We start from the raw sequence: 72,089 nt of genomic DNA, 5'->3' as shown, positions 1-72,089 counted from the left end.
ACAAACCCACATTTGCTGGAAGCTTTGCTTAACAGATTGTGCTATAGGGACATTGTGATTTCTTTTCTGAGCAAGACATAGAACTATCCACATCTTTTTGCTGATGTGCTTAAATGTGCTGGTCCAGACTATAGATTAATTGCCCACAGTGTTTCAGTCCAAGACTCAAACAGAATTCTTTCATTTTAATACATTTACAGTTTCAATAGCTGAGTTACATAATAGTAATCAAAACTTGGCATAGACACATTAAGAACAGACTATGCCTTTTTTTCTAGTGAGGTGGCAATTTACAACTAGAGAACAAATGTCTTATTTCCAGGAGATCAATTTGGGGAAACAAACATTAATTTATTGCAAGAATCTTAGTCATAGATGAAGAATCCATTTTCTTGAGCATATAACTTTATATTTAAAAGTATGCTTTGATCCAGCCTTGTTGCATACTAAAGAAGAAAGTTTTCTTAATTAAGAAAGAAGATATAGCTCTTATAAGTAAGTCCATTTTGTACTTTTTTTATTTGTGTCTGTCTCTGTGTGCATGCAAAACAACCTGTTAACAACCCTGCTTATAAACTCTGTCTGATACTAGGGACCCTCTGTGTTATTCTATTCTACATTGCAAATTTTGTTCTCGTTGTGCATGCCTGTGACCTTTTGCCTTCAGTTTCAGCTGAAGTCCTCTGGGAGATGACAGGGAAAAAAAAAAAACCTTTAACTTGGCTAGATATAACAGTGGAGAGTCATTAAGTCTTGGTGACCAGCTATTCAGTTACAGTCCATTTAATCATACAGCAGCAAAATAATTGGCAATGGCTCAAGGCAAACTAATTATTCCAATCTAAAACTCGGCAGGGTAACAAGTAAACTGTGGATGAGGTAGTGATAGATTTTGCACATCTGACAGGCCTGATCTGTGAGGCTCTTGACAAGGAGACTAATGACAACCCAGGAAGTATTCTCTCTTCAGTCATGCCAAAAAATGAAGAAAGACTGAGAGCAGAAAAACATCTGCTGGAAGGAGAGGAAAAGACCACTTTCAGGAGGAAAAAGGGAGACAAAGAAGGGTGGGATCTTTAAAAGGCTCTAATCCAAACCTTAAGGTTGCATGGCCACAGGGGCACAGAGGCAGGCTAATGTGTACAATGTGCCCTTTCTTTTTTTGATGGTATTTTTCTCCCCTCTGAATGTCTTGCATCAGCCAAAAAGTAATTAGGCTTGCTGGCAAACATACATGTCCTGGGAAAATCATGTGGCAAGCTCACAGAGCTCTTGGACTTGCAGCCTGGGGAAGGAATTAGTCAGAGCACTCTGGATGTCAGCACCAGGTCTGGGAGGCTGGTCTGTGAAATCCCAGCCACAAAGGCTGTGGAGTGTCCAAGAGACAGAGCCTGAAGTCACAGCAATGTTCACTCAGCCCATTGAAACTCAAAAGGCAATATTTGGGTGAGTATTTGCAGGTTTGTGACAGCACAGCCTCTCCCTCTTCAGGAGGTAATCACACCACTGCTGTCTGGTGAGGCCCTAAAAGGCTCCAGGACACCTTAGGGGAGTAAACAGGAAGAACATAGTAGTCAGCTGGATATTGTTCTGGTGCAGAGTGGAAATTCAGATGTTCCTCACTAAGACCTCAAAAATCAGATCTGCCAAAATCTTTGAGCAATAGTTTTGAAGACAGAATCTCCTGGAATGGAGGTACAAAAGTGTGCCTCCTTCTTGCTGTGTGGTAGCACAAGAGCAGAGAGGGGTGTACTAAAACAACAGAGCAACAAAGTGGAAATTATTCAAGTGGGAGTTGAGAAGAAGTTATTACATCTTGCTCTGTAAGGCATAACCTGGTGAGTAGCTGCAAATACCAGAAATTACAACAAAATTTTATCATTAAGAAAAAGTGCTTTTCCATTGACCCTTAAACAGAAGTTAAGAGCTAATGTCAGAAGCCAAAGCTCAAGCATTATGAGCAAATAATTCAGAATAAAAAATTCAGGGGTTTGGGGAATAAAACATCTCTCTCTGCAGCTTCTTCTGTGATCTTTAGTGCAGGGGGACAGGACTGTCAGGCAAGAAAAAGAGAGATAAAGTTTAAACTGAAGGAATGAGCTATGTACAAGTGTTTATTAAAGTCACCACTAGAAACGTACAACAGGTTTGTAATCAGACTACTTACTTCTTTCACTCATTGTAATTCTTCTGCAGAAACCAGAGATGACCATAAAAATGACATAAAGGTCCAGATTTGAACAGAACTTCTTCAAACTTCCATGGAAAGCAGTGCCTTAGATTAAGTTCTCCATTCTCTGTCAAACTGTCTCTTGAATACCTTCATCAAGAAAAGTCCACCACTTTCCTGGCTCCCATGGCTAATAACTCTCACGGTGATGTTTTTTCCCCCTGAAACCGGGGAAGCTTTCTATAGATGTCCAATTTGTGGAGATGGTCCTTAAATGAACTCTCTGATACATTTGTTTGCCATTGCTTCTCAGCATAGAGGCCTGGGGGCTGATCTCACCCATGATGACTGATGTGAAGAGGGCACTGAGTACTTCTGTCTTTTCTGTGGGCATTTTTAATTAACCTTCCATCACCATTCAGCAGCACACCTGCAGCTTCATCATACTTCCACTCTGAAACAGAGCAATAACAGCCTTTTATTTGCTGTGTTTCACATCATTTGCCAATTTGAGCTCTGGCTGAATTTTTTCTTGACTAACTACATCACTGCATGCAGGAGCACTATTTCTGTATTTCTTTGTGTTATTCTCACCTTTTCCATCTCTCTCGTATCTCTCTTTTGCATTGGAGCTCTATCAGTAACTTACTGATACTGATATTGTTTACAGGATGTTTTCCTTCCTTTTCCTGATGAAGAGTGTAGGCCAATTTTATGCCTTGAAACTGAAAATATTCCAGTACTCCTGAGCTCCTTTGCCCTCCAAGGGGCACAGAAAGGCCCATGGCTGGTGCAGCACTGTGCTGTTTTCCCAGCAAATACTGAGTTAGCTGGAGGATGGACAGCAGCTTGCATGTGCCATTTGAGAGAGCTGCTGATAACCAGATGAAGCTGCTTTTGACAAAGGGGTAGTTTCCTTGCACAAAGGCATGAGAAGAGAGCCTGTCCTGCCCGTGCAAGATTTGCTGTGAGTCTGCACACGATTTCTCTAATAAGTTGAGACTGAGAAACAAAGAATCAGAGAGGTGCTTCTGAGAGCTGACCATACATAAGACAGGCATATGGCTATTTTATGGCTGTGGGTGAGCACCTGAGGCTTCAAAACATGCAGAAGAAAAAGATCTTTTTCACAGATAATTAGGGAGGAAAAGAACTATTAGAACCTATCAGAATTAACAGAACTTGAGCTACCTGCTGAAGTAGCAGAGAAGGCCTTTTAATTGTCATTTACTGTCTGCAGTGGGCAGAGACAATGACACCTGACTGAAGCTTGCCTCCTAAGCACAGTTACAGTCCTGCTCACTGCCTCCACGACAAAGAAAGAAGCTGAGGACACCAGTACAAATGATCCTCACCTCTGTTTGACCCTCCCTACCGTTCCACTGACTTTGATAACGGCAGAGAAAGAGCCTGCAGACAAAATGTGCTCACAAACCCAGTTTTTTCTCATGCCAGCAGAACTGGCGATCTGGATATTACCAGCCTCAATTTCCTAAAAAATCGAACCTCTGTTCGAGATTCATCTGAGCAGGAATTCTGAACAATAGACAACTCCTTGTTATTTGTACTGCAGCAGCACTGGGGGTTTGGATGGAGCTCTCTGACCATTCTCAGCTGCTGGAACCTGTGTCCTGGAAAAGCAGTGAGTGGCGAGCTGAGGAGCTGCCCAGCCAGAGTCACACAGCACTTGGAGCTCCATGGTCTCACACAGATCACTGCCCACTGGCAGTGAATCCAAGAACTGAGACCTTCCCCACCAGCCTGAATCAAAACCTGGTACAGACAGATTCCTCCCACCTGCCATTCCTTCTTTTTCACAGATGCCTTTTGTTCTGAGAGCAAACTTTGGCTTCTGGTAGCAGAATACAGAATCAGCCACATGACCAATTAACCTGGCAGTCTCAGTACTTATTCAATATTTAACAAGCATCATTTCACATTATGTTTTCTACAGTTCTTACTTTTGTTTACTGCAATGGTGTAGTAGCAATTAAATTATTATGTCTGTTAACTGATTAAATAAATAAAATTAAATATTTTGAAGCATCATTCAAGAATGAGTATTATTTGTCTTCTTGGGAATGTTACGCAAGTGTGCAACCATGCAGATATGCATTAAATTAATCTTATTAACTACCAACATATTATTTATTTACTAAGAATGTGATAAATTCTGTCATATTACATATCTGAAAAAACTATCGTTAACTAGCACAGATCACCTCAGTGAAACAGAATTAAGAATAGAATATTAGCATAGTTTTTAAGAGTAGGGTCAATTATAGTAGAATTAGAATTAATATGAGCTGCAAATTTTTAATCATACGGAAAACAATCACAGAGGAAGACACTTGAATGTCCTGTATAACCTAAAAAATCTACTAAGTAAAACTTCAAAAGATGTTTAACAAATACATTTATGACAGAATCCATGCCACTGAGGGATGTAAAAAGTTGTTGATCCAGATGTTGCTGTTTTCCCAACACCAGTAACTGAATTTACAATGGATAAATTGAGAACAGGCAAAAATTACTCATCCAATGTCTACATACATCTTGAGCAATACATGATTCTGAAAGTCAGGAGAAATCCTACCACCAGAAATGGTTAGCTTCCTATCTTATTTAATGCCAGATGGACTTCACTTTTTAAACTTCTCTTATCTATTTTATTGTTCATATCAGGGAGACATAGAAAGATATTTGAGTACCACAAATTATAAGGGATGAGCTACAACTATTTAATCCATAAATATTTTAATCAGATAAATGGCTCTTTTTTTTTTTTTTTAACCTAAAGGACTGTTTTTTGGATTTCTGAAGAAAAATATTCTACCATACATAAATTCTGTTGAACTAAGAGAATTATTTGGGCTCCCCCCTTCAAATGTTATTTAATATCCCTGTTGTTGACAGTGTCAAAATGGTTTTGTTAAAAAGAAAAACAACAGGGAAAAAAACCCTACTAATTGAATACTTTTTCTTGTTCTGTTTGCACCTGTGGAAAGTGCTTCCCAGGAGAGAAACTGGCACAAAACACTTTCCATGAAGACTAGTGTGTATGGGATTAGACATGGTCAGCTGTCTTTTGCCATCCTGGAAAGGAAACAGCAAATAGGTTATACTTTAATTTTCATAAGAACTGAAGTGATAATTACAAATTTCTTTCTTCTAATAAAGTATAGAAATCAGAGTCAACTTTGCAACTGAATTAATTAGATCTTATATATTTACAATGGGCTTTTTGTATTAGTTTTTTTAAGATGTGAGCAGCAGTTTTGCACTGAGTATTCATAAGTTATTGAATGCTATACATAAACTGTGAAGTCTAACATCAGGAAGCAATACCATTTAGAAATAATATTACTTTAATACATCTGGTTATCATCTGCTCTTTTACCCAAGTCAGCATTAATAATAACCAAACTTTTGAAGAACAGATATTATTTTTTAAAATTAATTTGATAAATCAGACTTAAAATGAGATATAAAATGAATCCTCACTTAAAACCATTATAAGAGAAAATCTTAAATTTCCTCTAAGTACCCTGAATGAGAAAAGTAAGTTAAGCTTCAGGAGAAAGATCACCAGATTTTAAAAATGTGTACATATACTACTATCAAAAGGTTCTTTTAAGTTAACAGCAGGCCAAATGGAAGCCTATTGAAATAATAATGTTTGCACCAAGATGTCGAAGCCAAAAAAGAACCTGGTCAGGGTCTGAGACAGCAGTGACGTTTCTGGAGCTTCGATGCCATCTGCTGTCCGGGTAAAAAGGGTGCAGTGATCCCGACATCCACACAGCACTTTTCCATTCCCACATGGAAAACTGACCACGGGCTGGCCCTGCAACTGCCGATTCCTAAAAAAGTGACAGCAGAATTAGAAAAAAAAAAAAAAAAAACAACCCCAAAAACACCCCCAAAAGCTTCTTGGAACTGGGCAGCTCTCCAGGGAATGAAAAAAAAAAAAAAGGAAGAAAGTAGGATGTAAAACAATAAAGTGACATCTCAATTCCATGCAAAGAGGGAATAACTATTTCAAGAAAGAAGGAAGTGGGCACCAACTTCACAACTTTCAAACAGGTTTCTCCAGTAAGATTCCTTTCAACACAGTAGCCTCTCTGCTTGGGTCCTAAAGTTAGGACAGAAGTCTTATCTTTAAACAAGACTTACACTTCAAAGATGAGAGACATGAGAAGAAGCTACAACAAAATTGCAAGTACAGATGGTCTAAGATTTACATCTTAGTTGTAAATGGCAGGAGACTGACAAATAAAACTCCAGGGATAAAAGATTCCAAAGGACTTTTTCTCATTTGAAGGCTCACAAAAGTGAGATTTCTAGTTTATTTTGTCTATTTACCAGTTTTGTGCTGTGCAAGTTTGGACTGTTATGTGACATTCACAAAGCAGTAAGGTTTCTGTGATACTCCCATTCAGAGAGCAAATGGCAACGACACTTGGCAGAGAAAAATGAGGCAGTGCAGTAAGTGAGCAGTAAGATTTGGGAATCTCCTACCTGAAGCAGCTGTCAGATACTTGAGAAGTGCATGTTGATGCATGAGCTAACTATTTTTCCCAACCCAATACAGTCAATATGTGCATATTGGAAAAAACAGCACTTATCATATTACAATTAAATTTTTACTATAGGCATGAACAACATAATTGTTTTCCTTGGGGCATGCAGACCTGAATCTTCATGCTAAGCCAAATAATCTTCACTGAGTCTTGGCTGTGGAGTTTCCTGCTCTTTTAGAGGGTCCTTTGCCCTTTCTTTCTTTTTTTTTTTTTTTTTTTTTTCTCCAGCAGGATGTTGACAGTGTGTTCTGCAAAGCTGGAAGTCTCTGATGAGATCCCAGAATGGCCTGAACCATGGCTACCAGCTGAAGCAATTGTGCATGGCTGCTGTGCTAAATAGCTGGGGCTAATATCACTTGGGTTTCCATGCACAGGACACGTCCTCTGTCCTGTTCTCAGCAGGTAGAAGAGGTTTAATCCATCCTGAGTGCATTGGGTGGCATTTGTACATGGATAAGCATGTAATTCACATGAGCTGCCTGTCTCTTGTGCTTCAGCTGGAAACATGAAAGCCCCATCCTTTATAAGAAGCAGCACACTGCTGAGGGTTGTGGTTATTTGGGCCTTTTGCCTCTCAATGTGAAGTGCTATTGAACATGTACTGGTATTGCTCCACTGCCAGGTTTTTTCTGTTTTCCCCATTACTTCTTTTCTGCTCCTTTTTAAAGTGTGCACTTCTATGGAAGCAGGGTCCTTTCAGTCTTTCACAGCAACCATGCAACAGCGATGCTCAGGAGAAAGAAAAATGTATAACTCCTGATAACGCTAACTTTAATTTCTCTTCTCAGTGCTAGTTAACTTGACAACATAACCTCTCCACTAGGTCTCACAAAAGCTTGGTTAAAGTCTGCTTGCTTTGCCTACTCTGATGTTTACCCTTCATACCCAACTTGAATGTCTTTATGCTTAGTTTTTTTTTAAGTTCTTACCTCAAGCAAATTATCCCTTTCAGGCCTCTTGCACTTCCAATAATCTTATTTGTATGTGACAATTGTAGCAGAAATGAAGTGCCACTGTAACTACCAACATTTGTAACCTGACATGCAAGTGAACTCTGCATAAATCCTGAAACAGAATTGCTGTTGTTTGGTTCTCTTCTTCATCTCAGAAGACACCATTTAGCCAAGAAAGTATGAAGACAAACCCAGCAATACCGATCAAGTTTGATTTTCCCCTTCACTGAACCTGTTTTCTGACAAACAATTAGTGAATGACTGTTACTTCTCGTTCTCACTGGCAGTAATTTAATTTACTCTTTCATTTTAATTTAAAAAAAAATATTGTGAAGCTAATTTTCAAGTCATTGCACTTTGCAGAGTCTGCCCAATGGGAGAAGATTGAGCCACATACAGCTAAAATCAAAACCATTAGCTGATCATTTATTTTGGGCAGGATTAGCAGGCAGGCCTCTTTACCCCCAGTCAGGCATCCTACCCACCCCTCTGAACCACTTCTTAAATTTGCAGTTGGAAACTGCAGAAAAAGAAAAGAAAAAAATATTTTAGCCAGTTGGGAGTAAAGAGGAAAAAAAAAGCTACTAAATCCTGAGGAAATCAGCCCTCTGTTTTATACATATTTGATTTCACTGGTAACCATGGGAAACTGGAGCCAAACCTGGTACCCTCTTGTGTACTGCAATCCCTCACTACAGTGCAGACAGAGACAGAACAGCTGCAATGGAAAAGGGCATATCAGCGAAAGGTGGCTCAGTTAGCACTAGAAAAAGCTTTACCTGAGAGGTTCAGTAGGGATCTAACCCTAAATAAGAAATGGCCAGGTGGACTTGAGAGACTCTGCAGTGCTGATTAGAACAGCACCCTTGGACATGGTATTTTGCAGGGAACTGGTGTGTGCAGCCTGAGCACATGAGTCCTGTGATAAGCTGGGTGTCAGAAACACACAATACACTAACTGAAGATGAGACACTGCTGTGTGCAATGCAGCCTAAAGCATGATTCTGGGCTTTGGGAGAGAGGGAAGGCCCCTCTGAGCTAAGAGACCACCGCTACCTAGAAGCTGAACATTTTTTCCCCACCAAGGTTGACATGTAGAGGGAACAATCTGTTCATCTGTTTTACATTTCAGCCTTTCACAACTCTGTAACTATTCTGTCTGCCCTAGCTCAATTGTTTGCTGAAACAATTGAGATTTGGCTGGTAAGTAGTGCTCAACTGGAATGCGTACTGCAGCCAACTAAGAATCTGTGCAGATCTCTATTAAAGATAGCACCCAGCACGCTTCTCAGCCACCTAATGAAGCAAAGCAGTGCTTCCCTGTGAGCCTGCTGCCCCATTAGCATTCAAGCACTTGCTGTGGCAGTTGTGTGCAAATGTTTGTGGATTCCTTCCTAAAAAATGACATTGACAACGTAAAAGGGAAGTACAGAACAGGGATATGTGTGTGTGTGTGTGCCTAGGTGTGTGTATCCACTTGAGTCTTAGGAGTGTGTAGGCACAACAGCATTATTCAGCCCAAGTCATCTGAAGCAATTCAAAACATAGTCTTGAGTACCAAGAGCCATCAAAAAATACTGGATATTCTGCTGATGCCCTTTGCACAGACAAAACATTACCCACATAACTCAAGGTCATCTGAGAAATAATTAGCATTACTGGCATGAATGGTGATCAGTGCCATCAAGGTACAGCAGGTTAGGAGCTGACTTCAGAATAGGGAAGAATAGGGAAAGCAGGTGCAGAGACAGTACCTTATTTCAGGAGTAAGATCTTTGAGAAATTCTCTGGGGACTCACTGTGAATTTCCTTTAATGACAGTGTTGCAAAATGTGGAAACACCTTGCAGAAACTTAGGTGTATTAGCTCAAATTTACAGACATTATCTATGTGGAAAAAGATGTGCCTCTGAAAACTGGAAGAAAGTATATAAATGTAAGCAGCATAGACTCCAAATCCTTGTTTGGCAACAATAGTAAGAATTTCTGTGAGATCAGTAGTTGAAAACTGCTGAAAGAGACAGGAAAGTGTGTGTAACTGTGTCCTAAATGTATCAACACGTCACTAAGAAGACAAAGCTGTGAGAAACTCAAGCGGTTCCATAGGGCAGGTGCAAAGCAAGATCCAGAAGCACAAACCACACCAGCGAGATGCTGCATAGGCTCCAGCTCAAGTTCAAGAAAGACTGAATCAACTCAGAAGAACTGCAGAGAATGGCAACTAAAATATTTGTGAGAAAGAAGGCAAAACTACAGAAGTTTGGCATATATAGTCTCACAAAATGCAAGCTGAGAGTAGTACAATTACTGTACATGAATACAAATGAATGCTGAAAACCTGAGTGGTCGTCCTGGCTCAAGACTAAACAGGTTTAAACTGATCACAAACACATTATACAGGAGACATGAAGACATTCAGTTACAGGAGAAGCAGTTTCTGACTCATCATAATTAATTGGGAGAATCATATGGAGTAAAATACCTTGAACAAAACAACAACACAAAACCAACAGCAAAATCCCTGATTTTATTATGTTTTAAGATATTTCTAGGAAACAGGGAGTCATATTTGATATGCTGACCCTGTCTCATATTCCTGCATTCTACATTTGAGATAGAGCACAGTGTGGGGGACAGAACTACAGTGCCTCGGCCATGGTTGAGTTTCTGGTCCCTAGAATTGTTTCTCCTGGAGATATTCATCATCCCTGGCACCTGCAGCAAGGGAAAGACCATTAGGGAGATTCCTAGAGGATGTCAGGGATGACACAGATGTTAGATGTACCAGCTGGGATTATGGTTGTCTGAATGTGCTTCCTTAGAAATAAGGAAGAACTGGTCAAGGCATAACTGTAATGATCCAGACAGGGGATTTCAAGATCCTGGGCCAGGGTGGGGAATAGGAAGGCCAATAGCCCTGAACCTCACTACAGAAATCTGTGACTTACTCAGGGAAGAGGTAGGTGTGAAGCAGCTCTTATGGGAGCCAGGTCTTGTGGGGCTTGAATGGCAAAGGACCTCAAAAGAAGTCCTCGCTGACACTCAAGGATAAAACACAACAGATATTTTAGGAGGCTGGCTAAAAAGAGAATTCATGGCAGAGCAATGCCAAAAAAAGAAAAAAAAAAAAAAAAAAGTACAGTAGGAATTAGGAGAGGTTATGCCAGAGATTATATTATTATTTCTGCTGGGATGTGCAGAGGTGTAATCAGGAAAACCAAAGCTAAGCCAGGGTTCAAGAAATGCTTCTGCTGCTATGTAAGAAGTAAATCAGGTAAATAAATTATGACAAATGGGTCGAGTGGTACATTGACAGCAAATGCAGGCAAAAATGAGGTACTTGGTGCCTTCTTCCTCTCAGTTTCCACTGACACTGCTCACAGGTGTTTTAACCCAAAGGCAGGGATGAAGAGGAATAGAGTACACTCAGCTCAGGGGTCTCCTAGAAAATCTTGTCTTATACAATTCCATTGTCCTGAGTGGGATTTGTCTGAAGGGGGTTGAGTGAGGTGGCTGATGACAGTGTGAGGCCACTCTCTGCCATTCTTGAAAGGTTGTGGAGCCTGAGAGAGGTCCTTGATGATTTATGTGCACCTAGAAGGCACCTAATGATCCTGTGATTCCCACGGCTCCATCAGGTCACTCTGTCTGGGGCAGTGAACTCCAGGCACGTGAGATAAGAAGGTTCATGGGGTAGTACCTCGTGTCTCCCTGGGAGGCTGCAGTGCAAAGTTCCACAGGTTTTTCCCACATCTCAGCACTTCTGGCCAGCCCTCTGGGCTCCCCCAATTCCTCCCACAAGGAGCTTTTCATAGAATCTTGGAAAGGTTTGGGTTGGAAGAGACCCCTAAAATAACCTAATTCCATCCCTCCCCTCCATCCCCAAGAGCAGGGATGCCCTCCACTAGATCAGGTAGCTCTGGGCCCCATATAGCCTGGCCTTGAATGCTTTCATACAGAGCACTCACAGCTTCTCTGGTCAAGTCTGTGTCAGGACCTCACTATCACCTGAACTAAGATTTTCCTCCAAATATCTGCCCTCATTCAGCTTAAAGCTATTCCCCTTTTATCATTACATGCCCTTGTAAAAAAAATCTCTCTTCAGGTCTCTTGTAGCCCCTTTAGGTACTGGAAAGTGCTCTAAGGTTTCCTTTCACTTCTCCAGGCTGAACAACCTCAACTCTCAGCCTGTCTCTCCTTACCACAGGTGCTCCAGCCTTCTGAGCATCTTTGTGGCCTCCTTTGGACCAGCTCTAAGAGGTCCACATCTTTCTTGTGCTGGGAAATCCAAAGCTGGATGCAGCTCTCCAGGCAGAGTCTCAAGAAGGTAGGGTAGAGGGGAATAATCACTTCCTTTGACATGTTGCCTCATTGCTTTTGGTGCAGCCCAGGGGGTAGTTGGCCTTCTGGGCTGCCAGCCCACATCACCAGGTCATGTCCACCTTTATATTCCACCAGAAGAACTCCAAAGTCCTTCTCCACAGGGCTTCTCTAAATGAATTCTTCTCCCAGTCTGTACTCATGTCTGGCATTGCCTCAGGTGGAGCACGTGGCACTTGGACTTGTTGAACCTCACTGGGTTCTTTGGGCCCCATTCTTGAGCTTGTCCAGGTACCCCTGGCTGGCCCCATCCTTCAGGGGTGTCACCAGCACCCTCAGCTTGGTGTCAGCTGCTAGCCTGTTGAGCTGTTCTCCCTGTCTGTGTCACTTCTGAAGGTATTGAAGACCCCCAGTCCAGGACACAGCCCCGAGGGACACCACTCATCACCAGCCTCCAGCTGGACATGGAACCATTGACCACAACTCCCTGTCTGTGTCCATCCAGCCAAATCCTCCTCTATTCAATCTTACACCATTCAAACCCAGGTCTCTTTAAAAGCCTCACAGAAATACAGGTGGATGACATTGGTCAGTCTTCCCTTACTGACTATTGCAGTCACTCCATCACAGAGGGACACCAGATGGGCAGGGACAATTTTCCCTTAGAGAAGCCATGATCGATATCTTAGAACATGTCCTTGTCTTCCATGTTCCCTAACATTGCTTCAAAAGGATCTGGTCCATTATCTTCCCAGGCACAGAAGTGAGGCTCACTGGTCTGCAGCTCCCTGTGTCTTCCTTTCTCCCAGTTTTAAAAACAGGAGTAATGCTTCCTTTTTTCCAGGCACCAGGGAATTCCCCTCACAGCCATGACTTTTCAAATGTGATAGAGAGTGGCTTGGCAACATCAGCCAATTCCCTCAGGACTCTGGGATCTATCTCATCGGGCCTCACAGACTTGAGTGTATTTTCTCTCCTATCCAGGGCGCAGGGAGGTGGGCCAGGGTGATCCCCTCTGCTCAGCACCCACCAGGCTTCACTGGGGCACTGTGTCCTGTTTGGTGTCCCAGGTAGAACTGACAAACCAGAAGGACTCAGGGGAGGCCACTGGAACTGTGAGACTGAAATAATCACCCTGAGAGGAGGGTCTGTGGGGCTGGGGCTGGTTCAACATGGAACAGAGAATAGTTTGGGGCAGTTCACAGCACACCCTTGTACCAGTGGGGATGAGATCAAGCGGATGGGGCTAGGGTCTTCCCAGGGAAGAACACTCCCTGGCAGGAGGGCAAAAGACAGTGACATCAGCAGAACCTAGAGAAGTTCAGTATACGGTTAGAAGGGGAAAAAATGAGAATAATTTTGCACTATAGCAGGAGCCAGAGGAGGCTGTGGGGTCTTTGGAGGTTTTCAAAGTCTGGCTGGACAAAGCTCTGAGCTTCAGGGTCTGAATTAATTCCGGAATCTATTCTTCTCCTCCAAGTAAAAGTTTGGGGTAGAAGCTACTCATATCTGTGCCAACTACAATGCTTTTGTGGTCTGTGACCTACAAGTTGGTGTTACTTTACACAAGGCTTTATGTAGACAGAATAACTACACATCCAAGTGAATTCCTGTTGAATCCAGAGGGCTCACACTCCCCAGCTGTCAGGTTACACATATGCTAGGAAAGCAATGTACTGTAGCATCAACATTACTCCACAGCAGATGGCCTGTAAAAGCTATGAACACTGTGACAAAAGCTTCAGAGCACAGTGTATTGTTCTCTTTTATATGCAGTCAGTACAGAAAGCAACATGTGGGAAAGTGCATGCTCAAAATCAAGTAATGTAAAAATCTATAGTCAGGTCACTGTAGGAAGATCTCTTTTGGTGTTTAATTCCTCACATCACACTAGAAAAGATTGTTTTGTGTGTGGCTGTTCAGTTTAGGCCAAATTTGTTTATATGAGTTTTAACTGCATTTTGATTAAATTAAAATACTTTCAGATAACCACAGTGATGACTGCAATATGATTAATGACTCATACAAAAATAAACTGATCTAATTTACTCATAGTAGGCCCAGTTAGACCTGTAGAATTTGATTCACTATTTTTCAGATAAATATTATTCTTGGAATCGATGTTCCAGAGTAATTGCTGACGATTCCTGACGTCATTTTCCTAGAAGCTTTTTATAGAGCACTCAGCAATCCACTCTGTAACTGCTCAGTCCCATCCTGAAGCTGGGAAGATTCATCCTGTGACAACTGCCAATAGTAATGGGCTGCCCTGGCTGGCTGCAGTATGGCTCATGCAATTATTGGCCTTGCTTTGGAATATTCAGCTGTCTGGCCTTTCCACAGCAGCAGAACCACGGGAGGACAATGTACAGCTTCCGGCTCCCATTTGTCCTTGTTTTTACAGGACAGACAGAGACACAGACAGGACAGAAGCTCAAACAAAGCCTAAATATTAGAATAGTTGGCAAAGAGTCTCACTATGAAACCCTGTAACCCCCACCAGAGCCACAGCAGCCCCTCCTGGTAACAGACACAGACATCAGATAACTGTCTTCAGAGGCATTTGTCAAATCCCAATCATTTTTATTCCCTTCCCTTTTAGCTGTCTGGCTGTCTGAGACTGAAAAGCAGGATGTTTTCTATTACCATCTGTGTAGCAGTTGTCATCTGGACAGTTTTCCTTATCTCCTGTTAATGGGCCCATCAGTGTCTTGCCACATGACTCAGAGGTAACTCCCTCCAGGAGCCGTTTCTGTTTAACAGGTGATCAAGGACCCACCTCATGACTCAGAATGACATCAGCCCATTGTGAGATGCTCCGCCCAGGGGGGAGGAGCTAAGCATTCCCACCTAGGAATATTCTGGGATTTTTGGGCAGAGAGGCAGCCTTCCCACAGGTTTCCAAGAGGACACAGTTGGGGTTTCTGCTGGATGACTACACCTTTTCTGCAGGACCACTGCTCCAACAGAAATAACATCTGCCACTCCAAGAGGACTGCAGCCACTCCAATTTGGACTGCTACCAACACGCTGGCCAAAGGGGTGTCAGGTTGTATTCTGACTTTGTCAGTGGTTTTCCTTTTGTATTATTGCATGTATTTTGTTTATTTTCCTTTTCACAATAAATTGTATTTCTGACTTGGAGTCTCTCACTGGTTTTGCTTTCAAACCAGAACACTGGCACTCCAAAGAAACCAGTGATAAAATAAGGAAACTTTACATGAGTAAAAATATTTTTTCACTCCCACATAAACACTCCTGAAGCATAGAGAATTCAATACCTCCCTCTCCTAGGTAGTTTCTGCACACAGAGATTTAAAGAGTTTGATTCCAATGCCAGTCAATAATATGTTCAGGGCACTGACACTGCTGGGATAAGCTTCCAGAGTCACTAGCCATGGCTGTTACAAGCCTGGAAGAGGGCCTCTTCTCTGAAATGCTTGGGGCAAGAAGCACTATGCAACCTGGTACTCAACTTCAAGTCCCATTTGGCCTTTCTTGGCAAACCTCATTTCCTGCAGTTGCAAAATGACACTGACCAGATGGTAAGGGAGCATATAAACAAACAAACAGATACATAAAGGGGTTAGATTCCAACTGCAAGCCCAGTGCCGTTGTGAAGCTGGACTATGCTGTAGGAATAGCTCCTGGAGGCAGCATGCCTTGCAGACATGCCCTGAACTGAGATTCCCCTCCTCACCCCTTGTCCCTCACTTCCTTAATAAATGGTATAAAATAACAGTGATTTCAAATTAAGAAGTTCATATACTTACTATAGCTATTGCTCCTAAATCTCAGAATAGATGAAATAAAAAGCTTTGCACCTGAAAGGGAACTTTTATTACATGTTTAAGGAAAATTTGCAGATTAGAGTCAGCTGATAAATCTTTTGCGGGTTTCCCCATACTTGGTACTGATTTTACTGATGGAAAATATCTAAATATTCCTAATACAATTACTACACCCACATATTTAGCATAATAAATATATAAGCTTGTCAAGATGCTAGTCTAATGCACTTGCCATGCTGTTCTTTTATAGTGAATTCCAAGTATTCTTGGCAGCTGTTTGAGTGTCAATCAGGCTAAAAAACTAACAACAGAAAAGCAATTGCTCTCAAAATAAAAGACCTCAAGTATGAACCCTGCATAAAAGAAATTTTAGTCCCTTTTATTGGTAAAGACTAGGTTTCATTTTGATCTCATACTAACATTCCACCAGTATGTGCAATAAAACTGAACTGTAGGTTCTTGTCTTCAGACTCCAGTGCTAACATCCATGGTGTCCAAGGACTGACAGGAACTCCAATGGAATTTTCCATGCTTCTGAGTGTGCTGCTGAAAATGCACCCAATGATTTCCTTCATCCAAGGCAGTACCACTGCTTCAAAGTGAGATGTCTCTAAATCTGAAGGATCCAGCCCCTTTTATTGACCTTTTTTTTTTTTTTTTCAGACCATGAGGCATGGAGACATGAGAGATTACAGATAAATCCAAAGAAAAGCAAGATCCAGACCCTCTTTCCCTGCAGCTGGTAGTGGCTGAAGTGGTTACAACCACCTTGCTGCATGTAACCACTGTCACCATGATCACTGCCTAATACCTCACTGTCTAATTAGCTGATTAACCTGCACAGCTGATCTTTACTATTGTGACAAACTGTGTGAAGCTGCCTCAGTGTTAGTCCTGCACAATAAATGAGGATGATTGAGAAGCATGGTAGCAGTTTCACAGCACAAGTAAACCCCCAAATTATTTCTGTACCAAAAGAAAAAATGCTGCCAACAGGAGGCAGATAAAGCTCCAGAGTGCCTGTAGAATAAGATTAAGGATGAATTAATGAGTTACTGCAAACTGGAATCTAAGTAGAAGTTCACCTGCTCCAGAGATGTGCCTGCAGTTGGTTCAGCCTTCACAAAAAGACCACTGGTGTTCTCAACTAATTTGTGATACTGGGAAAGCCAGTGGGAGATCTGCATGGAGAAGTGTGGAACGGCAGAGACCAGTCAACTCAATGGAAAATCTCACCCTAACGGAAAATAAACACTACAGCCTAGGACACCTTGCATTAATTCATTTTTATTTCATGTCCACAACAAGTCGGAAAAGACTGCTTTTGAAGCATTTTTCAGGGATAGGTCACTTATTGTGAAATAAGTGTGAAATGCTTCCTTTCATTAAGGATAAGGTCATATTACTGCCTGTCAATGGCAGTGCTAACTTCCCTCACCTCTCCATTACCAGCATGTGCTCTATTTGATCCCAAGCCCCTCCAGGCAGTGCTGCCCTTCTGGAGCTCTTCTAGGTCTACCTTTGTAACAACTCTTCCTAACCACCGCCAGCAGCTCAAAAGCTTGCCTCTCCCGTCCATTACCTCTGTTATCCAGACTGACAAGCATCTGCCTGGAGTACTGCCCTCTGCACGCCTCCTCCCAGTTCAACACAGACAAAAAAAATTGCTTTCTACACCTTCAGGGCCTTGTTCAGGCCACTTCTGTCAGTGCTCTTGTTTTTGAAAAGCCCACCTCAAAAGGTCTGAAATGGAATGTGCTGCTTTCTTGCAAGCACCATTTCACACCTTGCTTTCCTAAAGTGGTTCTTTGGGGTGAGAGTCACCTTCATATCCTTTATTTGCCATCACTCCTAGAATCTGGGTAGGACTTGTAAAAAATATGGCAATGATAAAAATTATGGCCTTAGTAGCTGTCTTGGTTTGAAAAGACAGGAGTCTGTGAAGGAAGGCAAGGGCCTCCCGTGAAATGGAAAAGGTAAACCCCTCCCTCTGAATTACCACAATTTCAGAATAAAAAGGCTCTCAGGCAAAGATATGGGAATGGGAATAACAGTTCTTTACTAGGAAAAGACTAAATTAAAAAACATTTAATTAGTATAAACAAAACTACTGATAGAGTCAGAAACCTGACACCCTGAGGAGTCAGGGTGTTGGTGATAGTCCAGTTAAATGGTGGCTGCTCCTCCTGCTCCTGGAGTGGCAGATGAAGTGCTGCTGAAGCGATGATCCCGTAAGAAGGGTGTAGTTTTCTCTGAAGGTCTGGTGGTAGAGTAGATGAGCCTGGTCTTCCTCTGGGAATCCAGTGAAGAGGCTGAGCTGCTGTCTCAAGAAGTGCTGATTTTATGCAAGTAGGGATGCTTGGCTCCTCCCTCTGGGTGGAGCATCTCACAATGGGATGATGTAATTTTCTCAGTCATGCAGTGAGCCGTTCAATGGCACATTAACAGAAGATATCTCCCCAGAGGGAGACATTGTTCTTGGAAGAGATAAGAAAACTGCCCAAGAGAAGATACCTGCCCCACCTCCAACAGATGGCAAATAGAATATATGCTGATCTTCCAAGCCAGGACAGTAGCATACCGACACCTAAGACAGTGGGATGACCCAGGTAACAAAGAGGGTGTGTGTACTTACTGCATGTTAGTGCAGAGGTTGAATTGGCTTCCCAAGAGCACTGACTCGAGTCTTTGCCTCAGTCTTTGCCACTGAAAATCACAGAAATTCTTCCCAAGATAAGTAGACAAACTCAAGTATCATGCAACAAGGAGTTCTTTTGTGGCTAGAGAGGTGACACGCACATAACCTGAGGTGACAACATGCAGACATGTGCGCACTGATAATGTTACAACAGGTTCTGTAACAATCAGGGTCCTTGAACCTAGGAGTGTGTTCACAGCTGTGAACAGGTTTGGGTAAAGAGCAGCTCCTGGGGAATCATGGACAACCAAAAGGAGCTGAGAGGGGCAAAGCCATGGCAGCAGACAGCTGGTGTAAGTGCACCAGGGAAATCAAGTTACTTAGAAGCAAGAATCCAAAAGTAATCATTGTATGCATTTGCCACCAAAACATCTTTCTAAGTCTTTGGCTTCATTTCACATCTCTCTCCAATCAATCCAAGTTTTTTTCTCTTTGCACAGAAGAGGTTTGTATGCTGACTGAGTCAGCACATAAACTGTTGTAAATGAAGTTAGCTAACTGTGAGGCTTCAGTCTGTACACGGCGATTACCCAAAATACTTCAGACACAGAAAGAAAAAAAAAAAAAAAAACCACCAAGTACTGGCTGTCAATGAGAAGCACTATGAAACTAAATTATGAGAGTGCTCTGGGCGAGAAATTCCAACCCTCAATTCTGCAACTGCAAGAAAGAATTGGAGAGCCAAACCCTGCCAGATTTTATGGAGCTGAATCGGCTGAGCTAGAGGAAATACCAAGATTCTTTTTATTTATTATATTCCCCATACAGTAAGTTGTCATAAGTTCTTGAACCACTCAGAGGGAAAAAAAAAACAACAAAAAAACCCAAAAAACACAGCCTCTTTTTTTTCTCTCATTCTATTTCAAAATTCAAATAAATGGTCAGAAAAAAAACCTTCATCCTTAGCCGTCCACAGCCTCTGGAGTTATTTCCCAGTTATTCTGGGGCTTTTACAAGCAGAGCTAAACAGCCACTGTTCAAATGAAACCTTAGCCCTGGGCAGAACTGCTTCACACACTAACCAGCAAACACAGAAGTCAGAATGAGTAGTTTAGCACAATCTGAGCAGAAAAGGGTAGTGAAACTGACACAACCCCTCAGCATGAGATATTTTAGTTTGTATGTGAAGCTCAGCACTTACATATCTGGACTGCTGAATGAAAAGTTAAAAAAAAATCCCTTTTATCTTCAAAGTATAGACTTGTGTATCAGGCCAGAGTGAAAATGAACAAGCAGCATATTTTAAGTTGTAACCACCCAAGCAAAAAATAGCAAGTGATATTTTCTCTCTCTCTTTTTTTTTTTTTTTTTTAATGGTTCTCCATGCAGAGCAAGCAAGTAATTCTGTGCTGTCAAGAATGCTGGATTCCTACTAACAAAAGTCAGCAGTTTCTTTTTAGTTGTGAAAGCTGCAGGAGGCTCTGGCTGTCTGGAAGCCGTGTGACAGAGCATGAGCAGGATGCTGGCAGAAGCAGCACCTCCAGCCCTGTGTGTACGTGTAGCATGTCCCCATTCCCTCACTCCTACAGGGAAAGGGGTCTCCCTCTTTCCCTCTGCCTGGCAATGCCGTCTGCTGGCTGTGCTGCTGGGAGGAAATGGTGAGGAAGCCAAGCCTACTGTAAAAAATGAGTTAGAAGATGGTTCTCATTACAAACATTAAGCTGACAATGTGGCAGGCTAGAAACTCTCTGGCCATTGCACAATACTGGGAAACTTGGCGTTTAACTGCAATTATCTGACACAAGTATCCCCTTTTGCAGAAAGACAGCCTTTATACAAAGAAGATGGCTCAGGAGATCCCACACCTGCAGATGGAAGAGGTTACAAGGTGCAGGAGAAAGTGTCTCTTTTACCAACACAGCTGGCTCAACTTTAAAGTTTACTTGTAGTAGCTCTCCTCCTATATTACCTAAGGAGCACCAGGGCAAACACAGGTTAATAACCCATCAAAGGTATGCATCAACTACTCAAATACTAAACTGCAAACTACTAAACTCACTGTGAGCCAGCAGTGTGCACTCACAGCCCAGAAAGCCAAATGAATGCTGGGCTGCATCCAAAGCAGCGTGTGCAGCAGGTCAAAGGAGGCAATTCTGCCTCTCTTCTCCTCTTGTGAGAACCTCACCTGCAGTGCTGCATCCAGCTCTGGAGTCCTCAAAGTGAGAAGGACATGGAACTGCTGGAGCAAGTCCAGAGGAGTCCACCAAGTTCACCAGGAACACCTTCCCTGTGAAGTCAGGTTGAGAAAGCTAGGGCTGTTCACCCTGGAAGGAAGGGTAGGTACAAACTGAAAGAGGGGAGGTTTAGGGAATCTCCCCTATTTATCCCCAATTTAAATTGGATATAGGGAAGAAATTCTTTACTGTGAGGATGGTGAGACACTGAACATCTTGCCTGGGGAGGTTGTGGATGCCCTAACACCTGGTGTTGTTCAAGGACGGGTTGGATAAAGCAACCTTGAGCAATGTGGTTTAGTTGGAGGTGTCCCTGCCCACGGCACAGGGAGTGGGACTAGATGGTCTTTTATATTCTATGAAACCAGCACTGGCGAAATTGAGGTGCTATAAACCCACAAGTGTGTATTAACAAACTTGTGTAACAACTTACAAGTGGTAAGTCCTGTGCCACTCATTTCTAGAAGGACATTGAGAGGTTGGAGCGTGGCCAGAGAAGGGAACGGAGCTGGGGAAGGGAATGGAGCCCCAGGAGAGGCTGAGGGAGCTGGGAAGGGGCTCAGCCTGGAGAAAAGGAGGCCCAGGGGGGACCTTGTGGCTCTGCACAACTCCTGACAGGAGGGGACAGCCAGGGGAGGCTCTGCTCCAGGGATCAGGGACAGGAGGAGAGGAAATGGCCTCAGGCTGGGCCAGGGGAGGTTTAGTTGTATATTAGGAAGAATTTCTTCAAAAAGCATGGCTGGACATTGGAATGGGGTGCCCAGGGAAACTGCAGAGTCACTACCCCGGAGGTGTTCAAGCAACGACTGGACGCGTCACTCAGTGCCACGGCCTGGCTGACACGGTGCTGTCAGGCCTGTGACCGGACTCGCAAACCTTTTTCCCCCTCTCTCTCTTTCCTTCGCCCTCCCTCTCTCTTTCTATTTGTATTTCTGCGTCTCTGCCCGCGCCCCTCCTCCCGCTCTCCCCGCCCTCAGGCGCGCCCGCGCCTGCGCCGTGCCGGGCGCCTCCAGTGGCGCATGCGCGTCCCCCCCGCCCGCCGAGCCCGACACCGCCTCCCTCCTCCTCCTCCCTTTCCCGGCCTCTTCCCCGCCACCTCTTCCCGGGGAAGGGACGAGGGCGGCCGGAGCGCGGCACGTACCCGCCGCCATGCAGATCACGCTGAAGACGCTGCAGCAGCAAACCTTCCGCATCGACATCGACCCCGAGGAGACGGTGCGGCCATTCCCGGGCTCCCTCCCCGTCCCCCGCCCGCCCCCCCCACCATTCCCAGGACGCGGCCGCGGAGAGGGATGCAGGGATCTGTGCCCTCGCCCCCGGGAAAGGGGGGGACGGACTCCTCCGGTGGAGGTGGCCGGAGATTAAGTGAGGGGTTGGGGTTGCGGGGGTGATGCAGTGTCCGCCCGGGATGATTTTACGGGATTCGGGGCCGGGGGGAGGGGTTGAGCTCAGCTGGGAGTGATGAGGGACCCCTTTTCCTCGAGATGCTGGTGGGCAAGGGTGACTTCCCATCGCCTAAGGAAAGGGGCTGCCGTGGCCAAACCTCCGGCGGAAGGACTTTCCCCCCCCTTGTTTGTGAGGAGAACACCCCGGAGGTGGGAGGGGGAATAGCTCGGGAGATGGAAAGGGGGAATAGCTCTGAGGTGGAAAGGGGAAACAGCCCGGGAGATGGGAGGGGGAATAAATATCTCACGTAGTCCTGGGGAGGAGAGGAGCGCTACAGGAAAGGGAAGTTTTTCCTTTCGGGACGCGGCGTGCCCTGGGTTGGCAGTCAGTGGGGCACAGATCGCTGCTGGCTTATAATGGGAGCACTGGGAGAGGGGATATTGCGAAAGCTTCTCTCTCTCGGGGTGGGGCTGGGGGTCCAGCAGAAGGAAAACGTGGTGGTCCTTCCCCTCCTTCCATGGATTCCCACAAGGGAAACGCTGGGAGAGTTGTGGGGCTTTTGTGCCGGGGCAGGAGCATGATCTGAAGAGGGGCTGGTGTTTGCTGCCAGGTGCATCGCTGTGTGCCCGGGTAGGTGTGTGCTGTGGAGGAGGGAGGGTTTATTGTTTGGCCTCACAGGGCGAGCTGCAGTGATTAATCAGTTTGCACTTAGGAGGGGAGGGAGTGTGTGGGAGAGACTGCTGACCCCGGTGGAGCTGGTGTTGGAGTGTGTGATTGGGCTCACAGCAGCCTCATCCCCCCTCTCGGGGCCTTTGGATGTGTCTGATGATGCTGTGAGCGAGGAGGAGACATGTTTTGCTTCCAGCTGAATGTTTTATTCTGGCACACAGGAGCCCGCTGGAAAATCCTCGGGGAAATGCAGTGTTGTGAGATGAGAGGAAGGGCCCTAAGTGAGTTGGCAGGGTTGGAAGTTGCCTTGTCACTTTCCTGAGCAGAGATGGTTGTTTTGATAGCCAAGTCCAGACACACTTGTGGCCTTGGTTTGAAAGATCTGGGGAGGCTGGCAGCTTTCCTTTCCTGCAGTCTTTCCTGTGACAGGTGGGCAGTGAAGCTCTAGAAGCTATGGAACATTGTATCTGCTTTTATAAAGTCTGTTGGTTTACCCTCTTCCATCTTAAGAAAAATAAAGGATGGCAGTTGAAAGTTGGTCTAAGAGCTCATTTGGGTTACCATTGTGACTGAGAGACATGGCAAATGCCTAGGAGAAGCAGGGGTCAGAAACCTTCAAATATTTAAAACATAAGTCTTTGCTGTTAGTGAGAAAACTCTCTTTTCTTTTTTTTTTCTTTTTTTTTTTTTTTTTTTTTTTTCTCTTGCTCTCTGCATTCAGTAAGGTCCTGGGAAGTAAATTCAAAGAGAGGACTGAAGGAATGTTGCCAGTCAAAGTCTTCACTGGTTTATGAGACAGCAGAATGCAATGACTAAGTTGGATTGTGGGAAAATGAGACTGCACCCTCTGTTTATAAATGTAGCCGCTACAGTGGCTCAAAATAAAAATGCTCCTCATGAGCATAACTTCAGGTTTTGGCCAGGAATGGGTGGTAAGACAGAGGAAATCTGGTAGAATTTGAGAAGAACATTGTTTTAAAAAGAGCAGGATAAAGACTTGGTCTTATTAACTGTAGAGATGAAAAATGTGTTTAAATTTCCGTGGTACACTTTTTGGAAAGTACTGTTGGAAATACTAAAAATCACAGACCTTAGTAAAGAGAAGTTCAGCTTTGAGCCTTCTGTTACAAACTGAGTCTTAAAATCAGAAAATGCTTTGAAATATGCTACGTTGAGGAGGTGCCTCACAAGTGTGTGCTTTGAAGTTCTCAGTCAGACTTTTTGTAATACACAAATTTTAGCTAAGTGTGCTGGTTTCTTAGATTAATTTCCTGAGACCTTGAAACATGTTTCATGGAGTTTGGGAAAAATTACTTTTAGTCTTTGGACCATGTGTGTGTTTCTCAGAGGTAGGCTTGTTTACTTGGATTTCTGCCCTATGCTGTGACAAGGCCAAAAATCATGTAGTTGCGATAGGCACAGGAAACCTGTTGCTCCGAAGCTGGGTTCTAGTTCTGTAAAATTGCTTTTGTGTTCCTAGCAATTTTTCCCCTTACTCTCAGTACCCAGTTAATCTGGAGAGACTTGATCTTACTGTGCAAGGTAGAATTCTGAATGGTTTTAATGCTTGTAACTGAGAGCTGTCGTTTATAGGAATATTTAAACCACCCTCTAGTGAGAATTTGAAGCAACATACTTCCCAATAATAAATTATCCTTGCTAATTAGCTTTTTGCACAAGTAACTGTTTTTTGTTTTTTTCCCTATTAAATCACACAGTTGAATTTTAAACTTGCCTTCAGTGGTGAGAATCCAGTTTTGGTTTGGTTGTGTTTTAAAACATTGGCTGAGTATTTTGAAAGAGTGAAAATTATACTTGAAGCTATTATCTTGCTTGCCAAAGCACTGGGTGAAGACTCTCAGGTACCCTGACTGACTAAAGAAGATGAAAAGATTTAGCCTCAGGCCCTGTTATTGGGGAAGGCCTGTTATCAAATTAAATTCTTGCAAGCCTGACTGTTTTTCCTTAAGTTTTGTGATGTGCCCATCAAGCTCCACACGAGGGTGGATTTACCACTTGTCATTCTGGTGTTCCAAGTGGGGCCACTCAGGGCCTGAGCATTTAGACTTAACCAGGGTAAATGAAGGCATGTATCCATCTGCACGAGCTGCTGCTTCTTTTTGTTGTCTCTCTGTGAGAAAGTAAATCTGTTAAACATTGTGTGAGGAGCAAATAATAAGCATGGTCTGACACTGATGCAGACCTGTGTAGCCACATCTCTTGTCTGAGATGACACTGTAGGTCTAAATTTGGCACTTCTATTGTAGTTATCACTATGTAGACACAAAGCAGGGTTTTAAAAATCTTCAACAAACATTCTTAACTTTGAAAGTGAAACACCAGGCAAAAGTTAAGTCTGTCCTGTTTTGTTTTCAGCTCCTCCTGTGCTGTTAACCTAAAAACCTGATTGTCAAAATGCAGAGAAGTGCAAGGAATATTCAGGATGTCAGCACTCTTTTGGCTGCAGTCTCTGTCACATAATATGGGCTTTCACATTTCGCTGTTCCACCACAGCACTTGAACACCCAGGAAAAGTCAGCTTGTTTAACACCATGTCAGCAGAACACTTGGCTGTGGAAGTTTGAGCTTCTGCTGTGTTCTGTTGTGTCCTTAGTATGTGTGTGCTTTATGTGGCGATTTCTGGATGCTAACGTTACTGTGTCAGAAGAATTAACTTTGTAACAGTTCTGGAAGAATCAGGGACTGCTTCTGAGTGAAATGGTGAAAGCTGACTCCGGGTTTGTAACTTGTGAATGGAATGAACGTGCTCTTAAAAACCTCCTTCCTACATATGTTTGAGTGTATTTCCCCATGAGTTTATCGTTTTATGGTTAGAGGAAAGTGCTCAGTTCAAAATCCAGAAGTACCCTTCTAGGTTAAAGGTGTTTTTGTCTTTCAGGTCTTGGTATTCTTTTTTAATTACTCTTTGGGTTGTACAGTAGGTGTCTTTCTCCTCTTCTGGAGGATCGTTTTGTTGTTCTTGCCTCTTTTTAGGATTTTATTATTTTGTGTCTGTGTGCTTGCACAAGCAGAGGACGTGTGAATTTGAAGGGCTTGTACTTACTGCTTGTGGTTTGATACATGACTTTGCAAAATTGTAACTTCAGAGATCACTAGAATAAGAGTAGCTACATTTCTTTTTTTCATTGTTTTCATATTTTCTTCACAGGCTGTAGAATTTTGGAATTTTGGTCTGTTTCAATTTATAGTTGTTTAATTAACCCTCTAGGGGCTTTTTGCTACTGCTTTCCTTTGGTGGGTAGTCCTTTTTTTTTTTTTTTCCTGATTAGAGTTAGGATTTTCAAGCAAAGGAGGTTGTTCTTGGCTGAAGAAGGCTAGGCTTTCGCATGTTCAGGAATATTTTCCTGAAATTCTAGTGAGTGTTTTAAATATAATTTCCAAAGAAGTTTGGGCAGGATGACACATTTAAAAAAAAAATAATAAAGGAAAGGATAAGATAGCATAAATTACTTAATACAACTAAAGTTATTTTATTCATATTGGAATATGTTTTTACATGTTGCTCATTTTTCAAAAGCTGTGGCTCTGCCCATCATTTTTCAGCTACTTTATTGAGAATGTTCTTACCCAATTTAGGTGTCAGCAAAGAAAAATTAGCTTTGTACTTTTAATGATTTGGCAGTATTATGTGCTGTATTTCTCAAAATCTAAACTTTCTTGGGCCGGCATTGCCAACGTGGCCAGTACACTGAGAAGTCAAATACAGAGCTTGTACACACTTAAGGATGGTTCTGTACATATATTTAAGGTCTGTTTTGCAGGTATGATTAGAAAGCAGCGGTGTCTGTCCTTGGTATGAATAACAACAGGTTGGAAGGTGTTCCCTTTGAAAGTTGGTAAAAGTGGAGAGTACATTTTAATTTAAAAGATTTAATAAGAGCAGATGATCCTGCTGCTGTTTGGAGTCTCATTGCTGCCCTTGTATGTAGATGGCTGTATTTACTCACAAACCTTTCAAAAACATTTTCTTTGAATTCCTGAAACACGGAAAAGGTCATCTATAGGTGTGAGGTAGGGGGATGTAAACTTAAAGCACTGAAGGGTATAACTGGCAGTGTTTTCTCCCTCCAAAGTTTGACAGAGTTCCTGTGGGTGGAGTGGACTCTGTGAAACAAATCTCTCTTTATTTTACAGGACATGGTGATGTGCAGCATGTCTTACCTAGAGCCTTTAAGGATGTAAGGATGGCTGTCCTCTGCGTGCTGCCCTGCAGGGAGCACCAAAGGAACGGGAAAAGAAGAGGGAAGGGCTTGCCATGGCTGTGAGCACAGGGTGTTATCTACACACTGACTCTGGATCTCTCTCTCCTTGTCTTTCCCTGTGTTTTTGTGTCAGAAGCACCCCTCCAACTGTCTGGTCAGCATGCAGTGTTGGAAAAGTGGTTTTTAGGTGCCTTTTTAGCATTGCTGGAAATAGCTTGTCAGTTTTCTTCACACTCAAACAACTGTTTCACTTTTATAATTGTAAATCAGTTTGTGGGGAATATTCCTGCTGTAAAAATTACCTGCCCAAAGCTACAGGAGGATTTTCTGTGCTAATCAATAACACCATGCAAGAGTCACCACTCAGAATGTGAGCTTTCTTCCTAAAACAAGCCTTTGTGCCTTCAGAGGCAGGACTGTCCCTCTTGCTACTTTTCTTCAAGCTGCAGATAGCTGAAAGCTCTTCTTTAGGTTGACATTTGTGTTCCTGTGTTAGTACAAAGCTGCTTTTAGTCACCTTTTTGCATCAGAAGACTGGCCCCGGTGTCTTCTCTTTCAGGCAGGGCATACATCAATTTTGAAAAACAGGGCAGAAGTGTGTGGAGGCCTGGAGGCCAGCTTTGAGATCAGAAATTATTTCTGTTGATCTCTGGTCAGTGCATAACAACTACTACACTTACAAATTTCACTTCTGTGTAGATGAGCTCAATTTTTTAGAGGAAATTAGAAAGGTAGAGGTAATTGCAGAGGAAGTAAATGTCAGGGCTAAATTTGGATTTTTACCTTGACAATTCCGTTTTTTTTTTTTTTACCCAGAGAATGCTGCTTCTTTCTTTGTATGCAAATTTCAGCAGCAGCAAATACAGCAAGTAAATAAAGGAGTTTATGAATGCTTTATCCTGTCTGTTTTTAAATGCTGGAGTAATTCTAGATGCCTTGTTTATTTGAGTACAACTGATTTTTTTTTTTCCAGGCTCTTAGTAAGCTCATAAGCCTGACTGGATTCACAAGGCTCTTCCTCTTCTGTGGTTCTTCCCAATTACTGTATCTGTTATGCCTTTGAGGCCTGAAGTAGGGCAGTGATCTGTTCATGTAACCACCATTATTATTGCCTTCTGAGTGTCCTGTTTAGAAAGACAGTATAAGAGAACACTGTAAATGGAGTTTTGTGCCAGAAAAAGTTGATTTTATAATTTGTAGAAAGAAGCAGCTGGAACCAAATACATTCTTAACAGAAAAAGTACGTAAAGCATTCACTTATGAGCTTAGTAGTTTCTTATCCTCTGCGTGTTTTCAGTAGTAGGCACAATATTTGTCATTAATCAGTTGCTGATCATGGAGTTTGATAAGGGGTAGTAAAACCTGTTGCACTGGTCATTTTGTTGCTTCATTAGCAGGTTTATTGTCTGATGCAGCTGCATTGTCCTTGCCTGACTTTGAGCAGTGTCTCTTGTAGTAGTATAGCATGTGGTAAATATTTTTGCAAGGGAAGTGGGAGGAGAAAACTCAGGAATATTAAGCCTAAATTCTAAACAAGTTTTCAGACTATGATGCCCTCCCTCAGGGAGGAGGAAAGAGGAAAAGAGCAAAGCCCTTTGGAGTAAAAGCTTTTGTCCTTGTCTAACTGTGACTTTTCCCAAAGCCTGGGAGAAACCCATTAGCTTACTACAGAAAAAAGATGAAAAGTGGTGGAGAATTATAATGTAGATTAGAAAAAAAACAAAACAAAACAAAAAACAAAACAAAAAAAAAACCAAAACAAAAAAAAAAAAAAAAAAAAAAAACAAAAAAAAAAAAAAAAAAAAAAAAAAAAAACAAAAAAAAACCCAAAAAAACAGAAAAACAACCCCTTGTGCAGCATTTATTCTCAAAGAGAAGCAGTTCAGCAGAGCTAGGCTGGTAGTGAGGGTCTTTCAGAGCTGGTCTTGGGATCCATCTCTTCACAGTCCTTTAATTAATTTGATAAGAATTTGAGTACAAATCAACAGAAGCATGACAACATTGGCAAACCCCAAGTTCAGCATTAGTACCTGTCAGCCTAACTGAGGGTCAGACTTTGGTAAACGGCTCTCAAATGAGCAGCATGAATTGATTGGAATCGGGTTCATTAAAACGTGAAGCCCTGAAGATCATAGATCCTGAAACATCCAGGGAGAGTAGTGATGCTGTTCTGCTGAACATGTGCTGGCCATGTGTTCCCAAGGGCAATGAATTTCTACCTTTGGAAGGAGGTGCCTGGAGCCTGTGGAAAACTGTGACTCTGACATGAAAGCAAACTAAAGAGACCTTCTTGGCTTAGCTCACAAGTTTTGGTGAAATTATGTAAATGTTTTACACTGGCAAGCACCAGTGTATGTGAGAAGGCTACTCATGCTTGAGTGATAACATCAGCATAAGAACAATAGTCTGCTAATTAACTTGGGCTGGAATCTAGGAGATTTCCAATATCAAAGTAAGCTTTGTAGCAGCCTCGTGGTAGAAGTAGCAAACAATCTTGTCTGTGGGTGCATCAGATTTCTGATGAAGATCGTGGTGTGGAAGATGGGTTTGTGGCTTTATGTCAGAAGAGATCCTTTCCAGATTGTATTCAGTTTCTCCCAACATCTCAAGAAATTCAGAAATTTGTCTTGATTATGTAATTATACATTAAAACCGATGAAAGTACACTGTTCACTTTTTCATTAGGATTTATGAAATGAGTCTCTGAATTAACTGACAATTCTTGCCTCTTTTGTGTTAGCATTTATATGAGGTAGGAGAAATGAAAATTAGTGTGTGAGAGGGAAGGGTGAGGGTGTTTGATCAAAGGGAACTGCATGCCTGGATGGAACCCAGCATGCCCTGCTTGCTTAGCTGGCAAAAAGTGACTGCAAGGAACAACTGCGAAACTTGTCACTGGTGATTTCATGAAACCCATTTTTAGATGCCTGTCTGGGATGCAGTTGATTACTGGTATTTCTTTGGAAGATCTCAGTCTTTTAGTTAGGAGTCGATCAGCTCTAGCTCTTTATTAAACAGATTGCATGGCACATATTCTCGATGACACTGCATTCAGTTTCTGAGTAGTAGGGAGAGTTTAATGTCTAAATTCACAGGGGACAGAAGAAAGTCATCTTGACTTGCAAGTGTGCTGTTTCTGAATCTTTAGTGTAAAGTGTTTGTAGATGAATTGGTGCTCATTCTGGAAGTTATTGCCATAAAGTACAGGCTCTGTTTATTGTGCTGTGAAATTTTATAAGGGCAGAGGGAAAATGGGATTTGGTGAGGTCTGAAATACATTTTGAACCCTAATCAGGTTGAATAAAGCTAGGAAGCCTGAAGGTCTGGTTTATGGATCTGTATTTATGAGTAAAATAAATCATAATCTATGAATGGTTTCTCAGTTTGATGGATCAGTGTGCTGGGTGTGCTTCCCCAGAATTAATTTTCACTTAATAACCAATGGCGGTGCTGATGTTAGGTTCTTAACAACCTAATTTGCAAGAGGCAAAGTTTAGGATGTTGCTTTTTTCAGCAGTTCGCTGCACCAGCAGCTGGAAGATGCAGCTGTCTTTTCTGAAAAGAATTGAGAGGGCTTCTCTCTCTCTCTCTTTGTTTTTTTAATTCCTCCTTGAAAATGGAACATCTGTGGTTTAAATCTAAATGAAAGTGGATCATACTACTGTCTGATATACAGGTTGTTGCACCATTATGCATTTTCTTCTCTTAGAATTAATTGCACAATTTTTTCTCACTATGCCTTCAGTCACTCCAGCTAGAACTACAAGAGGAAATTCTATGCCACTGGAATGTTACTGTTAAAATTGATGTATCTGATCTTATCTATTCCTTTTTTATTCTGAGAATTAGTATTGTATTCTCTGCAAATAATGTGTTTCTGGCCTAGGCTAGGCAGTGATGAAAGCCAGAAGAATAGGCAGGCGCTTTTTATTTTAGCCTGAGTGTTTCTTGAACGTCTCTCTAATACAAAAATGATGAAGTCTGCAGCTGACTGCATTTTCTTGCAGGTTCAAGCTCTAGTAGTTAAGAGTTGGTCTGAATCCTTTTGTTTGTTCCTTTGAATAGGTGTGATCCAATCAGTTCATTGTATTCATTTGAGATAGGACAGATTCCCTTATCTAAAATCACTATTCTTTATCAAGCAGTTGAGCAATGCTCTGGAATATTCTTGAATGTAAGCTGGAAATTACTCGACTATTTGGTGTATTTTCAGTTTCAAAGGAACAACTTGAATGACATGACAGAATTTTAAGTTTATGATTGGGACCCTATGGTGCATTACTGTCAGTCACCATAACATATAGGGTGTCTTTGGATGGCAAAAGTTCAGGGTAGAGTGAATGTCCATTTAAATGACAGACCTATATAAATGATCTTCCCATTTGCAAATGGCAATGTCCCTGGGCATAGATAGCAAAATACTGTAAATTGGCTCAGTCATGTTAAGCTTAAATTTCTTCTAGATTTCTGTAAGCTGTCAGCCAGAGAACTGAAGTAATTTGTGTTCCAATTTAGGATATAATCTGTTCTTAAACTGATTGATGTATGTGGCAAGAATATAGGCAGAGAATAAAGACTAGCACTGAAAACTGTAATGGCCTTTTCTCCTCAGGATTTCCAGTCTTTTCAAGAATTAAGAAGTGAATGGTGGCCTCTTTATTGGCAAGCTTTAGCCAAAGATTGTCTCTGTTCTTTAGGAGAAAACCTGTAGTTTGTTCTTATGTTCAGAACCACCATGGTTCTGTGACCTCATGGTGTTATTTGCATTGATAACTATTTCACTGAGGCAATAAATACCAAACTCCTTCATGTGGATCTAGTTACTGCACAGTAATTAGTATGTCTTTAGTCTGTCCTGACCTAGACCACCACAATAATAAAAATTATGTCAATATTAGTATGCAGAGAGGGTTTTTGGATTGTGGAAGGGGCCTGTACAGCTGAAGCACAGCCACCTGAATGTCCAACGAGGCTGAAACTATCTGTGGCCACCAAGTTAGTTTTCCTAGGTGTGATCCTGTGGAATATGGGGCTGCCTGCTCTTGCTGGTCCTCAATACGTGAAAGATGTGGACCTTTTGGAGCTGGTCCAGAGGAGGCCATGAAGATGTTCAGAGGGTGGAGCACCTCTCCTATGGAGACAGGCTGAGAGAGCTGGGGTTGTTCATGCTGGAGAAGAGAAAGCTCTGGGGAGGTCTTGGAGAATCTTCTAGTGCCAAACAGGGGCTTATAAGAAAGATGGGGACAGACTTCTTAGCAGGTCTGTTAAGAGTAGATGGAAGGAAGGGATTTTGTACATTGAGGATGGTGAAACACTGGAACAGATTCCCAGAAAACATTTTTTTCTCATTTCCCTTGGCCGCCTGGAGTAAATGGAAGTTTGCTTATGTCTGGAGATGAATGCCACCTGCCAAAGGGATGAAAGCATAGTCCTGTTTGTTGCAGGCTTATGGAAGGGGGAACATTTTGGAAGGTTTTGGAAGATGGCAGTACCTCGGGTCACCTGGAGTACATCAATCACAGCACAGTAATAAAAAGGGGAAATGCTACACACAGGTGGTCAGCAAAGGCAAATGAATTGTTGGATCCTCCTACAGCAAATATCTTAATTCCTTTCCATGGATCCAATTATTGTGTAGTAAATCAACATGTGTGTTCAGTGTTTCCTGACCTAGACTTTTAGCTGTTCAAACATTTATGTTTGAAAGAACACATCTTGGTTTTGTTCCTTGTGGGAAAAAGACTGTTGTCTGGAATAAAACAATAGAAAATAAAGGAGACTAAGTAGACATTTGAAGCCAGTACCCTGATTAATGCAGTGGACATGAAACAAACTTTAATTTTCTCCCTCAAAACAGATTATGCACGTTAGTCATATTGCAATATTTGTTACAAATCTATGACAAACATGGTACCTGGGTATAAAAGAAGCAGCCTGGAGTAATTATCTTTGAGTGATTGGTACAAATGCATAAGTATAAGAATACATAAGGAGAGTGTTAAAAAGCAGACATTTGCAAACATAACAGGCTTTTAACATGATTCAAGAGATTTGCCCTAGTGCATGCAGGCCTTTAGCTTTAAAGTTGTGTGAAGTATTAGACAGTATTATTATTAATGTTTAGAAAAAAAATCCTTGATGGCTTATCTGTGGTGAAGGAGATTGTTCAGTAGCAACGTGAGTTACTTCCATCCTTAAAACTGGGGAGGAATGAACAAGTTAACATTTTTAATTTTCAAGAAAATATGCTTTAAAAATAAATGTAAATCCAAGGATAGGACAGATTGTTGTAAAGTAAGTGCATGAGAATAATGATGCTTTCAGCAAACTACTGTCAAATTTGACTATCCTCTGGACTTACGGGTGGCAGTGAGCTGCTCTTAGTTTTGCTGTGAGAAAGCAGCTGCCTCATTGGAGACTAATTCCAAAGCATTTGGCAGGTGCTGGGATGGCATGTATAGTACAAAATACCAAAAGCATCCTTTCCTCATCTGCTGGGGAAAAAGAGCTGGCTCCCTATTTTTTTTTTTTTTTTTTAGTTCCACAGAGGGAAGCAATATGTTGCGTTCTGTATCCTTGCAGAGTTTTATGAAGAATATTTTTTGAATATCCAAGAAGAAGAAAAACAACCTTTAGAAGGTGGTGTTAGCTTGTAGTAATATGCTCATAGCAGACTGGTTGTCTTTGTTTTCTGTATACTGGGAGTGTCTGCAGGAAAGCAAGAAGAATTGACTGTGTTTGCAGGCAGTTTGTCTTAAAACATGACTGCAGATATGTCAGTGCAGGAATGCTTTTACAGGAGCTTGCTTTACCTCCTCAGGGTAGCATTACAGAGTCTTCCTGGAGAACTGAGAGCATTCTTGCACATGACAACTAGCAGTGATGCTTGAGCTATTGGTGCTCTGAAAGTGTGGGTGATGCATCAGTGCAAGCAAGTAAATTTATAGGCTTAGAATTGCTGTGTGAGGCTCCAGAAGTTGTGGAGGAGAGGGAGTTGAAAACAATTTATATAAGATAAGCAGCTGAACATTTTGCCCAAGTCTTTGCATATGGGGACTTCAAGGTTGAATGTCATGGTGATCTTACCAAAAAAGCACCCAGGTATTCCCTGAAAAGTGGTTATGATGATGAAAACCTTCTGTTCTGTTTATAGCAGGTGTACCCTCTACATTCAGAGAAAGAACAGGGCAAATGGGTCAAGAGATGAAAACATTTTTGCTCCCCAAATTCTTTAATTTATTTTTTCACTCTGTTGTACACTCATACTAATAACTTCTCATGAAAAAATTAATTATCTAATTTGATTCAGCACAGGATACGATTTGGGAAAGGGACATGTTGCTCTGCAAAGTGGTTTCAATGACATATTCAGAAGACTGATAAACTAGACATAATCAAGGCATGACTGAAACTACTCTCCAGTATTTAAAACTTAAAGTATACTTAATTGGGTTTGTACTGTGAACTTTGTTTTCATTAAGACTGTTTTTGTGCTTTAGGTGAAGGCACTGAAAGAGAAGATTGAATCAGAAAGGGGGAAAGATGCCTTTCCAGTAGCTGGCCAAAAACTAATTTATGCAGGTAATGAATATACTGAAGATAACTGAACCTGCTTTATTTTATGTTGTTATTTGACTTGGATGTGAATGTTAAGTCTTCTAAGATATCTAAGAACTGAAGTATAGACAGGATAAAAACCCCTACAAACACAGAAACTAACTCAGTGTCAAAGGGAACTCTTAATTTTGAATTAGAATTCTTTAAGTTTTAATACATGTGTGTTTGTCATCTTTCCTCTTGTAACATGATGTCTTAGGGATATGCCGGGTGAAGAAGAAATAGCTTTTTTTACAAGAATTCAGGATTTAAGCACGTCAAAGCTGCTGTTCTGGCTTAATTCTTTTCTTGTTCAATTTATGCTGTGTATAGCTGAAGCATTACTGTATATACCTCAGAGAATTAAAAATCAGATTATTTCTTTTGGATTGACAAAAGAAACCCACCACCAAAGGTGTACAAAAGTACTTTCAATACTTTTAAGCTCTGTCGCTAGAAACGTGCATTATGTACTAGCAAAAAGCAGTCTAATGTCAGTTAGAAACGTGAAATTAACTTTACTTGAGCTTTATTTTACTTGCCGTGTGCATTCTGGTGCTAATACAGAAATCCATTTCTTTGTTGTCACTTCATGTCAGTACTCCCTCTCATATTTTTTTTTCCTCTAAAACTGACCTTGAAAGAAACTTTGGTGGACTTTTCACTTTTGTCATGTACTGCTTTGTAACAAGTATTGTCCCTTTCACTTGTAATAAGCCAAAACCACTGTTAATAGTGGAGAGATACTAATGGGAGAGAAGTTTTGAGTCTCTTGTGTTTGTACAGCTCCTCAGGAGTACATCTCATAACAAGTTTTATGTCCCTGGTACTTCAGTGGAGGGAATGCATGTCAAGAACATGAAGGTGGAAGTCTCATGCATAACCAAGAAATTTAAACCAGGCAGAAGGCTTTGTGCAATGTGTGTAATTGCCTGGCACTCTTAATATTGTGTTTCTGTGATTGCAAAAATCAAAGATTGCATAAGATTCTGTGACGTGACTTGAGTGTTTTGTGAAGCCAGAATGTATCTGCAGTATTGAATAATCCTCACAAACAGTAGGAAATGTAGGAAATAAGATTGAGAATATAATATTTTCCAAAGATGTATTATCTTTTTTATTTTTTTTTCCCTTGGACAAGAGATATGAGGGTATATTGATGACATTTTTACTTGTATTAAAATGAGCTGTAGAATTTTCGTAGTTTGGCAAACCAAAGTGATACCCCCAGCTGACTTTCAGTAAGAGGCAGACCCATTGTGTTGACATCTGTATTAGGGTGAGTTCTAGAAACCCTGAGAGTGGTGGGTTCTGAAAAGACAGGATGTCTGTATATGTACTTTCAAAAAGTATATATATTATATTGCATACACAATCATTAAAGCCTTCCTCGAAGTGCCTGTAAAAATTGTAGGTAAACCTACATAGGTTCTGAGTCAGATGCTACAGGTATTGCTATTACTGCACTACTTGTAATACTTCCTTGAATGTTTGACCTGCAAGACAGGTGGAACCAGTCTTTTGTGTTCTGAGTGCCATGAAGTGTATGTGTTGCTTGATTTCCTTGCAATCATCAGGGTAAGGATGTGTCCTTCTGGTTGCAGTCCACTAGAGAGGTTGTGAAATGGAAGCTGTCTGTGGCACATCTTCAGAAAATTAATCTGTTTAATTTGTAAAATATTCCCTGAAAATTCTGTAGTAGAAATCAGTGCTATAAAACTCACTGAAATACAGACTTGTTTTTCTTATTTATGGTGCTACCTCTAAGTCAGCTTATTCTAAGAAAAGGCAAAAAGTATGTGGTTTACTGTGTTCCTAAATTCTTTTAGAAGTGATGCAAATCCATTTTGTCACAGTACCACCTCTGCTTATGAAATATCAAAAGTCATAGTATAACAGATGTTTCTGGCTTTTGCTGATAGTTTTTTCATCCTTCTGTCAAGGTGGCAAGTTATGGAATAGTTCTAGCTTTTTCTAATGTTTTAGCCTTGCAAATTGTTGAAGTCGCAAGGTCACACACTTGTAATTGCAGGTAATCTCTTATCTGAAGAACAAATGGAAGATAAGTAGAAAAGAATTTCCCTTGCTGTGTAAGCAGACATAAGTTACTTGGTTAAGCTTTTTGTGTGCTAATGCCTTTCCTCTGTATTACATGTATCTTTGTTAAGGATCTTTCCAGATTCCAGTGAATCTTTCCAGATTTCATGCTTTTATTTTAAATGGTTTTAAAACATCTTCAACACTTAGGGCAGCAGCCCTCAAGCTATCCACTACTCTGTACATCATACAAGAAAAATTCTAGCTCTACTGCCAAAGCTTAATGGCCACACTGCTTTTTGTTGCGTTGTTTAACGTTTATTTATAAGTCTGCATCAAACATGTTTTTGTGAGGAAATCCCAAGATAGTTTATTGATTTGTTAAACAGCTTCTTAACTTTTGCCTGTTTAATTTCCCAGGTAAAATTCTTAATGATGAAACTGCTCTTAAAGAATACAAGATAGATGAGAAGAACTTTGTGGTGGTTATGGTGACAAAAGTGAGTAATCGTTTCTTTTGAGAAGGAAGCTTATTTAATTCTATTTTTTTCTTATGATGAGTGATTGTATATGCCCATCCTTAAAACCAGTGGAATTTCATCATATGCAAGTTCAGGTCAACAGTAAAAACCTAGTGTGAATAGATAAAAAATATTGCTTCACAGTCTTGGTTTGCCTAGTCTGATTTTTGCTTTTGCTCTGTGCTGAATGTTTGTATCAAAGAAAAAAAATTGCTAATGGCTGATTTTACTGTTTATTCTTCCTAGTCTCTCTGTTATTATTTCCCTTTTATTATTAAAAAGAAGAAGGCAACCTAGGTAGTTTGTCGTTAAATCCTCTATATGGAACTCTTCCAGCCTTGCCATGTTGCTTTTCATAGTTCATGGCTTTTTCTTCTGTCAAACTCAACAGCATAAACCAGTAGAGACAGGATACATCTGGCAGTAAACAAACCTGTGGGTTTTGAAAGACTGCAAGTGCAATTTATAGGGAATGACCGTGACATGTGTTTGAAGTATTTCTTCTCTGAACCACTTGTCAGGCTGCTTCCAGGAATCAAGCCACTGATTTTCCAGGCATTCCAGACCATTGCGATCTGAACAAAACTGGCTTCATCTGTCTTTTGGAATATGAAATTAATTTTGAAGCTAAAGTTCCTCCTCCTGACAATGAAAACAGATATTCCCTTTATTCCCAGATATGCCCTTTATTTCTATCTGGTAATAGTAAACATAATTAAACATGTGGGCTTGTTAAAGATAACTGTTGTTGCTGTCTTCCTGAAGCTTCCTAGTCTGTGGCTTGCCACAGGGGCATTTATCAAGAAAACAGGTGCAGATGAGATGTCAGAGTCCAGTTTTTCATTTTGTTGACAGCAGAAGACTCCAGAGAAGTTGTGCAATTGCCACTCCTGGAAATTCAAGAAATGTGTGGCTGTGGCACTTAGGGACACTGTTCAGTGGTGTGTGTGGCAGTGCTGGGTTAGAGTTAATAATTTTAGAGGTTTTCTCAACAATTCTATGATTCTAAAGGCAGATCTCCATGAAGAACTGCTAAATTCAGTCTATTCTGATAATAAAGGACTTGTTCTTTGGGCATTTCTTCAGTCTTACAATCTTTTTGCTAGTCTTGGAGCTCAATTGCCCTTTCCTCATTCTATTGTGGATAAGACATGCCCAGCCATGTAGGCACATAGACTGCTAACTTTGATGCTCAGACATTGTTGCATTAAGGGTTTAGGAATCCAGCAGAAAATAACCCCCCTTGCATTCCAACTGTGTCAGTGTTTTTCTTTGAGTGCTTATTAAAATGTTATTTGCTGTGCCCATCATGTTGGAAGCTATTCACTCTTAGCTTTACCTCTCCTTGCAGACAAAAGGAGGAAGTAAATGTTTTCTTCTTCAAGCAGGCAACTACTTCTGAAAGTGGTGCACCATGAATAAGTAGTTTTGTTAAAGTTCAGCTGTTTCTCTTGGAAAGGCAAAGATTGGGGTCAGCTTTATCAGGCCTTGGGGCTATTTCTATGTAACTGGATTAATACTACATCGAAGAAAAATTCAAGTTTCCATTAGAGATGTGAAAATTATTTCACAATTGCATAAAAGTATTATTCACTCTAAATATTCTGCTGTAAATTTGGTAGTCCTTCATTCTGCTGTGTCCATGGTGCTTACTTCATGTACTGAAGTATTTAAGATATTATTATAGTGCTCTGAATGCAAAGATTGCATAACTGAAACATGTTGCAGGTGAAGTTTAATTTTTTTTCGCATCTTGTGTTCCAGCAAACACCATTTATAATGAAATGTGATTTCTGTCTTAATCACTTCTTTCCAGATCTGAGTGGTGAGAAAAGCTTGTGCTTGTTCTGCAGATGTTTTTTGGCAACTCTCTTGGTTTCTTCTGGAAAATGTGCTTTTGTAAAACACGGGATTGTTTTCATATTTAGAATATTGTGGTCTGAAATATTTAGATATTTGCATTTCACTTTATCCTCAGAGTGTGAGCGCTCAAGTGTGTGAGTACTTCAGTGATGCTCTCAGTTGCTTGTTTAAACACAGTGAAGGGTGTTAGAGAGTTAATGTTGAGGCAGTGATAGCAAACACAAATGGTCTTAACAGAACTTAGAGAACCGTGGATTTATGATCTTTGTTCTGTGCCTGAACTCTCTTGTCCTCCTGTAGCCTAAAGCAGCAGCTGGAGCGACTCAGCCATCAAATACCACTTCTACTGTTGGCTCAACAACTGCAGCTCCCACAGCAGTTGCTGCACCAATCCCTGTTCCTGCCCCTGTGCCAGCTCCTGTCCCTCCACCACCAGCACCAGATGCAGTGGCATGTGAACCAGCACCTGTGAGTACTCCAAAAGAGGAGAAGCCAGAAGAAAAACCACCTGAGGCACCAGCTGCTGTCAGTCCATCATCAACTGACAGGTATGAATAAGCCTCCAAAAATGGGTTCCCGTTTCTGTTGCTTTTAGTTTTGATTTTAAGTTTTTATTACAGTGTTAGGCAAATCACTCTCTCCATTCTATATAATTTTTCTTCTTTCTTAACTGTGATTTCAGTGTCTGACTCAAGTATGATATTACTGATTGTAAGAAGCACCTCTCCTTGCTTATGCCTTCTCCTGTGGGAAGTCTGGTCTTGGGAACAAACCTTGTGGAGGGGAGAGTTAAATGACAATAGGCTTGAGCTCCCGTTAGGCATTTCAGAGTTGCTATCCTGCAAGTTTCTTTTCAGACTGAGGATATTCACCTGCAGTGGGGATCTGCTGTTCACAAAGCTCTTGAAGTCTGAAAAGAAATGTGTCTTGTCCTGCTCATAACCCTCTGATTGTACTTTTGATAGTGTTGGACAGATTCAAACCATAAATTCCTTTTTGTTGTATGAGTCTCTTAATTTCTGGAAAGAGCTTTTCTTCCAAAATGTAGGATGTCATATTGTTCTTAATCATGTAATGCTTTAAAGCTACAAGGTTTGTTTTTTGGTTTTCTTTTTGTTTGTTTGTTTGTTTTTTTTTTTTTTTTTTTGTTTTGTTTGGTTTTTTTTTTTGTTTGTTTGTTTGTTTGGTTTTTTGTTTTTGTTTTTGTGGGTTTTTTTGTTTGTTTGTTTTTTTGTTTTTTTTTTTGTTTGTTTGTTTGTTTTTTCTGAATGTTCCTTGACCCATGTGCAGGTAATTAATCGTGAGACCTGGGAAAACTTTTCACCTCAATTTTCTACAATTGAGAAAATCAAGTGGAAGTTTGAGGTTTCATACCTGATGTGTGCTGTTGCCTTTTTTTGCTTAAGTTGCTTAAGTACTGCATGGCACTAGAATGTTGTTAACTGGAATTTAATGGCCCCTGATGTGCTGCATAGCGTCAAATCTTCATTTTTCATACTCTGGGTTTTAATTATTTGTGTGTTATTTCTGGGAATACTGGTGCACAAGACAGTATTTTTAAAGTGATTGTATTTAAACAGCATAGAATACTGATTTGATGATAATGAAGCAAAACTTGCAATTGCCTAATGTATTGAAAAACTCACCACAAATTTCTTGCACTAAATACACAAATTGATGATTTAATTTTGCAGTTCTGAGAAATGAGTATCTCTCAGAAATGGAGTGCAAATGATGTTTCATTTATCAGTCAAATTCACTTAGTTGTTAAAAAATACTAATGAATGGGGTTATTTTTTTTTTCCCTGCTCACTTTGTCCAGTGGGTTCAAAGATCAATCTGTCATACTGAAATAGTGATTTTCATGTACGGATTGCAGTTTTGTAAAACTGCAGTAAGGGACCCTCAGTGTACACATTTGAGAGGGAAGAACAATATAATTTAACATATACATCAAAGTTATCACCTGCCTTGATTTCAGTGAATACTGTTTGCTTCTGATTTGCTTTAGAAGCTAAAATCACTAAGGCAAGATTTACTGACCCAAGGCCAGGCCAGCTGGCGTCCTGCTTTGTCTTTGATCTTTTTTTGATTGTAAATCTTAACTACTGGCAGATTCTAATGAAGCATTCTTGTTTGAACAAATTATTTCTTGCATAGATCTTACAGAGATCTCTGCAAGTGCCTTGTTGGATTTTTAGTGGCATCTTCTGAAAACATTCAGATCGATCTGATGATCTTTCACTGGCTGGCAGGAGTTGCCAACTCTGGTAGCCTGATAAATGTGAGGCTTCTGCAGCTCCATGTCCTCAAGTCTGTCATGTTATCAAGACTATGTATTCCCAAAATATGCACACAATATGGATATACCTTTATATATATGTCTGGCTGCTTAGGTCAGCTCAGGCAGGGAAAATCCCAGCAGTCATGCAAGATACATACATTTCAGCCACATCTGCTTCCCTTCTGGCTATTTAGGGCAAAGGCCACGCCGGCAAAATTAATACATACAAAACACAAATGAAAAGTAGGAATTTCTGTTTTGATAGCTAGTTCCTTAGAGTTTGCCAAGGTTTTGGTACCAGAGCATGGGGTCTGCCTGAGCCCTGCCACCCTGCTCCAGGCCCTGATACTCAGATTCCCATTGCCTGCACATGCACACACACACACGCACACACAGAGAAGGCTCACCCAGGAACTGGCTGCAGTCCTTGGCCTTCAGACTTCCACAGTGTCTGGTCTCAGCAGTTGCTGGTTCCACAGGTATCTGGATCCCCCTAACTCACAATTCCCTGTCCCTGTGAACACTTGGAATTCCACAAACACACGTGCATGTAGAACAGAGACACACAGACACCCTGCGTTATGAAGAATGTTTAGATGTAGAATTTAATAGAGAGAATGGATGGGTGGTGAGGTGCAGGGCACAGCCAGGCAAGTGTTTCTTATGTATGACTGGCCCCTTTTCTCCTCTTTTTCCTCTCTTAATCCGTGCTTTTCTTCGTGAATGGTGCCTTCAGCTTTCCTTTCCCTGCTTTTGGTTCTTCCTCTAGATTTCACCCCAACACTTTTTCCTGGCACTCCACAGTGAGTTGCACCACCCTGTAGGCTGTAATGCCCTTGAAGGAATCCTGTTGACCCACCCTGGGTGTCACTCTGAAACCAGGGGGCTGATGCTCTAATTTTGCAGCCCTGGGAACTGGGCAGCCCTTGGCTGTGGCTGATTAAAACTGGTGTTCCTCTGCCTAGTGTTGTGCCTCTGTGTTCCTTGCTGTTCATGGAGGTGAGCCTTTAATCCTGTAATTTAACAACTTTGATAACTTGAGATAGAGTAATTGCAAATGTTAGCAGTTTATATTCCTGGGAAAGTAGTATACTGAGATTTTAATAAGTGCTTGCCACCGACCTCCTTGGGTCCTCATTGAGGTCAAACTGGTGACTCTGGGGAAGTAGTTAGTGAGACTGCTGTGTGCTTTTGAAAATCCACCTTGTTCTCCCACCCTTCAAAGCATTCAAGCAAGCAGATGGCTAATCCCTGAGCAGATGGGCAAGAGCCAAACTTCTGGGGGGTAGTGGGGGAAGGTTGGCCTTGTTTTAAAAGTGTTAGCATTGTAAGTTTGTAAAATCTATTCTCACTATAGGACCAAAAGAAAGCTCTTTGGAAAGCTTTGTTGGTTTTTTAGAAACAAAACGGTCTATTAGAGTTACAGCTGCTGCTGCCTAGTTTTCCAAAGTTTTGTAATTACCATTGCACTTGTCTTCATCTTGCAGTACAACAGGTGATACATCTCGATCAAATCTTTTTGAGGATGCTATAAGTGCACTTGGTAAGTGGAGAGTTTTTTAATGTAGACATTATTCTGGTGCAGCAGAAACATGACGGATTAGCAGATGTTGACATTTTCTTCTGTATCTGTCATTGCTAAAGTTATAATCAAATTGCTCTTCTCTAAGACCTGAAGTTGATATCTTGGAACCAGCTTCAAGAACTACTTTATTAAAGAATATTTCCCTTTATATATTTTTATTGTGTAAAAGGAAGATCCTTGCACTCCTGGCTTTTTTTCCCCCATTTGCTTTAATTTCTCTTCTAACTATTCACTTTGAATAGAATAGTAGCTTGAAAGAAGACTAGATGTAAATGTGTTTGTTTTTTACTTTTGCACCCCAGAGTGCAGAGCTGGTAAAATCGCTGCCTTTATTATTCACTTATTCTAGCTTTGAAAGTACTTTGCTTTTTGGCACATTGAGATTAGATAAATTCACCAGATCTGGGCTAAGAAATGAATGCCTCCATGTATTTACAATCAACTTACTTTTATTTTGACAGTTTAAATAATCTTTGTTTCTCAGTGGAATAGACAGAATAAAGACAACAGGAAGCTCTGCCCATCATTTATGCTGATTTGGGTAGCTAGGAAATTATTAGGCAAACCCACAACTCCTTACTCCTACTGAAATTTTTAGGTTGTTTTGGAGTGTAACAAATTCAGGTACAGAAATAAGGAGGAGGTGGGGTTTTTATTCTGTCTTTTGTCTTTAAATATGAAGCAGCAATTTGACACAAAGAGCGAAACCAAGTAAAGAGTTTCATTTACATTTTCATGTGGATATATTGGAGGCAGGTGCAGTGATTAAGCAGCTCAGGGTGATTTAGAAGCAGCAGTAATATTTTACATGAGTTAGTGGTAGCTGCTAGATTTAGTCTGTCCAGCTGCAGCTTATATCTTATATCCAAAATAGCTGATAGAGACTGATAGCAGGAGACAAAAATGTAACACTGAAACTAAACTTGCTGAAGTGATTGCTGTTACCAAAAGTGTTTCCTTAACCATTCATAATATCTTAGTGGCCAAAATGAGGTCATCACCAACACTTGTGTTCACAGTATTGATCAGCAAGTTAAATGAAGCTGGTAGTCTTGATTCAAATCTCTTCAAAATTGGGGAAAAAACCCCAAAATCTTTCAGAGCATCACTTCACGATCCATTTTGTGTGGGAGTTCTTTAGCTGGTGTCTGATGGAGTAAACCCATGTGTCCCTAATGTGTTTGGAAATAAGAGGTATTGACTGTGATTTTCTGGGTAAGCATATTGCAAGTGTTGCCAGCCAATAAATTTTCAAGGGCAATAGGCATGAACTCCGTGGTTCTTTTTCTTTAAAAACTGTCCTGAAGGGAATTTGGTTGCACAAATTGATGGAGTACGTTTTCACATCCTAAGTTGGATCAGACACATACTCTTAACTGTGGCTTCTCAATTACATTGTCTGAAATTAATTGACTTCGCTTTAAAAACAGGAATTGTTTTATATGTTTTGCTGTTGTTTTTTGTTAAATGCTGAAAAGTGATGTGGCTTTGTGTGCTACATGAAGATCACATCTTGCAGTCCATGTGCAGCCACATATTTCGCAGGAGCAGCCTAAGATTTCTTTAGGGCATAGGATGAGAATTTTTGTGGGGAATGTGATGAACTGGATTTGAGAGTAAATCCAGCTTTAAAATGTTACTTGGAAGATAAAAGCAAAGAGCAGAATCAATTCAGCATTGACCTCAAACATTTCCACTAGCACTAGGGACAGATAGGCCTGACTATGGATCATCACATTGCTGGTGTGCAACTTCTGAATTATTATTCTTGATCTCACTCTTGCACAACTTATGAAGTAGACTGTATGGAGTACCTTCACCTACATTTTCAGTAATTCTGTTTTCCTCCTTTGGCTTTTAATTATGCCTTATGTAGCAGCCTGTGTAGAGCAAGCTAGCCTTTTTTCATCATTTTCCCGTATCAAATCTCTCATACTGTTCTAGTGTCTACATTGCTTATATTGAAAAAGCAATATAAGTTTTGGTTCTACAACAAAGCTTGGTTTCTTGAACACAAAAGTGTTCAAGTAGTAACTAATTACATCAACAGGTGTTCTGCCTCGTTAGTTTTTTAGGAGAAGTAAGGGTAAACTAGTGCTGTGTAAGGAAGAATGTGATCAGAAGTAGTAAAATGACTGTGTTGGGACAATTATTGGCTTGGCTTTTTTGCTTCCCTGAAGATATGTATAGACGTATGTATCTTTAGGACAAAATTTAGGTGATTTTTTTTTTTTTCACAATTGAAAAAATGCAGGGAGATGTGAAACAAATGATCTTGTAGTTCTGTATGAAGACATGAAGAACTTACCATTCCTTAAAGTTAGGTTGGCACTATTAATTTGAAGCCCAAATAAAAAGTACTTAAATTAGTCAAGGCTTTTAAATCCTTTATATATAGATAATGCACAAGTACCCTTGGGCTAGGGCTGTCTTATTGTTCTTGAGTATACTGCCCTAAGTCATACACCCACTGATTGTTCAGAAGCACATGTTAAGAAACAGGCAGTGGGGTTGTATTAATGTTGGCTTGAGTTAAACACCTTCTCCCTAAGGGAATAAAAACATCATGTTTTCTTTGGTTTTTAAATTATTACTTACTTGCATTTAACAGAGTAGCTCTTGTATTTGTTTCCTCTGGTTTTTTTTTTTTATATTATTATTATTAATCAGTTGTTTTTTATGACAACTTTTATTGTTTAACTTTCCTGTCACTAACTTGCTAGTTTCAGAGTCAGTCAGTAGTAGGATTTCACTGAGATCAGGAATACCTGTATCCATGGAAGGAGGTGGTATTTTAATGCCTGGGTTTTTTTTGTGGCTTTTTCCTCCCAAGGAAGATAGCCTTGAAGATTTGCCCAATTACAATGTATAATAGAATAGTTACCTTTTTTTGTAATTGTAATACTTACTGTCTGCATTTGAGGCAGGAAAATTAAATGGATTGTGAAAAGAGATAGTAATCGTCCTTACAGTGACATTAGTATAGTGAACAGTCACCCTTAAATAGTTCCATATATAGTGTGTACCTTTTGTCTTCATTGCTGCAGGTGTGGGACAGTTTTTGTCTACTTTTGCTGTAAGAGGTGGGGGATTTGATGTGATGGATGTCTAATCAAATGTTAAATTGAGTGAGATAAAAATTAAAAATTAAATGAGATAACTTGGTTTCCTGAACCACCACTGAAGTATTGAGTGACCTTCCTAGATACAACTTTTAAGTCTTCTGCATGATTTGAGTTGGTCCATATTAAGTTGATCAAATTATTTTGATCATCATCACCAGCACATAGCAATATATAGCAACATCTAATCACTAATTGTAATCTAACAACAGCATAGCAGAAAGTCTTTATTGGAGAATCCTCGATGGCTAATAATTTGACAGGCAGATTTCAAATTAATACATTTCCAAATGTAAGCTGCAGGAGACTTCTCTTGATTACATCAGGAATTGAATATTAGCTGTGAGGATGCCCTTGACCTTAAATGAAAACTTGAAGAGAGAACATTATTTCAATTAAAAGTACAGAAGTATCACAAGTACTGCTTTTGTCAGTAGAAGTTTACATTTTCTTCATTACCCTTCACTATTTCCAATCAAATTCATAATGAAACCACTGAATAGATTTGGAATTAAAGCCACAGAACCACTACATGTTTAATATTAAATATTCTTTTCAATGAATGACTGAAATTCATGTGGAAATTACACTTATCCATTGAAACTTTTTTTGTGTGTGTGTGTGTGTGATTATTTTCATCTTATTCCCTTAAAATGGTGGTCCTGTGACTTCTAGTGACCGGTCAGTCCTATGAGAACATGGTGACTGAGATCATGTCCATGGGCTACGAGAGGGAGCAGGTGATTGCAGCACTGAGGGCCAGCTTCAACAATCCTGACAGAGCTGTGGAATACCTTCTGATGGTGAGCACTTACCTTACCTGCACCTTTGTTTTCCACTTAATACCTTTCACTTTGATTTTGGTGTTATTTTCAATGTTACTCAGTCACTGAGAGTGACATGTGCCATCTGGAAAGATGAGATCGAAATTTTGCCAGACATGGTGTATTGTAGAAAACACTGAATGAATCCCTAACCACATCCACCACTTCTTTGCTTTCATTTTTTGTTGACTGATATGGATATGTCTGTAAAGTATGTCCAGTTAAAGTGATAGCTTTAACTGCCAATGGTTGGCTCAGTGGTTTTGTGTTACCTCTTAGTGACAGCATTAGTTGATTAGTTGTACTTTTGTATCTATGTCATCACCATTCCTTAGATTCCAGTTCACTGTTTTTGCTAATAATGGGGTGTTCTTAATATACTTCACAAACAGAAAGGTTTGAGGGTTTTTTTTTTTTAACTGTGCTTAATTTAACTGGTGTTTTCATTTCAGCAGTGTTTTAGAAAAGAAAAAAATTTCATTTTATAAATAAAGCTTGAAGGGTTAAACAAACTTCATTGGCATGAGAGGAAATAGAATAATAGTTTCACTTCAATGAAAACCCTGGGCTTTTTGGATTTTTTCTTGTTATATACCTTAATCTAACAGGTGAATTGTAACCATGTAGAATCTGTCTGATTTTGTTACTTAATCAGTATTTTCAGGATATTTAATTTTTGCTCTGGCATACCATTTTTCCCCTGATGAGGTTTTTCCTTTTAGCAGATCTGATCTTTATTAAAATCTGGCAACCAGATATCTTGACCCAATCCTTGCAAAATACATGTGGATTGAATTTCTGATTGATTGATTGATTGATTGATAAGAAATCTGGCATCTTTACCCTCCAGTTATAAAACTTCTATTTTATTAATGGAGTTTTCCTTCAGCAGTTACAACTTCAAGTGTCTGGCATGCTTCTTAGTTACATTAATGTTCCCAAGACTGTAATCTTCAGACAACAAATGTTTTGAGTACAAAACAACAAATGTTTTGAGTACAAGAATATGAAAGGTTTAACTCCCAACTAGCATTAGGCCAAACAAGGGTGAATGCAGTAGCTCCCAGCTCTCTGTCATAAGTCCACAAGTTCAAACATTTGTTTTTCATGTTGTAAAAATATTTGATTTACTGTTCATCTAGTCTGTAAATACACCATGAATTTGGTGCCTCCCCTAAGTGTTTGGTCCGCTGTGTGTGTGGCAGTCCTACACAGTGTGCAATTCTTGTGTACTCAATTTCTCTCATTTCTCTCTAGCTTATTTCTGTTCAGGAACTCCAGAACAGGGATAGAGTATTCCAGTGATGGAGCCACATGTCACATCTGCCAAATGCATTGACTGCTATGAGCAGTTAATTTCTAGTCCTTCAGTAGGTCCTGTATATAAAATGGATCCTTCTGTTATACAAGATGTCCCTTTATATTTCACGTTATCCTTCACTGGAAAATACCTTTTCTTTTTTCTTCCTTTTCTTCCTGCTGGAAAAGGGAGTAGGGAGGAATAGCCTTGTTCTTAGAGACCATATTAGATGGCAGACTTTTTGCTGTCCTTCTAGAAGAATCCTTTTGCTCTAAATGGTCTTTATAACTGCTCTGGATCTGCTGGTGTCTGAAGATGTTCCTTCCTCTCCCGCTGCATCACAAAAAGGTTCTTTTTAGTTACTGTTGATCTGATCTGTTGATGATACTGTTCTTTGACCCTCTCTCTACATTACTTGCGTCCAAATTATCATCAGCACTTTCTCTTATATAATCTGCAGACTAGGATTAAGACATTGAGATCTATAAGTGTAACAACACTGTCCAGGTTTAAAGAACCTGGGTACAGCAAGCTAAAGGTGTTGCAAAGGACTTAAATTGTAATTAAAGCACAGCTGCTCCTCAAGTGAGCCCTGTAGATTCTACTTGTTGTTCATGGTTCAGATGGCAAGTTCTTCAGTTTTCATGGCACGATCATTGAGGATTATAGGTGTAATCCTGTGTCTGATTTGCAAAAGATGATCTTTATTTTTCTATGCCCCACACTCATCTTCGGAGGCATTTACATTCAGATCTCTCTTTCAAGGATTTCCTAACCCCTAGTTAAGGAGTTTCGCCATCTCTTCAGTAACCAGCCTATTAGTTTGGATATTTTTAGGGAACATTTCTTTAGTGTGACTATAGTCAAATACTGAACATAATTCCTAGAGACATGGTCAAAGTCCTGTGCCTGTCAGTGTTTCAGAGGCATTTGGATAATGCCCTTTACAGGCTTTAACTTTTGGTTAGCCATGAATTGGTCAGTCACTGGGACTAGATGACCATTATAAGTACCTCCCAGCTGGAACTATTTTGTTCTCTATTCTGTACAGAAGCGGGACCTGATATGATTATTGCCCTGCAGAGAGCAATGTCAGCTAAAAACCACTGTACTGCTCTGTTAAAGAGTAAACAATTGTTTCATCCACCATAAGGCAACAGTGGCCTTTTTTGCTTTCCACGCAGTGTTTGCATTCAGAGTGGCTTGTGTGTGGTTTAATACCATGCTTTATTCTGTTGTGTGCCTGTGTGAGCAAGGTCCATACGCCTCACGGGCATTGTCTGATTACAACTGTACACAGTCTCTGTTATTTAGAGAGTGATACTTCAAGCTTGTGCTCAAGAGTTAAGATGATGTTCAAGATGACAAATAATTTCTAAGTAAATTTGTTTGAACTAGTTTACACAGTCCTTCCATTCGAGAGCAAACTGAGAAGTTTAAACAAGCACAAGTTGTTTGATCTGGACACAGCTTGCAGTGATGACGTATGCTTTGTGAATAGGTGAAATCAACTAGTAATTTCATAAGATTAACTCAAATTGTTACATTATACTTGGATTGCCAGAAATGACTGATTTGATGGAAAAGGTATTTAATCAGTGCTCTGTAAGCCACTGATAAGGGAGAGTTACATCAGAATTATACCATGAATGGAATCCTCCTCCCCCTCAGCAGAGGGAGGGATGTGTAGCAAGCTTACTGAGCCATGTGAAGGTAATGAAGTGTGTGACAGGAAAATCTTGCATTTATTCCCCTGAGTGGCTTAAATGTGCACTTGATGATCAGGTGATTTATACATTGATGTCCTTCTTAATTAACAGGTAAGGCAAAGAGCATTGCTTGGAGCACTGTCCAGTTCTCCCTTTCTAGATGTGCTGTATATTTGTCCTTTATATTTGTCCTTCAGGTGTAATGATGAACATACCATGTGAAGATCATGTTACAGCAGGACTTTTAATCTACATTACCTACAAGTGATTTTTATGGTAGTCTTGACAAACCTCTTAATTGTCTGGTTACCCTGTAGTTCTGTAATATTTTCACACAGCCAGTTCCTTACATTTTGTGGTTCCCCAACACAAGGGTGACCCTCATTTGGGAAACTTCTCTGGGCTGTTCCAACAGGGTTTGATGTAATATTCTTTATGTCTCTCCCATGAGTAAGTTTCCAGGCTTCAGAAAAGTAGACTAAAAGGACAGACTTGGTGCAGGAATTCAGTGACAGTAAGGAAAGCAGGTTTAGGGTAGGAAGCTTGAAGGATTTCCATGGAGGAGAAAAGCAGTAGAGTGAGGTATCGTTGTAGAACCAGCATTCTAGTTTTTTATAATATTGCATTTTAGCTTTGTCCACTTCAGCCCTCTGAGCAGTCAGTTAGTATATAAAGTTGCTTGCGCATAAAAAATAAACAAAAAGCAAAAGTTATCTAATTTTTTTTAAACTTGCTAAAGCTGGGTGACATACAGACCTTTTCACTTTTAAGATACAGTGAATGACAGCTTTTCATTGAGGAAAAAGATCCCAAGAGCTGTGTTCTTGTATCTCTTCTCAGTTCCTTGCCAGTTGTATGGAATTGTTAATCTTAGTTAGCACTTCGAACTGCAATTTGTTGCTGTAATATCACTTTTGTACAACAGTATAACATAGTGTAACAGTATATTTAGTTTAACTTTTTCATTCATATCAAATATCTTTAAACAGGATTCAAAGCACTTTTTTTTTTTTTTTTACTGGGCAAAGTGTGTTTTAAAGTGATGCAGGGCACGCTTTACTGCCTTTTTATACAAACCACACATTTTTCCTGCCAAAAAATAAAATTAATTTTTTCACGGTCTTCTCTGTCAGTTATAAATGCATAACTCACAGGATCTTGCCTTGTATTTACAGAGAAATCATTAAGTTTTTTATTTTTCCCCTTCATTCTGAAACCCAAACACTGAATGCAGTTGAAACATGTCTGTTACCATTCTGTGGGTAATGATGTGAACTGTGGCTTTAGGGTATACCTGGAGATAATCAGGCTGTGGCTGACCCCCCTCAACCACCAAGTACTGGTGCATCTCAGTCTTCAGCAGTGGCAGCAGCAGTAGCAACTATACCCACGACTACTAGTTCACTAGGAGGTAAGAAAGGCTGTGTTGGAGAAGATGTGATAAACAGTATGCCCTTAATCAATCTATTTTTCAGTCAATTTTAAGTTCCAGGTGCTTGTGAGTCATTCAGAGGGAATTGGGTAAGAGCTGTTAACATGGAAGTTCCAGGTGTGGTACTTTCCTGGGACAAGTGGCTTGTTGTATATCATGTGCAAAGTTTTCAAAAAATGCAGTGAACTTGCACAATTTCTTTAATTCAGTATTCTGGATTCTTGAGTGCAAGACCGTGGATGTGGGGTGGATTGTGTTTTCTCTCAGTTAAACTCTGTTTTTCTACTCTGTGACTGACTGGGCCCTGTCCACGGTGACTATATTAATATATTTACCACACAGAAGCTGGGATATCAAGGGAGAAACCTGAAATTAAGACATGAAGTGTAGCACTGGAGAGACCTATAAATGACCTAGGACTCCTCATTCAGCAGTGCAGCACTTTGACAGTGGTTGGTGCCTGCTGAAGAGAAGGGTATTTATTATTTATTTATCTCCCTCTTAAAGGGGAATAGATAAATACATGAAAGGAGCCTAATGAAGGGGTAGGAAAGGTCTGTCTAGAAATGGTGCTCAAGAGATGAGACAGTGGATTGGGTAGATGTGTCTAATTGAGATTAACCAGAGATGAGAGGAGATCCAGAGGAAAGTGTTGGAGATAAGGACAAGGTTGTTAAGAGAAGACTGGGTGAAAAGGAAATGCATTGTTTAATCTTAGAATAAAGAAGTTTTGCTTAAAGCTAGAGTGAGGAAGCAAATTCTTTTATTCTTCAGTGAGTGGTGTATTATCCACTTTCATGTCCTGTTTCTATCTAAAATTGCAGTGCAGGTATGTATTTTATTAAGATTCTCAGTAACTTCTTAAAAAACATGTTATTTCACTGATTTTTTTTTTTTCAGGACATCCACTTGAGTTTTTACGAAATCAGCCTCAATTCCAGCAGATGAGACAAATTATCCAGCAAAATCCTTCTCTGTTGCCAGCATTGCTACAGCAAATTGGACGGGAAAACCCCCAACTACTGCAGGTGGATCTTAAAACAAGGAAATAATGCTTACTAATTCTGATTTAGCTTTGCAAGACAGTCATATGTTGATGTTGTCTGGGATAATATATTACTAACAGTTATAACATTCTGTTGCTGGCTTTTCAGCAGTTGCTGCTGTACAGAATGTATTTTCTGTGACATTGGACACACAAATTTGAGGCTTCATAAGAGGTGCAGAGGGGGTGAGGAAGCAGGAAGGACTGAAGCATAAAAATTGCATTTGTTATAGTTAGATATAACAATTTTTCTCTGTGCACTTTTTGCATGTCCCTTTGACTTCTTAATTCTCTGAAAATAAATATTTTTACTTGTCTGTTGGCATGCTTAAACTTCAGTTTCTTAAATATATGTGTTTCTTTTACTCTTCTGTGCATCACAGCAAATAAGCCAGCACCAGGAACATTTTATTTATATGTTGAATGAGCCAGTTCTTGAGTCTCGCCAAGGTTTAAGTGGCAGTGATGATGGTGCCAGCACTGGAGGAATAGGAGATGCTGGGAATGCTCATATGAACTACATTCAAGTAACACCTCAGGAAAAAGAAGCTATAGAAAGGGTGAGCCTTTCTTCTTTGACATTCATGTTGCTGTTGGGTGTTGACTCCAGTGCATGCTTAAGACCTACCTAACTTAAACTTTGTTTAGCTCAGTAGTTCTTGCATCATATTTGGGATTTTCATACTTGGCATTTCATAGCTGTTGTAGCCTTGTTTCAAATCATATCTCTTCTTGCTTTATAGTAGTTGAGTCTAAAATATCTTAAATCTGTCTTACTGAGAAGAGGCAGAGCACTTTAAGTGATCAGAGACCATCCTGTGATAATTGATGATGGAATGGGTTTCCATCAGGAATTATTTAGGAAGTAATTCCTCTTGCAGAAGCCTCAGCCACTACTGTTCTAGATTGTGCCATGACAGGTCTCCAGGTACAAAGATCTGGCTGCTTGAGCAGTGTTTGCAAAGTACTTGGAAAGTAAGAACACTCCTAGTTAACTAGATTAGTTGAAGTCAAAACTTTACCCAGTTATTTATCTGTTCATGACATTTAGTTAATTATAGTTTTCTAAAAGTACTGGAAAGCATGAAAATATACTCTGTGGTGGTATATTGCATCCATAAATTCTGTGTAACTCACTAAATATGGTTTTGCATAGATGGCAATGGTTCTGAGATTTTTCTCAGGACAAATTGCAGGACTTTTGTCACACTGTGGTAGTGGTTTGATACCCCAAAGACAATGTTTTTTCATCTGGCAAAACCAAAGTTCAAATAAGGATCATTAGAAGATACCTATTTGAATATAGGTGTTAGTTCTTTAGATCTTGAGGAAATTGGCAATTAATAAAATTAGTCTAATAAAATTATTTGTTTATGTACTTCTTGAGAAATTCTTCTAGTCTGTTGCATTTCCTTTTAAAGTCATTTTATGCAGTAGAGCTCTATTACCTCTATTGCCTCTACTGCTGGGTTCTGGAACCCTGCAGAGATCCATATGCTTCTTTTTCTTTCCATGAAAGACAAACCTCAAAATTTAAGTGTCTTAGTATTGCAGCTGATGCCTTCATGCTGTCTGTGGGCTAGAAATAAAATCTAAGAATGGCTGGTGAGGGATAATAGGACACAGTTTTTCTCATATTTGGTCTGTCCCATACATGAAATGCCTTGCAGGTACTGTGAGGATTTTAAGAATATCTCCAAATAGTAGAGTGTACTTGCCTTTGGCTAAAACAAGAATTCATTTGCTGAGTGCCCCTAATGACTGGCTAAGCCCTTGGCACAGTAATAAGTTCTTTTCTGATGTTCTCATGCTGTGTTGTCACTGTGTTCCAGACATTAATTAATTAATTCCTTGACTTCTGAAAACCAGATTGCTCTCTGTTTACTTGTCTTGGCTGCAGTGCGTAGTTAATTTTTTAAGATAAACAATTAAAAATATGTCTTAATATGATGTGCTGGACAGCCTACTAAAGATCATAGGCTGGGAGCTTTTCTTCCAGGCAATTTTTTCTTGAAAGTGCTTTGGATAATTGTTTAAAATGAGCATTGTTTGAATTTGGGTTTTTCCCCTGCAGCAGTGCAATGTGCCATTACTTCATGACAGTACTGTGACCCAAGTCTGTTTTAGACTTACTATGTCACTAAAGAAGTGACAAGTTTTCATGGGGCTTCATTAGACTTAATCCAGTCACTTTTTCAAGTGAGGATCCTCTCTACTAAAGGCAGAGGCAGCACCTTATTTTTTACTCACTAAAGTCTGCATTGAGCTAGGCAGCAGTGTTATTTTCAAGAAGGCAGTAATTGCTTAAGTGACGTCTCAAGACACTAGACGTACAAAGAAGTTTAACATGCAAAATGCACTTCCTAAATATGTTTATTTTCTTCAGTTAAAGGCATTAGGATTTCCTGAAGGACTTGTGATACAGGCATATTTCGCTTGCGAGAAGAACGAAAACCTGGCTGCCAACTTTCTTCTACAGCAGAACTTCGATGAAGACTGAGAGAATTTTTTTTTTTCTATGTCACACCTCACACCAGTGCATTACACTAACTCTGTTCACTGGATTGTCTAGGATATTTGGGCTTATATTCATAATGCTTGGTGTATGGAATATAGGGGGTGGTAGAAGGGAGAACATAGGAAACAAAGCAAAGAAAGCAACAAGTTTTAAATGTCTGTTTTAAATTAGCAGATGCAGAAAATCGCACAGTGTAAAAAAAAAAGATATATATACAACCAAAAAATCAGCTTCTGCAGATAATTAGTTCCTTCTGTAAACGGTAGGTTAACTTTTTCTAGGTTTTCACTCTTACTGTACTAGTTCCAGAAATGTAGTGTAATGCACTGCTTCATGTTCCTTTCCACTTAGTATTGACATTGGAAGTAGCCTGTGCTACATAGATTCTGCAGTCTGTATTTCATGGCAACACTGGATAAGCAGCTTTGTGAAATCTAAAATATCTGAGCAAATGTAATCCTGAATGCCAAAATAGGGGTATTCGGATTTTTTTCTTCAGCTGTGTTAAAGTAGTGCAAGAAACACAGTATTTTTGTCTCATGCTGAATTAGAACAGTGTTGGCTTTTTAATTTTTTTCCAATGAAAACCCATTACAGTTAAAAGTGTCCTGATTATTGAGAAACACCACCCCCTCCTTTGTCCCCCTGAAATGATCTGAGAAATTATATACATACAGAAAAAAAAAATATTATCCTGTTTACATATTTTCTCTTTGGGGGAAAAAATATAGATACCTAATTACTGTTCTCTTAATGTTATCTTGCAGTAAAAGTTTTAAAAGCAATAGATTGCATGTTTGGTTTTGTTATATGCACTCTAGTGAGTTGAATATTCTTTTTCTGCCAGCAAACAAAATGCAAGCTTCATTTTTGTCTGCTGCAATGAGACTTTATCAAATCAAATTTCACCTTCCCAACTTTGTTGAACCAGCTTTTATAGTACAGCTGTAAGTGTTCTGTTGCTCTTGAGTAGATTGTAGTGTTCAAGATATTTCTGTTAAGTAAGGACTTTTGGGGATTTATTCACTTTATAAGGATGAGAAGTTTAAAACTTGAGATATCAAGCAAACTATCAATTTATTCCAATGTAAAAAAAATTGACACTCAAAACCTTCTATAGAAAATAAACTCTGGTTACAGAGTTTTGAATCTTACTTGTTCATACCTACTTATCATTTATTTTGTTTAGTCATCATAAAATGTTAGCAATCTTCTTTTTTTTTAATACATGTTTACTTTTAGAGGTAATTTTGCCCATCATTGCAATACTATGAATAAAAACAAATGTAAATTTAATCTAAAGCTGTTCTGTGCAACGTTACCTGAACACAACATGGGGATAGTTTGATTTTTCTACTGTTGTAGTCCAATTACCTGGATTACAAATTTACCTCTACAGTAACCAGGAAAAAATATTATTAGTGGTACAGCACTGAATTCCTGTACTACTAATGATATTAATGATTTTAATGATTTAGTGGTACAACTAAAAAAAAAAAAAAAAATTTCTGCTGAGTTTGTCTATCAGTGGATTAACTACTTAGCTACTACTTAAGCTCAGAGTACAAATCAAGTGTCTTGAAAATCGAGCTAAAAAGACTGAAACATTTCTATTTCATTTCTTCATTGATTGGCCATAGTCTGTAAAAAATATCTGCACAAAACAATGAAATGTATTAAAGCCTTTTACTTTTTTTTCTATTCTTATACATCTGTGATATTTTCCAGATAGTGTGTATTTTAATTATTCAGATTTTATTCTTTTAAAATTTCTTAGGTGAATGTTGTCTGAGTGATCAGTAGCACAACCCAAATCTATGAATAGGAGATGTGATACTGCTAAATAGGAAATAAGTCTTTCATAATGTTTTCATTTTAGAGAAGTTAACATTAATACCTGAGTCAGCTAGTAAACTTCATCTAAATAGGATTCTCAGTTTATCTGTGAACTGGGAGAAATGGATTTTGATTTAACACTGCACACCAAAAGGAGCTGTTTGTTATCTGTAAAAGGACCAGCTGTCAGGTACTTGAAAAACACCAAATTGATACAAGGACTTCTTGAATGTACTTTTACTACATAGCTAATACCTAACTAAGACAAAAGCTTTTAGTTTGTGGGAGTCTTCTGTACTGATCAAACTGCTATGAGAAATAACCATTCCTTCTCTAGGAGGGTGGAGAGTAAAGCAAGAATGTCTGGGTGTTTCAGTCCACTCCCTCCAATTTTGATTTTGAAATGTTTACTTATTATAAATGTATTTGAATTAAAGTCTGTTGAGCTTGTTCTTTGTATAAAAAAAAAAAAAAAAAAAAAAAAAAAAAAAAAAAAAAAAGAAGAAGAAGAAAAAAAAAGAAAAAAAAAAAAAGCTAGTAGCTTTGTTCATTTGTACCTTTGTATGCTGAGTGACTGAGGGATTTATGGCTGCTGTGTTTGAAGCCTTACTAGTCATGCTGTTCCCGTTTTTTCCAGCAGTGAAACAGTGTTTTTGTGACTTCTGATGAACAACAGGTGTCTGACCTTACATGCTAGCAAAAACTGTTACTGTCCAATAGCGGGATACTTGCCAGGGAGAATCATGTCTCTCTTTGTAGTAGCTGCCAAAAGGGAAGAATACATGGAATTCATGTGGTGTTGAGGAGGTGTGACCTGAGCAAGCTGCCTAGGTATGTTGTGCCTCGTTTTCTACCAAGTACTACCGGGAGTTGTCTGCACAGAGTGCTTCTCAGCTTCTCAGCTGCAGATCTCTTAGGGATTTGGGGATCAGTTTCCTCAGGGCTTTCTGAACAGTAGCTGAGAAAATAAAGTATTTCTTCCTAAGCTTTGGTACTGTAGTCCTTACCTTTGTTGTAAAACTTCTGAATATCTGCTTAGACAAAAGCTATTTATGATGCACTTTTAATTGGGATTAAAAAGTTACTCTGAAGTCATATTAATTCTGTAGTTGTCTGTTCTTAAGTCCTCTCTACAGCTGCATTTTAATGCTATGGTTCATTTACCTCGTCCAGAGTTGCCTGATCAATCCAGCTAAAACCCAAACAATTTTACTGGTTAAATGCCCTGTTCCTACCCCACACTAACAGAACTTTTTAGGAATGTGAGATAATCACTCCTGAAGCCAGATTGTGACTGATTTTGGAGTGCTGGGTTGAGCTTCACTTCTGGAATGTGCATGAATGAATCAAACAGAGACACAAAGCCAAGTCCTCAAAAAATGTATGCAGATCTGTCACCCATGGTTTCATTGGATATTTTTATTTGGTTTTATAGAGTTTTGGAGGCAGCCATATCTTTCTCTTTTTTTTCCGATTTCTCTTAATTTCATCTCTGTGCACAAAACTAAGCTAGAATTTCTGCACTTGATGAAAATACTCTGTAGTTCAATGGAAACAATAAGGTGGGAGTGGGGAGAACAGCTTTGTCAGTAACCTTTTTAATTCTTCTTCTCTGCCTGGTTTGGGATGCCAACAGTGTTCAACACGCCATCCTTTGAAAACATTATTTTGACACAGCTACAACCACCACTATGTGGTTATGAAGCCACAATTTACAAAATTTTGTGTCTTCATTAAACCATCCAGAAAAGTAGGCTTATTTCACCTGTGATAAAGTGATGTGCGGGAAAAATTTAAGTATTCAGTTACCACTGAATACATGACTGATAAGTGCTGCAGATGCCTGTAACTGCAGACTGCAGCTGATGTTGCTGACTTCTAATTGTCAAGTGCCAGTTCTGTATTGATATATTTCTTCATAGAATATAGGACCTGTGAGGAGGAGAAAAAAAAGTTTGTGAAACTTCTTGGTTTCTGTCAGGACTCAACTTCTTTCCTTCTGTGCAAGATAAATAAATGTTAAACACACACAATTTAACTCCAGTTCTAATCAAAGCACATTTTCATGAAGACACCAGCATCTCTGGCATTTCCTGTCTGAACTGCAGTGAAACTAATAAAGACAAATATGTGCTCTTCAATAATGGTAGTAGTCTGGACTAAGTAATAGCGGTAGAGTCTGAAGATCTTCCCTCAACATCATCCCTTTGCTTTGGCATTTTCTTTGGTGCTTCATGAAGTTATGCCTCTGAGACCTGGAGTGCAAAGTGTCTTTCAAAATAGGTGTCTCTGTTTTTATATGGCTCCACACATAAATATGACTACTCTGTGGTGCTGAGGGTGTGAGCAACATCCTTGAAATTCTTGTTGCCTGAGATAAGAGATTTTAGATGTGATAGACGAGGAGTAACCAGATACACCAGCAGGCAGCTGTTTGCTGTCCCAGGGGAAGGGTTGGTTGCTGTCCTTGTAATGTGAAACATTTGACTTTAAAAGTGCAGCAGCCAAAGACAGAAAAAAATAAGGCAATGTCTCCTACATATCTGTGTGGCTGTACCTGTAGGATTGTTCGAAGTCTTGTCAAAGTCAGACACGTATTTTTAATTATATCTTTGAATTAAGCTCGTTTCTTCCCACCCCCACTCCCTTGTCTTTACTCTAAATATTCTTTTTTTTTTTTTTTTTCTTTTTCCTTTTCATTATTGAAGAAAGAATGCCAGCTGCAAAGGGAGCACTACCAGCTTCTGTTGGAGGATGGAAGAACAGGATTTCAGAATAGGAAAAGGGGCAGGAAATAGTCTTCAGGGTGGGATATGAAACAGGACAATAAAAGTGCTGAACATCTGTGCTAGAGATCTCCATAGGGAGGTTGAGGTGAGGGCTCTGGACCTGGAATTGGCAGTGTGTGTGAAAGGAGATGCCTGGGAGAGTTACCAGTGTGATGAAGGAATGGAGTGCTGTGACAGGGCCAAATAGGGAAGCAGAATGAGAAAACCTTTGTATATGTATAAATGTATAAATGAGAGATGGATGGAGTATTTGGGAACAGGACTAATATTTATCTATAAGGACACTTTAAAGACAAAGAAATTACTTGTTTCTTTTAGCTTACCCAGTAGCCTTTTGTGCAGTGCTTTGGTTCTAAAACCAGTTCTGAGGGAGATGATGAAAGATGTTACAAAACAACGAGGGCAGTAAAAAGAAACAAACCAGTTTGTACCTTGGCATTTACCTCACAGATGTGATACAGCACTCTTGGGTAGTCTGACTGCACTGAGGACCTCCTGCTTAAAGGTGGAGACGAAAATAAAGTAATTTAACTTTTATTTCTATGAGTCTCTGTGTTGCTTGAAGTGAGAGAAATGTTCTGCCTAAAAGCATGCATTTCTTATTAACAAACATACTGCTTGCTTCCCCTGTATCCATGTTAAAATATCAAATTTCCCTTTGGCAAAGGGCAGGACTGTGCAGGACACTGTTGGAGCAATGTTGCAGAGTCCTTTTGGACAACTCTTCCTGATAGGATTGTGCCTTTTGAGCATGAATGTAATTCGTGATCCATGAGTGTCCTCAAATCTGAGCTGTGACCTGTGGAAAGCTGAAAAAACCTGTGAACACTCAATCTTGGAATAGCAGCAGGGTTAAGAGAAGCTACTGGAATATATTAAATATGACTCTAAGTCAAGAAAGCTGTAATTTTTTTTCAGCTGCAGTAAGAAATTGTTGCTAAATGTGTACATAGCTGTATTTTTCACATTTCACGGAATTTGCAGTAAGTGGCTCTCTGGTACACAAACAAAGGAGGCAGAATACACAAAAAGCCATTTTCTAAATCTAGTTGAAAGGTGTCGATGTTGCCTTCAAAACCTGTGGCAAATGGTCATTCCTGAAGCACTGAACCTCAGTTTGCCATGAACAAGGGTGATTTTGCTCTCAGGCAGGGGCAGCAGGATGGAGAGCTGTTACTGCTGAAATTAACTCCTTGCTGTAGGAGAGGCTTTGAATTCATCCACTGCTCTTGGCAAGAGGGAGCCTTGTGATCCCAGTTCAGAATTCCCATTGCTCCAGGGCTGTTTGGAAACTAGTTGCTTTCCAGATTTATCAAAGTGTGGCCTTTCTCACTTGAAAGTCCTGCCCTGCTTAAAGGGGAGGGCAGCTGGGAGCTAAGAGGAGGTGAGAAGAACAGAGAGGATCCCTGATGAAGGGGTAAGACAGTTTTTGGAAGAGTCATGTTATTTAACTATTCTGAAGCAAAATGAGGCTGGGAGTTGAAGCCATAAAATTTGATTCACATGGTGTTCAAGCTGTACGGTGGCAGATACAAACTGGTGTTTTTAGAGGAGACAAACACCCTGTTGGAATGTAGGGTGGCAGGAAAAATAGGTTTGCCTAATGGGGCTGCTTCTAGTGCAGAATTCTGCCATTTTTATATTTGGATTTTGAAAGTGAAGCCACTGATGCTGCAGTTTTGTTTCCTTGCTGCACAGCTGAAGGTTGCGGTGTCTTTAGAATGCTGTGTTATTCCCTAATAAGCCTTATCATGCCCTAAAATAATACCTTCTGAATGCCTCAGATGTGAGTGATTAGGCCTGTGCTTACATAAATAGGTGTCTCAGTGATAAGATGTTATTTGCATGATTGTGGTTCGTAGGTGGAGACGCTGCAAGCCTGTCATCAAATTACTTGTTCCAGCTGAGAAAAATTTGCTCTGTGTGGCTGTCACATCATCATCATCATAGCTTGCATGGAACAATTAGTGTTATTTTGCAAGGGACTGGATTTTTGTCCCTTCTCCCTGTTTTGCTTTATGGTGAGTGTGCTGGTTTTGTCTGGGACAGAGTAGGAGGATGAAGTTTGGATTTGTGCTGCAAACAGTATTGATAATACATGCATGTTTTATTTATTGCTGAGCAGTGTTTGCACAGTGAGGCCTTTCTCTGCTCCTCTCACCACCCTGGCAGTGAGGGGCTGAGAGTGCTCAAGCATTTGGGAAGGGACACGGCCAGGACAGCCAAGTGACTCAAGGGGTACTCCAGGCTGTGTGGTATCATGGCCAGCTTAGGAAGTGGTGAGGACACAAAGGGTGGGCAAGGGACACAAACATTCAAGGCTTTTGTCTTCCCAAGTGAGGGAGCATAGCTTTCCTGGGGATGGCTGAACACCTGCCTGCCCATGGGAGGTGATGAAAGAATTCCTTGACTTGTTTTGTTTGTGTGTGTGGATTTTACTGTCCCCTTGAGGCTGTCTTTATCCCAACCCATGAATTTTGCAGCTTTTTACCCTTCTGATTCTGTCCCCCGTTCCCCTGCTCAGGGGGGCGAACCAGTGGCTGTGTGAGGACAAGTTGCTGACTGGAGTTGAACTCTGGAAATGAGGAGAAGACAAGACAATTAGAACACTGAGACAAATTTAAGTTTTCTGTATACTTACCTTTTCCTGGATTCTGCTAATACCCAGCTCTGTGTGTTTGTGGACACCCCTATGCTCTGGAAAGGGCTGCAAATTTTTTCTTTGCTGGGAACAGAAGCAGGGTCATCATTATACACTGGCCTCACTCGGGTGGAAATACAGGTTGCTTAGTTTTAACCCTGCTCTCCCTTCACCTCTGACCCCAGCCACAATGTTGGTTGTCCTCCTGTTTAACACTCAGATTTTGTAATCAGGAATTGATCCATGCTGGGGAGATGCAGAATGAGCAGCTCAGTTGTCAAATTAAATTAGCATGTAAAGAAGTATAGGCAGAGGTCACACAGAGTTGACCAGGCATCTTGCATGGTTGGCTGGCAAGGTAACTGGGAAAAAAAGGGGGGGGAAAGGGGGGAAAAGTGATTAATTCAGCATTTGGGGAAAGAGAAGGGGACATGTTTGCCAGTCTGGGGAGTTCTATGGGGGCTGTAGTGATGAAATCCCAGGTTTGAGAGTCTTAGCAACACACCAGTGAGGTGTCTGGAGAAGGGGGATGCCTGAAGAAACCCTGAGAGGTTTATAGGTATACAAAAATGTGTGTAGCTGGCAATATTAGGGTTGGGCTTAAGTAATTTCAACTCAAACCTGTGTCCCTTAAGTCATGCAGACTTTTAGTGTGCCAGAATCTCAATGGAGACTGCTATCCCAAATCTGAATATGTAAATCTGAGGGCAAGAAACACCTCAGAGAGCTGGTGTGGGGGTGGGAAAGGCAGTCATGTGAGTTTGGTCCTGTGTTTGATCACTAGCCTGCTCATCAGATATTAACAGTTTAAACAGTGTTAAGGACTAGTAATTTCACTTGGAAAAAGTCATGATTGTGAAGGGGTAGGATGAAGGTTTTGGAAAGATTTCCCATTCAGGTATTTTGTTGAACTAAACACAACCGTATTTACATCCTGTATTCTAAGATTTTCTGATCTGTTCTTTCTACGTTTGCAGCTTTAAATGAACTGGAAGGAAGGTTTCTATGCTTGGTGTCTGCCTGTGACTTTGTTTTGGTTTGGGGGGATTTGGAGTTATTTTTTGGTTGTGGGGTTTTTTTTGTTAGTTTTTTTTTTTTTTTTTTTGGGGGGGGGGTTGATTCTTTGTTTTTAATGTTTCCGATAATAACTGATTTCACTGTTTCGGAAAATAGAACTGGGGGGCAAAGAGAATGCATTACTTTTTCAAATTTAATTTTTCTTTCACTGAGCAGAGGCACTAGGTATCTAGATGCTATTGAATGTGGTTCCTATGTTTCCCCACATTTGTGCATGGGACCAGGAAGATGAAAAATTATGAGGGTTGATATTTTTTTTTTTCTCTTTGGTTTCCAGTGCTAAGTGCCCAGGCAGAGTTTCTGTGATGCTGAAAGTCTGAAAGTCTTGGCTGTATCCCTTGTGCCCATGGCAGCAAATCTGAAAGCTTCCATGTAGCAAGTTAATGATTCTGGTCTTGTGCATAAACATTTATCTGACCTGTTCTGGATATCCTAGTTTTGCTGTTCATGCACAGGACACCTGTTTATTGTAGGCATGAAAAACTGGTGTTTCTTGTCTCCTGTGACAGCTTAGAGCATGTGGAATCTGTAGGCTTGGAGTCTGGACCACTGGAAAGGAAGAGAGCACATTGAATCAGACCTTGGTTTAAAAAGGCAGTTTTTGAGCCACTTGGATTCAAACCAAAGGCAGCTGAAACTTTGTTGTGCCCCTTCAATAACTTCCATTTACAAGTTTGTTAAACTCAAGCTCTCCATTGGTGCCATTTTTAATAATTTCATTTTTTCCTCACTTTTTGCTGATGTATTTTTTTTTTTTTAAGATGCCCTAATTTTGTTTGTCTCATCTCATGGTCCTGCCTGTGCAGATCACAGGATATGAATCACCAAGCTGTGGCACATTGAACTCTGGAAACAGATACTCAGAATCTGGAGCATCGTATCCTCTACTGTTAGCAAGTGCCTGTGAAGGCTCCTAACAGGGTTTGTGTCATCTTGTTTCTATTCTGCTTGAAGGACAATGTCCTGTCAGAGTTATTGGCTGCTGCTTTAGATGGATTGGAAAGATTGTATGGCTTTGACCATCACCTGTGAACCACAAAGGGGTGGAATCTGATTAGGTTTTTCATATGGGCAGCCTTGACTTCATAGTCAGCTTGGCAGGGGGATGCACTGTTCACACAGAATTTTTTTCAGGTTTCAGTGGTGTCTAAGCTTTTCTGAGTAATAGAGGACATCATCATTAATATAATTAAATAAGATTTGAGTCACATATTGGAGCAGGTTGTGCTGTCTCTACCTTTGGAGGTTTCCAAGTCCAGCCTGGTTGAAGTCCTGAAGCTCTGATATAATCCTGTGGGTCACCAAGGATGACTGAAGATCTCCAGAGGTCCCTGGCTGATCCAGGTCCTCAAAATTAATTATTTTTGTCATGCAGCCTTACCATTCCAGTGGGGATTTATCTTCTGTGAAAGCTGAGCCTCAATTTCCATATCCCGCCCTTCCTTTTTTTTTTTTTTTCTTTTTTTGAAATGTAGAAGCTGCCTAAACACCATTTGAATATTGAATTCTGCCACCTTTTCTTCATTTTTTAAGCAGACCTATAGAAATTAACAAAACAAGCTTGTCTGACATTGTTAGTTCTTTAAAAATCCATCAGTGGTGTCATGACAGATTAGGCCTAAATTTATTTCTTTCTTAGGTTCTGATAGGGAAAAAAAAAAAAGAATTTGCAGAATCAGAGTTAGGTGATTTATCCAATGATGAATTGGAAAGAAGGATTTTCTGAGCTGGCATATAAAATAAATGCCCAGGATTATTTGCTGTGAAATTTTCTGATGCCCTTTGTTGTTGTGGAAGCAGCTGCCCATTTGTTTGTTTCAAAAACATTGCTTCCACAGTGGGCTTATTTCCCCACCTCACCCCCTCCAGATACAAGCATCTGTTAGTGCTTGTGAAAGTTCTTCAAGAGGCAAAAGTCGCCCTCAAAAAAAACTGCAATTGCATGGCTTTTTTTTTTTTTTTTTTTTTTAAACATTTTTTAATGTTTTTAAAAGTGTAGACTGAATAGAAAACGTGATTGAAAAGCCCTTAATTTTTTCATGTCAACCATACAGCTCAGGGATCCTGTTCAACCTTCCAGGGTTGGGAAGAAGTGAGTAGAATAAATCATAAATGCCAAACAGATTTCAGTGACCTGGACTCCCAGGCTTGCCTTGAAGAGAAAACCAGTTGAGGTCCCTTGGGTGAGTTGCTAGAGAAAAGTCACAATGAACTCCCAGCAGACTGTGACAGGGAGCACCTGAAAATCGTGTGCTGAACTCCCCCTGCTGGGAGAAGCAGGGAAATCTCTTTTTTTCCTCAGTGTGTTGGGTTTTCCAGCCATCCTGGTGGGCGTGGAACAAAGCAGATGTACAAGGCAGTGCTTTCTCTTCCTGCCTTCTGTTTGGGGTTGGTTTCCTGCTACCTGCTATTTCCTTTCACTTTGGGACAGCTGTGATGGATCTATAGGATGGCTTTGTTTACTTTGTTGGGGTACCTAAGTTCAGCTATTAACATTGGTGATTAAGGGGGAAGTAGCACCCTGGCATTGCTAAACAGAACTAATTTTCTTTGTTATGAAGTTTTATCTTTGGCTGGAAGTTAGCAAGAGGTGGAAATCTCTCCCACTACTTTTAACAGCTGGTACTGAAAATTTTGCAACAAAATTAGTCTTTCACCACTAATAAATGTGCAGTGACTCTTTATGTTGCATCTTCTTGGGATTTTATGCTTTATAACTTCCTTATTCCAGCCGTCTGAAAAGGAGAATGAGGCTCTTGTTATCCTGAGCCAGTCAGTCACACCACAAGGTGTAAAGCAGTCGTGTTTATCAAGACTTTTAGGAGACAGAAGGTCAAAGCTGATTTTCATCCATGAAAATAATGCATTTATCTTCTTGGGACATGCTTGCTAAAATTATATCCCCCTGATCCTTCAAGGCAGAGCTGCTTTGGTCTCCATGCCACTAAAGCACTTTGTTCACTGATAAATGGCAACACAAAAAGGAACGTCCACGTAAAAGCTTCTCTGAGGATTTGTCACCTTGTAATGTCTGAGCTCTTAAGAGCAGGTTGGGGGTGGGAGGAGGAATTCCCATTCTGGAGTGACAGGGCAGGCCACAGCACCGAGTGAGGCACCCAAAACTCTGTTTCACTTCAAAGGACCCTCCTCACCATCAGCCCTGAAGTTACCAGTGCACCTTTTTAGTAGAGAGAAAACTGAGGGCTTGAAAGGAGCAGGTCCTTCTCAGTCCTGCCTCCCTTCTAGTGGCACAGACTGGGCTGTCTCAAGCCTGCACAGCCCTGAGCTCATTTCAGAGTGCTAAAAGGGCCTTGACAAACCCAAAGTGAACGGTGCAAACTGCAGTGGATGTGGAAAGAAATATTCTGGCCAAGAGGGCACTTTGCTGTGCTCCTCAATGGAGGCTTGGATTTTGAGTGCCTGCTTGCCCACTCTCTGTCCAAATCTGAGCCTGAGCAGACTGAAAACAATCTTTTTGATGCTTGAAAATACCTTGAGAGACTGAAAATTAACTTGCCTTCTTTTTAGACTTTTGTACACTATAATGTAGTGGCTTGTTTCCATGGTGCCTGTTTTCTGCATGGCTCTCTGATTTGTATTAGCAAATTAAAACCTTGGATCTGCTTTCTTCTCTTCCATCCCAGACCCAGTGTTGAAGATCACCTTTGAAGCAGTCACTCTGATAATAAATGGAGTCTCCATGGTGACTTGCAGGTGTAAGTGATGTAATGAGGCAAGAGGGATGTTTTTCTCAAACTCCCTGCTCAAAATAACCCAGGTGCCCCCCAGATCACCTCTCTGTTTCATTGTGGTCTAGCCTTGTGAAAGAGAAAGTAAAAATGGGGGTATGATTCACATCAGCTGGCCCAAGACAGTGTAAAGGGCATTGTTACCTTAGGCCTCCTCTCATCCCTGCAAGTCTCCTGTGATCATAATGGAAATCTTGTCCACATGATGAACAATCTGCTCTCCCACCTGAAAGAGGAGCCATCACCTGCCAAAGTGGGGCTTTTTGTGAGACTCCTCAGCTTAAATGTGAGTTTTGAGCATTATGTTTCATACAGAGCTGGAGGGCTTTCTGTGCCCAAACGGCAGCAGAGTCTTCGTGGGATCTTGGTGAGGGGTTTGGTTTCTTCAGAAGTTTTCAGTTCTCTGGAAAACTTTTTTTGATAGTGGGATGCTCAAACAGAATTTTTGGGTGATTTGTCACTAGCTCAGCACTGGTGGCTTTAGTCACTAATGGCAAGACAAAATATGGAAAAAAATGTAGGAATTGGCTTTACGGGAGTTTTGACTGACAATACCTGCCAGGTATTCCCTTGTGTGACAGAAATAATAAAAGCCTGGTTTACGTGTGGGTTTGTGGCTCTTAGTGGACATTGAGCCCTCACAGAACTTTTCCCTGTGCTGAGATGCTTATAAAACATTTTTCCCCCTGCCTCTTGTGATTTTTTTTTTGATTTCTAACTGCATTTGGAGGAGTTTGCAGGACAGTTTGCTTCTCTTCACCATGACCAATCTGTCTTTGGCTGCTTAACCTCCTAGGGGTGCTAAACCTCTGTCCCAGTTAAATCTCTTGAACAGCTTTGGGGAGGGAGTGGAGGTGGCTGAAGAGATCTGTGGGACCACAACATACCTCAATTTATCAATGCCATTGATACAACTTCTTAGGAAACAAAGTTCTCTTCAAAAACTTGATGGAAAGCCTCAAACCCTTGGGTCTAAGCTCTAAATCCTCAGTGGCTTCTGTTCCCTGTGTGTTATTTTGGACACCTTCCTCCACACTGAATGCCTGAGCCCATCCAATATTCAGATTAATAGTAATTACTGAACTATTCTTTTATTTGCTGATGGATATCTCAGCTGCTGTAGTTCTCCCAAGTGCCTTTCCAAGTAGGCCTTTCCTAAGAGGCCTTTATTATGTTTTAAGTTTTAAAGACACAGTGACCTTCATGCCAAAGCAGGGAATAATTTGTACTGAATAATTTACATTTCAGATTTTTAAGATTTGTAATTTTTTTAAAGTTTTTTTTTCCAGGTTTCCCTTAAAGGAAGGGCTGGAAAGGGACTTTACTCAAGGGCATGGAGGGACAGGAGAAGAAGGAATGGTGTTAAGGAGAAAGAGGGCAGGTTCAGGAGGCACTGAAACAAAGATAGTGAGCCTTGGAAATTTCACTTCTCTTGGGCATCTTTTTCCAAAGCTAGAGCCCTGTAAGGAAGGCTGAGAGTAAATAAGATTCAATCACTGTTCAGAGTGCTGAGGGCTGACAAAAGGAGCCACTAATTTTCCTTTTGCAGTAGAAAAACAAAGGATATTGCAAGGGCCAGAGGATCTGCTGATGTAAATTACCAGAGCTTTACTGGTCATGGAGTTCATATCCTATTAACCCAGCTGGGAATGTGTCCCTGGGAGATAGTTTAATGATTTACACCATCAACATGGAGGCAGATGAAAAAGCAACATTAAAAAAGCAATATGCTTAGGTCGATACGTGGGGCATTAAAGGCCTACATTAAAAAAAGAAGTTAGGAGATGCTTTTACTTTGTTGCTAGTTTGGAAATGGGTTTCTAGTGGTGTGATTTTATGGTCAGGTGGCCTTTTTAAATCTGAGGGTTTTTGTTTGTAATTACTGGCTTTACAGATGAAATAAAGTTAAAAATAGCATGAACTAGTGCCCTGCTCCTGCAAATGCTCAAGTGTTCTTATAAGTAGGACCTTAGAGTTCAAAGGGTTCTAAGGTCCTTACATGAGCAATGTGAAATGCAGAATTTATGCATTCTAATTCTCTGTTTTCCTGATTTGTTTTCTCTTGGTGCAACTTGGGGTGCTTCATTTTGAAAACCAGACCAAGGACATCTGGAAATTCCTAGGGTAATCTAATTACCTGCTAATAAATAGCTTGGTTGTTTATTTTTTTTTCCATCTTTTCTCCCCCACCTTCCCATTCCCCTCCCTCCTTCCCTCCACACAGTAGATTTCTTTGCTTCTCTTTTTTTTTTTTTTTTTTAGGTTTTTGTTTGTTTGTTTGTTTTTTGGTGGGTGTGGTTGTTTGTGTTTTTTTTTTTTTTTTTTTTTTTTTGTTTGTTTGTTTTTTGTTATTGTTGTTGTCACTTTTTTTTCCCCCTGAGTGTTTGTGAAAGGCTGAAATTAACTTCTGGCCAGGTGACAGGCAGCCTGGTCAGGCATCAGGTCACAGAGGTGACAGGTGTGTTGCTCATCTCCTCATAGCTGTGTCACCGAAAACGTGGGGCTAAGTGAAACTCCCTAACGCTATTTTTTTGGGAGCTGGCATTCCCTTTTCCCAGACGGGGGAGCATTAGGGAATAGCTCCACCTAGGTGCACACGGCTTTCAAAACTTCCCACTTATTTATGCACTTTAGGCAAACAGATTACCGTTCATTGGCTCTGAATTACATATTCCTTTTGTTAATTAGTGTTCTCTCTTCTGCTGGTTATTGTTTTCTCATTTCTCATGCTAACTTATCCACATTTTTCTGCGTCTTTTCATTATCTTTCTTTCACAGGCAGGGAGTTTCCAGCATATGTTGAATTGCCTTTGATAGTCTTTTCTTTATCTTCTGGTAACTCCACCATCTCTTTGGAGGGCTATAAATTCTGCATTCCAGGTGTCCAGGGTTTAGCTCCCCCAGGCTTTCTTCATCAAAACTTATCAGGGTTTACCAAAACTTAAAGCGTTTCGGTGATATCATAAACTCACTCTAAAAATAATCTGTGAAAAAAGCTACATTCTGCCTTAAGTGGAAAGTTAGACTGCTTAACTGCTTGTGGATAAAACACAGTGCTTATGATTAAGTGCAACAATTAATTAAAATTAATTTAAATCATTAATGAGAAAAAAATTAATTAGGGAAGAAATATCATTCCCAAACAGGTGCAAGGGACGTTGCTGGTGCTGGGCAGGAAACATCAAAGGCTGAAAGGGGCCAATGCCTTGTGAAGGCTGACCTAAAACAGAGGCTGGACAGACTTAAAGATTAAGTAGAGATTTATTAAAAGGTCTCAATGGATTCACCTTGGTCAGCACAAGAGCCCAGCTAGGGCTACACCGAAGATAAACCAAAATGGTCACAAAACACACGACGGCTCACGGGGTCTCACATTTTTATAAGTTCTGCTCCATTTGCATATTGCAGTTAATTGTCCAATTCCAGCTTTAGCCCATGAAGTCCCATCCTTCTTGTTTTTCTCTCTTCAGCCCATATTGTTTATGCTCTTGGGCCTGAGATTTGGATCATTTGTCCTTGGTCCCCAGCTGGAGAAGGAATTGTTTTGTCTCCCTACTCTGTGAAGAGAGCTCACCATCCCCTAATATGAAGCCCAGACCCACACACTAAAGCAGCACAGAATCTGAAAAATAGAAAAGCTAAAACCTGAGGCAACAGGACAGCCTGTCTCCCTGCAGCAGGGCTGGACAGGGATCTCCCTCTCTTTCTGCTGGGTTCCTCTCACTGATGCTCCAGCCCAGCTCTGTGGGGCTGGGCTGGGGTCTGGAGGGAGGAAGGGTCTGTGGAATTGTGCCCTGGGCTGGCAGCTGACCAAAGATGTCCAAGCCAGGGCTGTTTGTACAGCTTTAGTCACTGCTGTGTTTTGTATTCAGAAGGACCAACACGGCTCTGAGGGTAGGTTCGTGTGACCCAGCCAAGGCACATTACAGCTTGGCTGATCCAGCCCAATTAGCCCTGAATGTCAAAAGCACCAGATTCCAGCGAAGCTGTTGTGAGAGGGGAGCTGCTTCCAGTGCTTCACACTGAAGTTTTGTGTGTGCCTTTGTGTGCTGAGCTGGGGGATGGGGGGGGCAGCATTTTGCTTTCTAAACCGGATTAGAAATCCTGTTCTTGCCCCTTCCATCTGCAGTGGGCTGCTGTTTCTGTTTGGTTCTGACACTCCGCAGGCCTCCCTGCAGGTTTGCATCCATGCCTCCTGCTTCACAGAGGTACACAGCAAACAAGTCCTTCATCTGACTCCCGTTTAGGCTAATTAGAATCTTTCCTCTCACTTCAATGGTAGCTGGAGAGAGTCTTTCATCTTTCCTTCTCAGAAACTGGTTGGTCAAGGTCCCTTTTTGTTCTTGTGCTGGTCTTTGTCCCTGTCATCTCTGAGCACTTCAGTCAGCAGTGGATTGCCGTGTCTTGTTGTGGTACTCTTATTCTCTTTTGGGGAATAAGAGTGTCTAGAGTGTTCTGCATGTCCCCATTTTAACTGAGGCTAAGTGACAAAGATGAAAGGACAGGTTTTCAAGATGTGCATGAGAGTCTGCTGTGGTTTTTCAAAGATACTTAGAAGCTTCAGAAAATACCACTTTGTTCCTGTTCCTTTAAATCCCATAACTGTCCTGAGAAGACCCAGCATTAAATAGGTTGGAAGATCTGCTGCAGAAGGGGCTAGAGAAGCATCAGTTCCATATCTGCCTCTGAATGTTACCTCTTCTAAAACCTGGACACCTCCCAGCTTTGGGCTTCACCACACTGTAGCGGCTGTACAGGCAGAATGCCACCAGAGAAGGCTCCCACCTGGAAAAGCTACTCTCCTGAAGCACCTGACAGTGGGTGTGGGCTGATTTCAGCCTTCAAATGCTTCTCTGCCTTTCCTTAGTTGCCATTTTTCATGATTTAAGGGTCCATGAGCTAAGGAGATCTAAACAGAGTAATATTTACAAGGCCCAAAACATCACAGAGCTGTGGAAACCCAGGGCACCGGGAATATTTCTCTGTCTGCTCTGGGGTGTCCTGACCCCCAGGGGAGCACTGACTTTGACCCTCATTCATGGAGAGAACTTCCAAAGCCTCAAGGTAAACTAGAAATCACGAAAGTGTGAAACAGATTGTAGAGAGTAGTGTATTATGTCACATGGGTGAGAAATTTAGGTTTTAGGATTTTTAGTATGTTATAGATGGGTTCAAGATGGAGGATATAGGGTGTT

The 72,089-nt window shown here is 40.6% G+C and overlaps 1 protein-coding gene across 1 annotated transcript; it reads left to right on the top strand.

The window, feature by feature from the left end:
- The first annotated feature begins 21,736 nt into the window (after positions 1-21,736).
- Positions 21,737-57,733, top strand: RAD23B (RAD23 homolog B, nucleotide excision repair protein). Its single transcript, XM_054002835.1, has 10 exons — positions 21,737-21,903; positions 34,466-34,547; positions 37,020-37,099; positions 39,284-39,531; positions 42,755-42,810; positions 46,650-46,777; positions 51,095-51,218; positions 52,140-52,267; positions 52,668-52,844; positions 54,671-57,733. Exons 1-10 carry the CDS (start codon positions 21,838-21,840, stop codon positions 54,782-54,784), a joined length of 1,203 nt encoding a protein of 400 aa, XP_053858810.1. The 5' UTR covers positions 21,737-21,837; the 3' UTR covers positions 54,785-57,733.
- The last annotated feature ends 14,356 nt before the right edge of the window (positions 57,734-72,089 follow it).

This window comes from Vidua macroura, chromosome Z (genome assembly GCF_024509145.1).
Source record: "Vidua macroura isolate BioBank_ID:100142 chromosome Z, ASM2450914v1, whole genome shotgun sequence".
Taxonomy (NCBI): Eukaryota; Metazoa; Chordata; class Aves; order Passeriformes; family Viduidae; genus Vidua; species Vidua macroura.
This window is presented reverse-complemented; position numbering and strand designations above follow the sequence as displayed.

Excerpts from the sequence above, each read along its gene's own strand:
- RAD23B (XM_054002835.1), top strand. The coding sequence starts at position 21,838 with ATGCAGATCACGCTGAAGACGCTGCAGCAGCAAACCTTCCGCATCGAC. Across the intron at positions 52,268-52,667 it reads AAAACCCCCAACTACTGCAG|CAAATAAGCCAGCACCAGGA; the intron begins GTGGATCTTAAA and ends TGTGCATCACAG. Across the intron at positions 52,845-54,670 it reads AAAAAGAAGCTATAGAAAGG|TTAAAGGCATTAGGATTTCC; the intron begins GTGAGCCTTTCT and ends TATTTTCTTCAG.